Raw genomic sequence first — 68,607 nt, 5'->3', positions numbered from 1 at the left:
GCCCCTGCTTTCTGCATTAGTCACTACCTCTGGACTCCATTGTATTTTGGTAAGAAGTCAGACTTTCTTCAATTGCTGTTTCTCTATAAATAATGGGTAATTTTCTCTTGCTGCTTTCAAGACCTGTTCTTTGTCTCTCAGTAGTTCAATTATAATACACGGAGGTGTGTTTCTCTTTGTGTTTATCATACTTGGAGTTTATTGATAATCTTTAATGTGTAGATCACAGGTTTTGATCAAATTTGGGGAGTTTGGAGCACTTTATCTTCCAATTATTTTCTGTTTCATTCTCTTCTCTCCTTCTATAACTCTCATCTCAGACATGTTGGGACATTTAACATCGTCCTTTGGGTCTCTGAAGCTCTATTCCACAACTCACTTCTCCCTTCTGTTCTTTGAATTAAATAATTTGTATCTTCAGAATCTCAATATGTTCTTGAGACCATCCAGAGAATTTTTCATTCTGATTACTTTTCAATTCTAGCTTGCCTTTGTTTTATATTTTTAGTGTCTATTTACCTCTTGATGCTTCCTGTTTGTTGTCATTGCCAACATTTTTCAATAATAGTACATAACTTTTTTCATTCTTTGAACATATTTACAATAGCTTCTTTTCAGTCATTGGGCCCAAGTAGAGTCAGTTGCTGTTGACTGCAGTTTTCCCAGAATATTAATTAGATTATATATCTCTGTTTCTTTGCATATCTCAAAATTTTCAGTTAAAAACTAGATGTTTTAGGCATTATAAAATTTTTAATTGTTTACTTTTCCTGAGGGTTGCTTTTGTTTTAAATTTTGTTTTTCCTTTTCCTTTGTAACTTTCCTGAACTTAAACTATAAAATATGTCTCCACTGTGATTTTCAGATACTGATGTCTGATATTTTTTTAATTTTAATTTTAAGTTTTTACCCTGGCTTCTTAGTGGTTTCCCCTGGATCAATGATTTTAGTAGAGGTTGAACTCAAGCATCTCAACCATAAAGCTTCCACTCTGTGCTGATCTGTCTGTGGTTTGGGAATGTATTCAAATTTGCAATTAGTTAAATCTCCCTTGGAATCTCTTTTGTTCTCCCAACCCTCTCAGGTCTCCCCATGCATCTGTGTAGTTTTCCATTCAGCAAGGATGTTTGGAGAGTGCATCTTATTTCCTGGATCTCTCCATTAAGTTTCTGATTTATCTAATACCCCAACAAGAACTGCAGCATTAGATAAGCAAACCAAATGGTTTTACCTATTTCCAACCAAATTCATCACATATAGCTGGCAAAACCACAGGTTTTCATCCCTATCTCCCATTCAAGACCAAGTCCTGTGGCATACCATCATCTTGCTGATCCAGCTGTTGGGGGTAGGTGGGGACAGGGGGAAATAGAGGCTGCCTGATTTAGCAAATAATAAAATATAATGTTCAGTTAATTTTTAAATTCAGATGAACAATGAGTAATTTTTTAGCATAAGTATGTCCTGTGTGATACTTTAAACATATTTATGCTTAAAAATAAGTCATTTATCTAAAATTCAAACAACTGAATATCTGGTATTTTTATCTGGTTGTCCTAGGGGCGTGAGAAGTACCTCAGACCACAGAATCCTGTTGTTCTTACCCGAAAGTCTTTCATTTTTCAAAATAAACTCACTTATTGTCTGCTTTTGGTTAATGTCTGTTGTTCTTTTTTTAATAATTAATTTTTTAAAAATTGTTTCCATTGTTCTTAAATGACTGTTTTTGAAAATTTTATTCAGTTTAGTATTGCTTTTCAGAGAGGGATCACCATCATCTTCATTCTGCCACATTGGGAAATTGACCTTTCTTAATTTTTTAATATAAACATTTTTAGAAAAATTGAGTTGATCTCAACTGCACTAAAATAAGTGACCTGTGCAGGTGAGATAAACTGGGTTCAAAAGAACTGGCTGCTACATTAAGCTAAGAAAACTTCAAGAAAGCACAGGACACAGAAGTAATTTTCATATGGAGGGTAGGACGGCTGTGCGACCTTAAGGGTCAGCTGGAAAAGAGAGCGGGCACCAGGAATCTCTTTATTTTTATAGGGGGGCACACAAAGGAGTTTCAATAGAATGTTCTTCACCAAATAAGGCAGGAAATAAGGTTTCAAGAGGGGTTGTCCAATCCCATTGTGTAACGCCCAAGTCCAGAGCTAGAGCAAACTTCTTTGCCAAGGGAAGGTGGAGGCCATTTGCATTGCAGCATAAGACATGCAATACCAGATCAAGACTCCCTAACTCAAGGCTGAGAGAGGACGCTTAGCTTATGGGTGGGCAGCCTCCCACACTTCATGATTCAACCTAGGTTTCAAATCACTGGAAATGGTCCCCCGAGAAAGCTTCAGAGAGCAAATTGAGACTTTCTATCATAAATTATATAGTCAATTCCACTTTCCCAAAGTAAGGTGGTTCCTCTGAACTCTTTGCTAGTGGTAAAAATCACGACTTTGGAGTAGAGAATTTCTCACGATCATAGAGAGTCTTGGGAGTAGTACTACAGTAGTAGGCACTAAAGTCAGAGAAGCCAGCACAAAGATGGTTCAGGGTACAAGATTAGTGAGAACAATGACTTTGGCTTGACCTTTATTATACTCATTTTGTTTTACTACTGAACAAACAAATGATTCAATAATACAAAATCAAGAATTCATGATACTGAATATGGCTGCAGCTCCCTTGCTCCTAAAGAAGGTACATCTGAGTTTTGATGTTCTTATTAGCCTGCATGGAAAAAAAAGATCCTCTTCTGGAATCAAGAGAGGCCAAGAACTAGATGGTCACCATTTTGTCTTATTTTATTTTATATTTTATTGGAGCATTTATTTATACATAATAGTAGGGTTCATATTGACAAAATCATACATGCGGGGACTTTGATTTACTTCATTCCGTCCCCCGTATCCTCACTTTCCCTTCCTTCCTCCTTCCTCCATTTTCCTTTCACTCATTTATTTATTTATTTTTGATTGGTGCTTTATAGATAGACACAAAGGTGGTATTCACTGTGGCATATTTATACATACATATAAGTATATTTTGTTGGATTCATTCTGCATTTCCACCCCTTTGTGGTCCTTCTTCCTTTCCTCTCTATCTCTTGCTCCTACTCCACTGATATTTCTTTTATCTTTATGATATCTGATCCTCCCCTTTTTCCCCACTTATTTTGCTCTAGTTTTCACATATGAGAGAAAAGATTTGACCCTTGATTTTCTGAGTCTAGCTTATTTCTCTTAGCATGATGTTCTCCACTTTTATCCATTTACCTATAAATGCATTATTTCATTCTTTTTTATAGCTGAGTAAAACTCTATTGTGTATGTATCCCACATTTTCTTAATCCATTCATCTATTGACAGGCATCTGGACTGGTTCCATAATTTGGCTATTATGAATTGGGCTACTGTAAACATTGATGTGACTCTGTCACTATAGTGTGCTGATTTTAGTTCTTTTGGATAAATAACAAGAAGAGGTATAACTGGGTCATATGGTGGTTCCATTTCTAGTTTTTGTTTTTGTTTTTTAGGAATCTCCATACTGCTTTCTAGAGTGATTATACTAACTTGCAGTCTCATCAACAATGTATGAGTGTACCTCTTCCCCCACATCCTTACCAGTAGTCTGTCTCATTTTCTCCCTGGAAACTCACACTGGAGGCAGGCAAGACACATCAAGAATCAGTACTCAATGTGTAACTACCACATATCAAGTGAGCTAATATCCAAGTTGTAGGGAAAGAAAGAATCTCTAATACTCTTCAGCTTTTATATGAGTTCTTCAGCTGGGTCTAAAGACTGAAATAAGTTTTATGAAGTTTATATGTACATGTAGATCTCCAGAAGGGAGTGAAGTCCAAAGAAATGGACTTTTGGTCAAAGCAAGATGCTTCATACATTTTGGACAAAGAACAATAAAAATGATAGGACAAATGAATCTCTGGACTACAGTAGTAAACTTAGGATTATGGCTAATAGATATATGAGGGAGGATGGTAAAAGCTAGCAAAATATAAGGGTCACTTGAACAAGTTTATTTTTTCAGGTTCATTACAGCCCCAATTACCTATATCTGTGATTACAACTATTTCCTGCCTTGGTATGGGAGGCCACCCCTCCTAAACTCATCTTTATAGCTAGTTGCATGTAGTAAAAGATAATCAAAAGACTCTTTCTAAAGTTATAATTCCTCAAATGATTTCAACTTGAAATAATAATATCCTAATTCAGCGCATTTTGAGATGGCACATCCTTAACCTCTTCAAAATATATCAATGCAAGACAACAAAATAACACAACTATTAACAAACACTTTATTAGAACCCAGCTATTGCCATTTTGCAATCCTTACTAGGCCACTAGGCTGCTACATATTCCATGGAACAGGTCTTGTGATGGCCTACCACAGAGGGAGACAGATCTGAAGTCAAACTTGGCTTCACTCCACAAGCTGGAGTGGGAGCACTTCTGGATTGCTGAGATTCATCACTTGTGCAGCTTTGATTTTTCTTAGCCATAAAGAAAGACATCAAAAAAAAAAAGCGGGGGGGAGAAAGAAAGAAAGGAAAGGAAAAGCATCATGCAAATCCTGAAGGCTTTGTTGAAGAGATTTTCTTAAAATTAAACAGCAACTTCGTTCCTTAAGTATTTCACCACTGTGATATTGTGAAATATGTCCTCTTCCCCACTCCTAGAAAAAAACTCCTAAACCTCTTGGAGTTTTCAAAGTGATAAGAATATCACTTGGTTTGCTAATGAGATAAGTGGGGGATGGAGGTTTCAGGATGGAGGCTGTTCATCAGAAAGACCAAGGTATTATTAGAAGATTGGGACTTTCAGTCCTGCCCTTCATCCTCCAGGAGGAAAGAGCAGTTGATGGTTGAGTTGATCACCACTGGCCAATGGCATAATCAGTCATGCCTGCATAATGAATCCTCCATTTAAAAAAAATATCCCAAAGGACTGAAAATGGAGTGGGAGGACTTCTGGATTGCTGAGCACATGGAGCTTCCTGGAAAGGATAAGGAAGCTCCACACCCTTCCCACATGTCTTGCCCCGGGCATGTTTTCCATCTGGCTATTCATCTGTACTCTTTGTAATATCTTTTATAATAAATGGGAAAATGTGTCTTCCTGAGTTGTGTGAGCTACCCTAGCAAATTCATCAACTCAAGGAGGAGGTCATAGTCATCCCAATTCATAGCTGGAATTGCGTTCACAGCATTTGAAGCCAGAGGGCAGTCTATGGGACCCAGTCCCAATCTGTACCATCTGACGCTAGCTCCAGGTAGATGGTGTCAGAACTGAATTAGAAAATACCCAGCTGGTGTCTTCTGAAGAATCTGCTACAGAATTGATTGCTTGTTTATTGTGTGGGAGAAAACTCCCACACATTGGGTCACAGAAGTGTAATGTTATACTCTCATCTCATGAGAATATAGGAAGCAGAAGAGAGTTTGCTTTTTCCTGTATCTTCAGACTTATGATGCCTCCAACTCTTTCTCTCCACATCACTGAGTACAATACTTTTTGAAAATGCCAGATCTGCCAATTTTGTTCTCTAGTCCTTAGTGCCATGCTTGGCATAATATTGTCAAGAAATAATAATAGCTCATATTTAGTGAATCCTTGCTGTGCACCAGATACTGCTCTTCATAGGTACCGAATCTTTAATTCTTAATTCTTAAAGCAACTTCAAAAGTATAGATGATTATTAGCCCAGGACTATGAATGGGTAAAATGAGATACAGAGAAGTTAAAAAAACTCATTCAAAGTGGTATAGCTGATACCTGGCAGAGCTGGAATTCAAGCCCAGGTCATCTAAATTCAAGAGACCATACTCTGACCTCAATGTTCTGTTCCCTCCCTTTGAATGAATGAAAGATTATGAATGCTTTACTAAACAAACAGGTGGAATTCACTTCACTATCTCATTCCTCAGCTCTAAAGCTGTGTGATAGAGGTGCATTTTTAAATGAGATACTTCATTTAAATACCCCAATGGAAAGAAAGTTTAATTTATTCTCCTAGATAATTGTAAGAAGATTAAAAGTAGATGTACTAACTTGAAATAAATCCCCTGGGAACAATGAAATTTAAACAGAAATAAATTAACATTTAGTTTCCAACTAAATGTAACACAGGCTTGCTGGTTAACACGTTCAGTGTATACTGTTTCAGTTATATTCCTCCGTTCCCTGCATTTCAAATAGCAAATCTCAGCAATTAGCACTGATTTGTTATTTGCATCAGGGTTTCCATATGCAATCCATATACTAACAACTAATATTTTTATAATGCTTTTCACTATTTATGCCTTTTATACATGATCTCATTTAATCTTCAGAACAACCCTGTGAAATCAACATTACTTTTTCCATTTTAGGATAAATTAAATGACAGAGAGATCTGGGGTTGTAGCTCAGTGGTAGAGCACTTGCTGTCATGTGTGAGGCACTGGGTTTGATTCTTGGCACTGCATATAAATAAGTAAAACAAAGGTCTATTAACAACTAAAATTTTTTTTAAATGAGTTTGAGTAATTTTTTCAAAGTCACACAGTATGTATGTAGCTGAATGCAGACTCAAAACTCAAGCCAAATGGAAAGCTTATTCCCCTTTCTTCTGTTCCAAAGCTAGACCAAGAGAGAAATGGTTTTCACTATGATCAAATTCTTTCCCTTGTGGGCCATATTGACTAAAATTGAGTAATAATATTTGTGCCTGAGCTATAACCATGTCTCTGAAGAGCTCAAATAGGTTATGCTCCATTAATCTTGCCAAATTTCTCTATAACTCACAAAAGGAAAAGCTGAAATTTTCAACAGTCCTCCCCTCATTCCTTAGGCCAACAGTCCAGCCAACCTCCATCAGCTCTGTGATTTCCCAGTAAGCTCCACAGTTAGTGACTTGGCCTGGACTTTATGTGCCTTCACATCACAGAACAAAAAAGAAGAGAAGTTGAAAGTAAGTTCCCTGTTTCCAAGGCCCTGGGAGAACTGAGGTACATTTAGGAATCTCTTTGATGCTGTACAAAGAACAAAGTAGAGGGAAGATCACAAGTGAATAAGCAGATGAGTGCTCTATCTAGTTCTTCCACTCACTGGCTGAGTAGCTTTGGATAGATCTCTCAACCTCCTCTAGGCTCAGATGCTTCATCTGTTGCATAAAGAAAAAGAGGTCTAGGTCAGGTGCCTGCAAAGTAGTCCTGCTGTTCAAATTCTGTTCTGTTTTGTAAATCAGGTTGATTTGGAGCATAGCCAGGTCCATTCATCCCTATTTATTGTCCCTGGGTGCTTTGGCACTACAAAATCAGAGTTGAGGAGGTGTGGCATAATCTCTCTGGCCTGCAAAGCATTTTTTATTGAGCCCTTTAGAAAGAAAATTTGGCAACTCCTGGCCTGGATCATGTTCCATCCTTCTCCCTCTGACTGCAAATGACACAATATAAAATTTGTTTGAATTATGTAAAAGACCTAAAAAACCAGAAGAGATGTTCATAGTCAAAGAAATTTATAAGGAATAGCTAAACACTCAAGGAAAATGGGATTAGCAGGAAATGGGAAAATACTATTCATAATACATCCAGGAAAAGGGCAGTCGTGGAGAAGGAGAATTTCTCCAGTGAACTCTTGGCTTAGAAAAGCAAGTGCAGAGAGAAGAAGGGTCCCTGGACAGCTGGCAGTGTGGTTAGGACCTTCCAACAGGATCAACCAGATAGCTTGCCAGTTATGGTTTGGATCTTTAATATCCCCCAAAAAACTCATGTGTCAGACAATATAAGAATGTCCAGAGGTAAATGATTAGATTATTACAGCTATGATCTCATCAGTGAGTTAATCTACTTGATTGATTAATAACTTGAATGAACTACTGGTGGCAGCTATAGAGATGTGGAGAAAGGAGGTCACTATGGACATGCTCTTGGATGTCATCTGTCCCTGGCCCCTAACACATGTGTTTTCTCTCCCTCTTTCTTATTTCTTCTTTCTCCTCCTCCTCTTTCCCTTCTTCTCCTCCTCCTCCTCATCCTCTTCCTTCTCCTCCTCCTTCTTCTTTCTCCTAGCTGCCATGAAGTGAGCCGCTTTCTTCTACTTCCTGCTGCCATGATGTTCTGCCTCATCTGGGGCTCAGCGTAAATGAGTTGGCCAACCATGGACTGAACCTCTGAAACTGCCAGCCCAAAATAAACTTCTTCTCCTCTAGATTCTTCTTGTCAGGTATTTGATCATGGTGATGAAAAACTGACTAACACACTGCCCCTCAATAATCTTTCCTTGCCTAAGCAAAGGCATCTGCCACCAGACAGAAGCAATGATAGTGGCATATGAACCAGGGTGTCAGAAGAGGAATGAGTTCCTGGTGACTTTCAATACTCAGGAAAAATATAGAGATTACATTCCCAGTCGAACAGTTACTAATGTATTCCACCCACCAACATTGACCCCCTAGTCATTGGAGATAGGATGTCATCAAGAGATGAAGTACTCACAGGGAATGGAGGGGGAATTGTAATTATAACATGAGCTCAACCAAACAGGAAAATCAGCACTGTGCCTGAGAGACTCTGAGAACAACCTAATGCCTGAATAGGCAGTGTTACTAAAGCAAACAGAACAAGACTTAGAATAATGTAAAGCACATAAAAAAAAAAATCTCAGAAATAAATTAAAAAGACAACGAGTTCCCCCCACAAAAAAAAAAAACAATGAAAAGAATATGAACAAAAACACTATTCACAAAAAAATATATAAATGGCCAGGAATACAGTAGAACTTCTAATTCTCACCAGAATAGTCAAATTCAGTTACCTAATATTCCTGTCCTTCTTCCTCCTATCCTCCATCAGATTGTGAAATTTGGGGAGAACGAAGATAACTATTTTTAAGGGGAGAGTATTGTTCTTATACCCTGTTAGTAGAAGTAAAATTAAAGCAGCCTAGTTAGCATAAAATATGCATTGTCTCTTCAATCCAACAATTCTACTTCTTGGTATATACATAAAATAATATTTTTACAGATGCACAAACTATTCGTGCAACTATTTCTTGTTTTTTAATGTTTTTATTAATGCATTATAATTATATATAATAGTGGAGTTCATTTTGACGTAATCATATGCATGAAATATAATTTGCTCCCTGTCAGTCCCCAGTGTTTGTTCTCTCCCCCCCTTCCCCCTCCCCCTGTTCCCTTTCCTCTACTCTCTTGGTCTTCCTTCTATTCTTTTAATTGGTTTATGCAGCACTATTTAAATAAGAAAAAATTTATGTAGGCTAAATTTCCATCAGTAACCAATTAAACTGGTATAGGCAAGCAAGGAAATAGTTGGCATCTATGAGGCACTAACTCCAATAGAATGTGAACTTCTGACAGTAACTTTATTTTATCTCATTCCCCTACCCCTAGAACAATGTCTGTCATAGGGAATCACAGAGAATGTATTGAAAGCATTTAACAAATCCACATGAATATGTGCGTGCTGTACCTTGGGAGGCTGACATATATGATAGCCTCAATATGCTCCCTGGCTCTCCACCTTCTTGTTGGATTCAGCCAATGAGGACCTCTCTTCAAGATCAGAAAGAATGTCCTGGTCTGTTCAACCTGCTATAACAAAATATGATCAACTGAGTGACAAACAACAGAAATGTTATTTTCTCATGATTCTGGAGGATAGAAGTCCAAGATCAAGATGCAACAGGGTGTGGTTTCTGGTGAGGGTTCTCTTCCTGTCTTGCACTGGGCCCCTTCTTGCTGTGTGCTTCCATGGCCTTATTTCAGTGTTCGCACATGGAGACAAAAAGAGCAAGCTCTCTGGTGTCTCTTCCAAGGGCACTGCTCCCATCATGGGGCCACACTCTCAATACTTCATCTCAACCCCCATCTCCAAATAGCACCACTGGGGGTTAGAGCTTTACTATATGAATTTGGAGGGGGACACAAATATTCAGTCCATAATAGAGAAGGAAGCTTTTTATTCCTTGGCTCTAACTCTGTGGGATTGGTTCAGACCAACAGCCTCCTCCTTCCATGGAAGGTCTTGGCCTGCCAAGCAGCCCATTCCATTAGCTGTCTCTGACTCTGACTCAGTCTTTCATTGTCTATGTATCTGTCTGTCTCTCTCCCAAACTCTCCTCCCCAATAACTCCTTCCCACCATTACCTGTAACTGGTATAGAGGTGGTAACAGTACCCTCATTATCACTAATTTGAAGGTACTCCATTGTCTCCTATGGTTTCCCTATGCTCTGGTCATAAAATTGAGTTTATCAAAATCCTTTCAAGGGTTGGGGTTGTGGCACAGTGGTAGAGCACTTGCCTTGCATGTGTGAGGTACTATGTTTGCTTCTCAGTGCCACATATAAATAAATGAATAAAATAAAGGTCCATCAACAACTAAAAATATATTTTAAAATATTCTATTAAAAAAAGAAACCTCTCAAGTTACTTCTTCAAATTGATTCACTTGTTTTCTGTCAGGACCCTAACTGACATAGCAGCTTGATAAAGAAAAATGTCTAAAGCATTAATTAAGTGAAAAATGCAAGTTCCAGATGAACACACATATAATTGCATGATCAACATAATTATATATAAAACAGGACTAAATATTTCTATATGCATTATGTGTATGTAAACATAGAGAAGTCAATATGAAATAAAGCACACAGATTGATCACAGTGATTATGCCCAGGAGAAATTAGACTGAGAAGGTAAGCAAGGAAGAGAGGTTAGGAAGAAATGTCAATGAATCTGTATTGATAGAATTTTAAAAAAATATTTATTCTTTAGTTGTAGTTGGACACAATACCTTTATTTTATTTATTTATTTTTATATGGTGCTGAGGATTGAACCCAGAGCCTTGCACATGCTAGACGAGCACTCTACAGCTGAGCCACAACCCCAGCCCTTGATAGAATTTTTAACAATGAGAATACATTTCTGTATACGATGCTTAGTTAAGATATCTTTTTAAAATATAGAAAACTAAATGTTCATAACATAGTTTTAAGTTGTAGACATATAACAATATTTTTTAAAAAAATATACATCAAAATATTCATAGCAGTTACCCACCAGAAAGTAAGATTAAAAGGGCAAGACATTCAGCATTCCATGAATCCTCTTTTATAAAGACTTTAATCTGATTCCTGGGGGAGGAATGCTCATAGTTTAATCACCCCTTAATACTATATATATTGACCACTAACTCTCAACATCTCAGTTTGGGAAGGGACAATAGAGAATTCCACCCATCTCCCCAAGATCCATGTCATTCCACATGCAAAATGCATTCAAACATGATCTTTGTTTTTGTTTTCTCTATTCTCAAACCTTCCTGAACGGAAAATACATAAAATTTGTAATTATAAAATTATTTACACCATACTGTGGATAAATTAAAGAGATTAGATAATCTTCGCAGCTGCTTCCCATTCTAAGTTTTGAACTCTGAAGCTTCACTTCCATAAACACAAAATTATCAAATAGCAGAAAGCTATAAGGAAACTGCCCAAGAGATCATTTGAGGAGAAAGAATAACCCATATAAATATTCACAAGAAAACATATAGATTAGAGCCATCTACAGAAATTCAGAGACACCCAGCTGAGTGTCTGAGTGGGGCCTAGATAGATGGTCTTCTCTGTCTTGGTAAGGATTCACACACTGTGGCCCGGAGGGGCATCACATGGAAAGGTCTGATTGAGCAACCCATCTTTATCCAGCAATGTCAGAAGGTAAGGAAGAATCAAGAGGGCACCCAAGGCCTAAGTCTGTTTTGTGCATGAATCAAAGGCAATTGGTCTAAACTTCTAAGCCAAAAGCACAGGCTGATGCAAATGATTATAACATCTGGCATAGGTGGACATTCCATCAACTGATGGAGAACTATAAGACAATAAAAAGTCATTGGGAAACCACTGCTCTGTTCTGGTGACACGGACATACCATATCTCTCTAAGGGAATCAGGGGTCACCCTCTTGTGCAAAAGGGAATGAGCAGAGGGATGGCAGCAGTCCACTGAAACCCAACATAGCTATTTGGCTTAGAATGGAGAAAACTAGTCAGGCTGAAGAAATTCTATATGACTACTAAAGAAAACAGGCCAGTAGCAATTAAACCAAGAAGATCAATGTGCTACATGAAGTTACTTACACCAGTATTACCATATCATGTAAGTGCACAGGTTTCCCCTAAACTAAAAATTAGCTTCATTTCACTCTGGTTCTGGCTTAAATTCCTAGCTTACTATTCACTAAGTGTAGGATCTTGGGGCAAGTTCCTCAGCCTTTTCTTCTTCAGATTATATATATATATATAATGTTTAGTGTTGTGAACCGTCCATGGGCTATGTGTGAACTGTGTTGCATAATGCAGCCTAGTGAGGAGATGAGTCTGGCATTGGGAACTTCCCATGGCACCCCCACAAGGATAGACCAGACCACCTGATGCAGGTGAACTTCCCCCTCAAGCTCTCCCAAAAGATCCCACACAGCACCTGAAATGGGTGCGACCTGCCAAGATGCCAATCAACCTGCTGACTACAAGACATCACAAAGCAAGACTCCGCCCTTGAAACCTTAATCCTCCCTTTGATGTACCCCCTTAAATAAACCACCAGAGCCATCATTCTTTTGTCTAGTTCCAGTTCTTGTGTGGACTGGATGTATCAGGGGCTCTGCTTTTGTAAATATATTTCTGGCTCTTTGTATTTTGTTCTTCACTAATTATTTTAGACTTTTTCAGGTCACTTTATCCCCCCCCTTGGCAGGAAGAAGACCCCCTGCCAACAAGACTCTGGCAGTCACTCCATTAGTCTAGTACAGGGTAAATTCTCAATAAATATTAACAGCCTTCCCCAACTCTCATTTCCCCTTTCCTTTTTTTATTTATACATTTATGCAAATGCCAGATATATTTTCAGTGCTGCTTCCAAGCCCACTAAACTAAATTGTGCTATAGGAAGTAATTTGTTTACAAAATACAAAGTAGATTCATGAATCTGAATGCTAAGGGGAAAAAGAATTCCCTTCCCAAGTATAAAAATAACTCAGGTCTTTTATTTACTAGCAAATAACCTACTAATAGATAACATTGGGGTTTTACTTAAACATGCCAAGAATTGTTAAAAATGCGTTCCTACCTTAAAACACTCTAGAAGACCATTCAGCATTTTTTGGTAAGAAAAATAAGCAGAAATGTTGATAAAAGAAAGGTCAGAGAATGGAGATTTAGTTCAGAATTACAACACAATTTCAATTCCATATGGTACACATTTGGGGTTGGGGTTTTCTGGAGGCAGACCATGAGCTGTGGATTCTTGTGAAACTGATGAAGAATTATCCTGAGGAGCAAACTGTAGGGAAGTGGGAAAGGAGATGTGATAGAATCTCCTTGGAGAATGAAGCTTTTGCTCAATCCTGCAGCAGAGTTCTGGAAATAGTGTAGGTCACTGTCCCATAAGGGACAAGAATTTGATATTTATTGCTTTGCACCTTTCAGTAGTTAGCTAAGGACTGGTTGTCAAGGACCAAATGCCCAAGCATTCCCTGCTTCCCTTGCATTGAGGCCAAGCCATTCCCAGCAGCCTGAAGGCCAGCCCTTCCAGGAGAAGCAGTGTGTAGGCAGCATGAGGGAAATGGGATGGGCAAAGCACTCACACTGCATAATGCAAATATCTGTACCTTCATTGATCTCTACCCTTAACACATGTCCAGGGTGGGGGGCTGGGGGCCTGTCTCCAGGACCTTTACAGCTAACTCATTTTAAAAGAAACATAACATATACACTGACATTTCTAAATAGCACAGGTCTTGTTTCCACAGATGAACACAAATTAATCAATATATTCATATGATAAATTCAGTTGTAAAATGGTAACTAGTCTTAACTCTGGGTATTAGAAGAGATTCTACATACTTCTCTGTTACTGTCACATGCACAGATCTTTAAAAGTGATGCCATTCCAGTGTTGTTTTGGAACTTCTCATGCTATATTCAAGAATAGCAATCTCTTGAGAAGATGTGCGAGGCTTTTTTATGATGTCAGCCCTCTCTGATAAATATTTATTGAACATACAATGCAGCATGACACTGAAATAGGAGGATTTCCACAAAACAATGGTCATCAGGGACGTAAAGTTGACCGTAGGCATCCTGCGATACCACCTGACTTTTGTTCTACTAGCCAACTTGAAAATTGATCTGCTGCAGCAAAAAAAAAAAAGATAATCATATTAGGTTTTACTCAAAATCATCTACTGCCAGCTGTAGTGCAGAATCAACAGCTTCTTAGGACAACACAGTCATGGGATGTTTAGGCTTCTTCCTAGTATAATTCATCTTTAATTCTCCAAGGAATTTGTAATTTTGGTACTTTTCAACTGCTATAAAACAGAGAGTGAAGCGAGAATTCCCATGAATGCTTTCCTGTAAGTCAGTATTATCCCCCATTCACTTTCACTATGTCCTCTAGCAATAATGCATAAAGGATCAAGTATTTGAATTGTGCACTCTACCATGTGCACCCTACAATTCAGGGAACTCTCAAAAACAAACTCTGATTGGGTCTGTCATTCCTTGATGGCTAACTTTGACTTCTCTTCAATGAAAGAATTGTTTGGTCTTTTTCATGAGTCTCCCTTTGGGTTTCAGGTATACTTCACCACAAGGGTATTTAGTATTGAAGTTTTATTATCCTGCTCTGTCCTCACTAGGCTGCCCATACCTCACATTGTTTTCCCATCTCAGTGCCCCATCTCAGTACCTCATCTCTGACTCGAGAGCCACCTATCCAGTGTCTTTTGTCCTTTCTCAAAACAATAACATCTTAGAACTCTGTTGACAATTCAATTACAATGTCATTACTCTGGACCTAAATGGGAGTTCTTAGTTCATCAAAGATCTGAATAAAGCAAATCTTTTGGATTATGAGAAAAGAACAAGGTAAAAATAAATGTTCCAATGAGCCAGAAAATAAAGAAAAGTAAAAGGAGGAGGAGGAGGAGAAGGAGGAGGAGGAGGNGGAGGAGAAGGAGGAGGAGGAGGAGGAGGAGGGAAGCCCTGGAAAATGCAGAGAAAACTATTTGAGAGGACACAGAATAAGCGGGAAACTGAAAAGAGAGCAAAATAATACTATGGAAAGTAGTGCAATTGATGATTTACCTAAAAACTGAAAGAAGACATTGTCAGGTAAATCCTGCAGGAGGGAGAGCAAGAACCTGGAGAAGGAAGGCTGCCTTGGCTCTAAACTCCACTACCATTTCATATCACCCTCACTTAGGTGGTGGAATTGCTCTGACTTTCCATTTTTCCCATCTATAAAATATGTTTAACAGTTCCCAGGACTTAGTACCTTTGTCACCCTGTTGTGAGATTTTAAGTGTGTCCAGTGCTTTGAATTTGTTGAAAAACACATAATTTCAATGCAGCAAAATCATAATTACCTGCTAGCAAACAACCCATAGACAGATGCTTTTTAATATAAGTGTTCTTATTGACCTGAGTATCTTCTGTGCTCTTTGTTGAAATGACTTCCTTTCTTTTCCATTAATGTCCTGTAATTGGTTTATATCACAGTAACTAAATATTTTACTTAATTATACTATAGAAACTATTTTTTTAAAAGTCAAAGTAACACTGGAAAGACAAAATGGATGCCCAGGGTAGATTTTATTCCTCAGCCTTTATCAAATAATAACCCTATTTGACAAAAATCTGTTGATGCTTACTGTGTTCCAAAGCCCTGAGGGTTAAAAAAATAGACTACACCAGTGTTGTGGGTGTGCATTCTATGAAAATATGTTGTAGACAGTGCTGTGGATAGGCATTCTATGAAAATATATCAGCACTTGGGGGAAGAAATTGCCAGAAATTCCCTTCATAGTCCTCAGGCAACGGCAATGTTTGCCCTCCACTGACAACTTCCAGAACTGCCACTTCAGCACCTGCTACCTTAGGCACTCAACACCCAGAAAGAAGGTCCCCTCATTCTGCAAAGAAACTAGGGCATAAACCATTCCAAGGACTGGATTCATTAATTCTAGGAGTAAGACTCAGATGATCACAAAAACTACTCCATGCCTTCCTCAAGTCAGTTATTCAGAAGACTGATTGAATGAATTGGTATTTCTATCCAAGTAATACAAACATATAGTTGAAGAATCAGAGATGCTTTATAAAAGGTTCATGATGAAAAACACCACTCACTTCTTTCACGCCTCCCCAATGTCCTTGGGTCTCAATAGCTTCAGGTGTTTCCCTCTGACACTTGCCTCCATGTTTCTGAAAAAGAAGTTCATTCTGCCATTTACTGACTTAAAATTTTTCATATTATCTATTGACTTCTAAATTTTGTAAGTGATGATTTAACTTTCCTAAATTCCTACCACCTTTCCACAAACCTCCACACATAGTAATATAAAAATTTATGTTTAAATCTAAAGTGTATATTTACGTTACTAGAATTATGTAAAATATCTTACTACAGGCTTAAACATTATACTATTGTTTCATTTTCTTGTTACATAATTTTGTATAATTATAATCACAATTGTATTGTCATAATATATATCAACATGTGTAATATATTATTATGTTAATTGTATATCCATAATAAAATCCATGTAATAAATCTAATTAATAATTTATTATATAACTGTAATATACATTTAATTCTATTATTACTTCATTTTACTTTTTATAGTGTTTATATTTTGAGTACTAAGTCATACTATAATATAATTTTATTTCCTTTATTATATAAAATTTCCCAGAATTAAGAACTGCTTCTATTTTTGTTATATTCTTGTTTTATGTTTTTTTGCTTGGTCCTGCCTTGTTGACTATTATTTCTTGAACTCTCCTACATACCAAGCTCTATTCTAAGCACTTGAGATTCAGTTGTGAACAACAAACAAAAAGATATGGCACTGATTGACAGCTCTAATCCCACTAGCTCTGACATTCTAGCAGGAGACAATAAATGTAATAAATAATTAAATTTAGAAGGCAGTAAGTAGTATAAAAATTTATTTTCTCAGTTTTACATGTACTATGCTTAATTTTCCCCACATGCTCCATTATATCTGTCAAATGCCTACTAGTAATATTTGTTAAATGCCAAGCATATCAGATAATTTGGTTTTAGAAGAGATTTGTCCCACCTTCAGAGAGCTATTACTTTGAGATATTCCCAAATGTTGGCATATAAACCTTTTTTCCCAAAAAACTTCCCATCTCTTCCCTAACTATAGATAACATGAGAATCTGGGAGCTCTGTTCTCAGTATGTAGTATATTCTACTGTATTTAATCATGAATTTCATTCCTGTCCTGCCAGTACAAGTCTTCTCAACTACAGTACAAGCCTCAGACTCCATAGGAATGAGAATTTGGGTCACATCCCTAGGTAAGTCATTAAGACCAGCAGAGGTGATATCTGTGAGCACAGGAATTTAGAAATGAATGGCGTAAGAGGAAAACAATGGTGCCAGATGCAGCCCAAAGATCAACTGTAGCAATGAAAGTGATAGTTTGTGGGGAGCCACTCTGAATGACTCCCGCCTTCCATCCTGAAGCGAGGGGCTTTGACCATCACTACATTTCCTAGTGATCTGGGCGTTGTCTCGGTTCAGAAAGTTGAGAGAGTGTCTTCAGAAGTAAGGGACGCCTCTTGGGTTGAATTACACTCATGTGTCCCTTGTAACCCTGCCCCTTCTGGGTTTTTTTGTATGGAACTTTCTAAGAAAAAGGGTCCCCCCCAATAAAAGCCCACTTCTGAATGTGCTCATTCTCTCTCGCCAGCCTCTCATGACTTTCTTTTGCTCTCCCATTTGGGGAGCCTGAGGCCAAGAGCGGAGAAGCTGTCCTGAAGCTTATTTAAAGGTGAAGTGTGTGTCTGTGTTTTATTTGGTGTCCCTGGAAATTCACAGGAGCAACCTTAAGTTCAGTTGCCTGCGGGTCATTGGCAGCAATAGTTCATCTCACTAACTACCCGCTTCTGAGCTTTCCCTGATGAACAGAGGCCACTGGAATGCTAAAGAACTGTTTCTTGAACATGTGGATCCTACAAGGTTCAACGTCCACTGTGGCCATCATGGAAACATGCAGCTCAAATTTCTTGGAGAAATAATTTGTCCAGTTGTAAGGTGGGTTTTATCCTCCCCAGTACTCTTTCTCTCCCTCATTTTTCATAGATATCAGATAGCAATACAGTTTGACAACTTTCCTGCCTATCTACTTCATCCCTCTGATCTTTCAAAGGCATTGTGCTCTTCCAACAGCCCAAAACCCTCTTGTACCCCTGTGCCATCTCAACACATCTCCTGGAGAACTCAGTGGGCACTTTCAGTCCAGCACCTTCTGAATAATGTAGAATGGAGTATGATCAATGGATCCTATAGTCACATGCTACCTGTTACACTTTTTTTTTCTTTTAACATGCGATGTTATATAGGATCCCACACTGGTGAGTCAAACATTTTTAAAGATCTTGGTTCTGACTAAGACCCTGCAGACATAAGGGGAAAACCCATAACAGACTATATCCAGTCAAGATGAATTGTTATCCCTTCCACAGCAGAAGTGTTTCAAACTAGTCCAATTGCCACCAAATGTCTCACTCATCTTGAAGAATATTGTCATCTCAAGAACTCAGCATCAGATTCTGTTGACAGGTTAATCATTCAGCAGCAGCTGGGTCAGCCTTCGTAGGATAGACCTATGCCAATGGGTCCATACATAGCCTTCATTCTCCCACCATACTTACGCTATTCATAAGCCAATTTCACAAGAATTGGAGTAGCCAATGACAGATTTTGTCTGACATCAGGTGTTGGACTAACTCTACTTGCTGCTTAATGTCTCTTCCCTAGTACATGTTTTCTATTGTATACCAGCCTGTGATATAAAAAATATTCACACTTCATATCTATTCCCATATGTCTATCTACCTACCTCTACCTACCTAAGCAGAAACTCCTTATCTGTAACCTTTCCGTACTACTTATTCTGAGTCCCAACCAATCCTCTAAGTCATTTGCCAGCTAAGCCATTTGCTATAAAATTTTACATTCATGGATCACACATGTCCTTACCTTGGGCCAGTTCTCCTTTTACACAGTAGGTGACCACATACACTACTTAAATCTCTGCCCACGAGTAGGATTTCTTTTCACCATTGTCTTTTAAAACCATCTGTGATCGAGAATGAGGTCCAACACCAATTAATTTTAATTGCACCAATAACCAGGCTACCCATCCATATACCAAGCTTAAGTTTTCCCACATTTACTAGCTGATTGTAGGGAACCTCCTGCAAAGTAACAGTGTGAGCCTTGCAACTCCTCCAGAGTAGGCCATAGCAATTCAAGTACCTCTAATGAATTTAATAGGGGCCATCATTTTTTTTCCAAGCTTCCAAGACCCATTCCCAGTAAACTATTAGAATTGTCTTTCCAGGGTCTCTGCCAAGGTGTTAGATCCTGGATCAAAGAAGAATACCTTATTTAAAAAAATAAATAAATAAATATTTTTTCAACTTTAAATTCCATCCTCCTTAACCCAGCATTCTTGGGATTCACTCCCAGGCACACCCACCTAATTTTTGACTAGTCCTACAGCTCCATTTGCAACTAATTCCTCCAGTCTATCAATAAACTCAGTCTTTTTCCAATTGAGTCATGCTGTGAGTTGACCTTAATTATTAGTTTGGTGGCTAGGAAGAGATAGGGGCCCTCAGGTTTGCATATAACATGATTTCGTTAATTTCACTCCATATTTCTTCCCCTTTCCCATTTTCCTTCCCTCTCATTCTCCTTCTTAGTTCATTCTAGTTCTTAGTTCATTCTAGTTCACTAATCTTCCCTTTATCTTTGATATCTGATCCCCTCCCCAATTGCCTTCTTTCCCTTATTTTGCTCTAGCTTCCACAGATGAGAGAAAATATTTGAACCTTGATTTTCTGAGTCTGCCTAATTTCACTTAGCATGATGTTCTTTATTTTCATTCATTTACCAGCAAATACTCCTCATTCTTCTTTCTGGCTGAGTAAAACTCCATTGTGTATATATCCCACATCTTCTTGGTGAATTGTGCTGCTGTAAACATTTAAGTGGTTGTATTGCTATATATAGTATGTTGATTTTAGATCTTTTTTATAAATACCAAGGAGTGAGATAGCTGGCTCATATGTGGTTCCATTTCTAGTCCTTTGAAGAATCTCTAAACTGCTTTCCAGAGTATGCTGTAATATGCAGTTCCATCAACAATGTGTGAGTGTACCTTTTCCCCCACACCCTCTTCAGCATTTATTATATTTATGTTCTTGTTAATTACTGTTCTAACCTGAGAAAAATAGAATCTTAGTGTAGTTTTGATTTGCATATCCCTAATTGCTAGAGGTGTTAAACATTTATTTCATGTATTTATTGATCATTCATATTTTTTCTTTTGAAAAATTTCTGTTTAGTTCTTTTGCCTATTTATTGATTTGGTTCATTTCTTTCTTTGTTTTTTTTTTTTTTGTTTTTTTTTTTTTTGGCATTGAGTTTTTTGAGTTCTTTATATATTCTGGATATTAATCCCTTGTCAGAGGATTCACTAGCCTCCCTCTTTGTTTCCTTTGCTGTGCAGAAGCTTTTTAATTTGATGGCATCACACTTATTCTTGGTTTTATTTCTTGAGCTTTAGGGGTCTTGCAGAGGAAGTCAATGCTTGTATCTATATTATGGGTTCTTCTAGCAGTTGCAGGTATTCAAAGTTCCTAAGTCTTTGATCTATTATGATTTGTTTTGTACAGGGTGAAAGATAGGGATTTAATTTCATTCTTCTGCATATCTATATCTAGTTGTAGAAAGTACCTATCAAAAATAAAGGAGTGAAGGGAAGATAAGTAGAGTATAGGGGAGACAGAAAAGGGAAGGAAAGGGAGCAATGGGGATTAAAATCAAATTTCTTGCATGATTGATTTTGTCAAATTTTACCCAAATACTACGTATAATTATTATGCTCTAATAAAAAAACAAGAGAGAGAGAAGGGGGGGGGGAATATTCTGAAAAGGTTGTTATTTTCCTGAAGGTACTTCTGTAATATGTGAAAGAAGTACCTTCAGGAAAATAACAGTCTAATTCTTTTCCTAGAGCCTCTAATTCTTTTAATGTCTCTCCTGTCTGGATGATGCTGGATGGCTTTTGCCAAAGCATCATATTCTTGGCTTTTTTTTTTTTTTTTGTATGCATTTTGCTTGAAGAATCTGCTTTTTGCACTCAGCAATTTTTTCATGAGCTCCAGCAATGCTACATTCTCGTTTGTAAATTTTTTCTAATTTCCCATTTCTCTGAGATTCATGTCATATACCAGCAAGGTTTTGCCCATTGAAAATTCACACTGAGACAGTGTACTCAGCGTGCGTTGATACGGCTATGTGCTTCTTCTTGGGATCCAGAGTTGCACCACTCAAAGAAACTTTTCACTAGAAAATTAATTTTTCAATCATCTCCAGCATCATCTCCATCGAGGAGGAGACACTTCGGTATTACTTCGTCCTCAGCCAGGGCACAAGCTGAAATGGCTAAGGTTAAACTTCCACAGTGCAACCGGTGAAGAGCCTGGGAGCAGGAGGCGGCAGTGCCCGCGGGGACTTAAGTCGCGCTGCGCGGCTGTAGCATTGGGACCTGCGCGTGCTCCTGCCCCCCAACCCCCGACGACCGCTGCCAGCGCGTGACGGGGCAAGACCAGGCGACCGGCGGTGGCGACTAGGGCTGCAGCCCGTCCCCACTGCCACCCTCCAGCCGCCAGGTGAGCGGCACCGCCAGGGCTGCTGAAGCCCGGGCTTGCTGGAGCTCCGGGTTGGTGGCCCCGCGGCTCCTGCCCTGGACTGGTACGTAGTGGGTTTAAAATATCTTTGACAAATGAAGATATTAAAATGAAGTTTTTCCCACTAGAAACAACAACAAGGTATCATGCCATGGACTTAGAATGAGTACAGATGGTGCTTCAAACTCAAAAAAAGTTTAACTATCACAGGTCAACAAGGAATCAAGTCTAAGAAACCAGAACTGATAATCAAGGAGAAGGTGTGGGAATTCATTCCAGGCATTCTACCAATTGTATAATGCAAATGATTAAAATAAGTATATAAATTTTAAAAATGGGAGTTCAGAATAAAGCATTCCTACTATTAACTTTATGTAAGACTAAGTCTAAAACTAAGCCATAATTAAGTGTATCAGAAAATTAATGTTCTTTATAAATTCTAAAGAGAAGATGTGAAAAGCAGTATTGTAAAGACATTTTTAGCTCAAATTTCTCTGTTTGAATTCATAAAGCTCCCTTCTGGTTTCCAATCTGTCATAAGAAAAAGTACCTAATTGACTGCAATTTCAGAACTGGTAGAAAACAGAAACAGTCCAAAGGCCAATAATAGAGTTGAAATGCCTTTCTTCTTTACCCAAAACTAGGTTTGCATCTAAAGATGCAGGCTTTAAAGAATGCATTATTTATTGAGTACTGAGAATAGGAAAGTTGGGCAATATGTTCAGGAGTTTTCTTGCTTTCTGTTATCAAAATGACATTCTGCTATGTTCCCACTTCCTACATAATAGGCTTGCTATTTCCATTTAAAATGTTTAGACTTTCTTCTTAGAGGGCAAAAGGGGAGTCACATAGGAGAGCATTCTGAGCCTTCGGATATGGAAATTGCCCAAATAAAGTACAAATTCAGCACAGCTATTAGGAAAAAAAAAAAGATGACCTTGAGCAAACATTGATATTTCTGCATTTCAGTTCTGAAGATCAGAAATATCCAGCAATAATAGGGAGAAAAAATAGTAAAGTTTGCAGAACTCCAGCCTACTTTCCGGGTATCTGCCATAATCAACAGTTTATCTGGTCCTATATTTAAGCAGAAATGTAGCAACTGAGATAAAAGGGGAACAAAAATGGATGCAAGGGAGAGTTTAGAACCTCAAAGTGCTAACAACAAACAAGTCCTTGATGTTGACAAATGCTTTTCCAGAAAAGAGAAATACCTAAAAATGGTTCAATTTCTATAATCCCCAACGCAGAATAGTATAGAAACTACAGAACATCTTGTATGTCAATGTTCATGAATAGAATTCATTTTAAAAAGTAAGGGGAAAGCCATTAAAAAGCCTAAGTCTACAATCACAGGATTTAAAGCTAATGAGGCCAGAACTTTACCTTGTAGATGAAAAAGCTCAAAATTAAGGAAAATTGAGTTGAGTAACAACTTCAAACTCAAAGAAACTTAACCTAGACATTTTTCATAAAAATTAACTTTGAAGACAGATGTAGTGGCACACACCTATAATCCCAGCTACTTGGAAGAGTGAAGTAAAAGAAATTTGGGGTCAGCTTGGCCAACTTAGTGAACCTGTCTCAAAATGAAAATCAAAATGTTTAGGGTGTATCTCAAGGATAGAGCACTTGCCTGGCATGTGCAAGTCTGTGGTTCTATCCCTAGCACAGCAAAAACAAGAAACAAAAAAGAAAAAAGAATAATAAAACAGATAACATTCACAAGATAGTCACAGTCATTTGTCAATACATTTTTTTGGATTGCAGATTTCAGTGAAAAATAAAAATCTTTGTAGGCAGAGTAATTTTCAACAAATACAAACCTTGACCCCATCCACAGGAATTGCTGGCTATAATGTTAAATCCAGATCTGGACTATTAAGTGTATTCACCTATTCTTTCACGTACAATGCCAGTAGAAGCAGTCAAGGTGTCCTTTCTTGGCACTTCAAATCAGTGGAGAAAATAGTTGCCTATTGAAAAAATGGTGTTAGAACAAATAGCTAAAATTGGAAATAAAATTAAGTTAGACTTCTTGTAACAGTATAAAAATAAAATATACATCAATAAAAGAGTTAATTTTTAAAAGATTAAGAATTCTAAATAGAGGTAATTCTGTTGATACCTGTTGCTACATTTTGCTTGATACTTGTATGATGAGAAGGAAGCATCCATGTAAAAATCTAAGAGAAAGAACATCTCCAGAAGGAGCTATTTGTGCAAAGGCACTGATACTGGAATGGGTTTGACATATTCAAGATCAAAGAAATCTAATAGGGCTATGTTTGAAGAGAGCAAGAATAAAATCATGTGAAACCTTCTACATTTTGTCAAGGAGTTTTTGTGGTTGTTTTGTTTTGTTTTTAGTTGTAGTTGGACACAATGCCTTTATGTTATTTATTTATTTTTATGTGGTGCTGAGGATCAAACCCAGTGCCTCACACATGAGCACACTACCGTTGAGCCACAACCCCAGCCCTGGGTTGTATTTTACGCATAACAGAAGTTTAGAGTATTTCCAAGTTTAGGGAAAGGGATGACATGATCTGATGTATGTTTTAGAAAGATTGCTCAGGAAGATTTGAAACAGGAGTACCCAAGTAGAGTCAGGGTGTCAGGGACTAGAAGGAAATTCTCCTTCAAAGATTAGCCTGACAGCTCCCTGGGAGACATCCTGCCTGGGAGGCATCCTGCAGCTACCTATCTCCCTGGAACATCCTGCAGTTATCAGGATCATCATGAAAGACCCACGGATTCCCTGTCCAAGAAAGACGCACGAGGCACTGGCTGCAAAAGCAAGAGGCGATTTATTGATACACAGGCGCCTGCGGGTGCTCAGCGAAACCTCAGCCGGAGCTTTGGTGAACTGGCACACCGGGCGTTGGGGTACAGGTTTTTCATAGGGTCAAGGGGGCAGGTTTCGCGCGCGCGGTGAGCAACAGGTTTCTTATTGGTGATTTTGAACCCAACATACAGGTTACCTAAAGGGTAAAGTTATTTTTCATTTTATGTTCCTGGAATTACACCATATGACAGTTACATATGAGCACTCTGATTTTTCTATTCCTGCTTATTAGCCCCTGTTTAGTCAGGCATGCCCTGGAATCTATTCTTCTGCTCTTTCCCAACCATCCTGTTTTTTTCCTTTTAATCGGTTACACTTAACTGATTTCAAAAACACTTCTGGTGCCTGCGCAGGTTTGTGACATGGCCTGGTTATTCTGTAACTAAGCCTCGGGGTTACTGGGCTAGGGTCTTTCAATCAGACATCTTGCACCTGGCAGTTTTACCACCCACATCCAGCAGTTGTTGATTAGAGAGCTTCCCCATCCCCAGCATATAAATACCCCTGTGTGAACAATAAAAGTCTGCAGCTTGATCAGACACCTGTCTTGCTGTCACCTTTCTTGTCTCTTGTCCCTTCATTCCTCCCCATCTAGGTTCGCTGCCCACGTTGATGTGTCCTGCCGGACGGGACATCAGGGACCAAAAGGCAAAGAAGGCTGGTGGAGACACTAACAGAGCGCAAAGTTAAGAGAGGAGACCAGAATGATTCTTAAGTTGAGTCTAATATGAATGATGGTGTTGTTTACTTGGGGAAAGGACAATTGCTAAGAGATGTTAATAGTTCTATTTTGGGCACGTTACCCTCACAATGTGTATTAGAAATCTCTGGACTAATGCCCATAAATCAGTACAATATTAGCACTGAGGAGCCCAGGAAAGAGATTTGGGTAACAAATATAAATTTGAAGATTGAGCAGCCTATCAATATTATCAGAAGCAATAAGAGTAGATCAGCTCTTGTAGAATGAGAATGCAGATTAAAAAAAAAAAAAAGAATAGGACCAAAGACTGATCCCTGGGGGATTCCAGCTTTCAGAGGTCTGGTAGAGGAGAGGACAGAAGCAGCAATAAGTCAGAGAAGCAGAGCCCAAGAGGTGGAGGGAATGTGCTTATGTGTCCTTGATACCTAGAGAGAGTATGTCATCAGTCAAGTCAGCTGCTGTTGAGAGACAAGAGGGACAAGGAAAGAGAATCAACAACTGACTCTGATTTAATATAAATCATTAGTGGCCTTCGTAAATGTGGTAAGAGCTGCTTTCGTAGATGGATTTGGATGAAATCTCCATTCCAGTGAGTTTGTCACAGAAATAAAATGAGAACAAGTATAGGCAACTCTTTCAAGTAATGAAAGCAGAGATGTAAATAGGGTGGCAGTGACAGGGGGACAATAGCCCAAAGGTTACTTGGTAATAAGGCATTGTATTACATGGTAATAAGGCATTGTATATGCTGCTGCAAACGATTTTTAATAATGTGACAATTAACATTAATTCAGGATTTACACTGTGCCAGGCACTGGCCCATATACTTTATCATGTTGCTCATTTAATTACCTAAAGTATCACCATTTCAGAGATGAAGTTACTGAGGCCCAGAGAAGCCCACTAATTTGCCCAAGGTTACACTTAGTAAGTTACAGAGCCAAGATTTGAAAACCAGAAATATGAGTGTTTCTTGCACTAAAAGATGTAAGAAAGAAACAAAAATAATAGAAAAGTAATTCCTGAAAAGGTACCAGAGAACAGGCTTCAGGACATAGACAGAGGAGCTGGTCTGGGAAACAAAAGGAGATGGAAAACAGTGAATGGACATAGACACAGGTAGTTAGGATTTGTTATAAGACTAGGGATTTCTTTTCTGATTCTATCTACTACTTGCATAAATAAAAGAAAATAAATTAAAAATATTAAGATTTTCCCTATCCTTGGAGGGGTTCATAGGGGAGATAGATATGTAACTAAGCAAGTGGTTCATGTAAAGGGCTTAGAATGGAGCCTGGAGCATAGCAGCTGTGTGAGTCACCTTCTTGTGGTGTTACCCAATGCTACTGAGATGATGTACAGAGCATAGTGGGCATGTAGAAAAAGTGGTCAGTTCTACTGTGGGAGACTCCCATGGGACAAAGGACTCTCACCAACACCAGGGACCCCTCTGAAAAATGAGCCAGGGTAGCTAAGTCAATTGGATGAGGTGGGGAATGGCGCAGAGCATTAGAAAGAGGGAAGCAAGAGCAGGGGGGCTCAGAAGGATCAAGCCAGCAATTCAACTTGAAGACCTAGGAAAGATTCTGGAGAGAGAGCTGGAGATAGGCAGAGCCCAGGGCTAAAGGGCCCCTGGTAGTATTTGCATTTCACAAAGATCATGGACTTTAACATGGAGGGTACATCTTTGGAGGCAGGAGAACCAATTATTACCATAATAGAAGATCTAAACCATGAAGCAGCTGTCATAATAAAAATGGAAACAAAGAGAAAAATCAGGAGTGTGATATGTTAAACAGAGGGAAACAAGTGAAAGAATGATGAACAGTGAAATAATATATAAAAGGAGAAAAATGCTTAGAAATAAGTAAATATAAGCTCCTCCCAAAGGGCCTCTGCCAAAAATAAAACTATATGGAGAGTGAAAGGAAGAAAAAAAAAGGAAAAGAAAGCATAATGAAGGAAGAGAGGGAGGGAGAAAGAAGGAAAAGGAAAGGAAAGAGAGAAAGGGAGGGTCAGCAGTCACAGCCGACTTAGATATAAGAAAGGACAATCTACTTCTTACAAAACTTGGTCTTGGAGCTGGGGTTGTGGCTCAGTGGTAGAGCGCTCACCTAGCACGCGTGAGGCACTGGGTTCAATCCTCAGCACACATAAAAATAAAGCCAAAAAGGTCCATCAACAACTAAAAAATATTTTTAAAAACTTGGTCTTTGTAATGAAAAGCTAAGTAGGTACCAAATAAGGTTTCATGGCCCTTTATTCAATATAAAAATATAAGGAATTAGAAATAGAACCTTTAACCAACAATAAAAAATTAAAAAAAAAAAGAAATAGAACCTTTAAATGGGCAGGTAACTCTTTAAGACTGCCCAGATAGAGTCCCACATGGGAAGCGCCAGGAGTGTCTGAGAAGTCCTGAGGCAGGGCAGCTCTGCTGATTCCAATCCAGTCAGTGTAGATAACAAATCACACCTACAATACCAGGCTTGCTTTACCAGTAGGTTCCACTGCATGAAGAAACCAAAGATGAGGAAAACAATGTTCCTGTTCTTAAATACAATGTGATTTTTTTAATATTTATTTTTTAGTTGTAGGTGGACACAATACCTTTATTTTATTTTTGTATGTGGTGCAGAGGATCGAACCCAGTGTCTCATGCACGCTAGGTAAGTGCTCTAACCTCTGAGCCTCAACATTAGCCCCTACCATGTGATTTTTATTAAAAATGGATACCTTCCTTCTCTAAGCATAAGGAAATAATAGTTATTTTCAGAGTACTTAGAGAAACATACTCCTTCCCATCACCTCATTTAATTTCTCTTATGGAAAGAGGAAGGAAAAAAAAATATTAAGGATCCATGAAAAAAAGCTGATTAATAAGTTTTCCATTGACTGGCATAGGCTGGGGAAGGAGTAAAGTCATTTAAACAGCCTGAGTCAGAAGGAGAACAAGGCGTCAACAGCAGCCTTGACAGAGCTGAAAAGAGAGATTGAAGAGTTGTGGAGACAGAGTCTATAGGGATCTGAAGACAGAATAGATTTGCAGTAAAAGGAACAAGGAAGCGTTAAAGTTGGTGCCACTATTTCTAACTTAGAGTATTTTCTAGCTTGGCAGCTTTCTGGTGAAATCAGAAACAGTACTTCTTTGCACGATTTATACTGGACTTTCTCGGGTGTACTGCAATGAATACCAAAGTGATCCCTGGTGTTACAGATCAGACAGAAATCATCTCTAATCTTGTCACTGCTGAAGATGTCATAAAATCATCAGGGTAAGTCACATCATTTCAGACACTGTCATCAGTCTTAATGAGCTGTAATGCAGACCTTTCTTGCTTCATCTCATTTCAGGGCATATTTAAGTCTGTTCCATAGAAAATGTGAAGTCTACTTCTGTAGGAAGTAGATTGTCCTTTCTTATATCTAAGTTGGCTGTGACTGCTGACCCTCCCTTTCTTTCTCTCCTTTCCTTTTCCCTTCTTTCTCCCTCCCTCTATTTCTTCATTATGCTTTCTTTTCCTTTTTTTCTTCCTTTCTCTTTCCATATATTTTAACTTTTGGTAGCGGCCCTTTGGAAGGCACTTATATTTACTTATTTCTAAATAAGTAAAATCTGGTGGAGACAGGTATCAATTCAATTTGGATATATTGAGGCTGAGGATGACAAAGTATCAGGAGTTCCTAGAATAGTTTAGACTGAGAAACTAAATGGCTGCTAGTCATTAGGACATAGGTGGGGTTAAGCTCCAAGAGAGTACCCACAACTTGCAACAGCAGGCAGGAGAAGAGGGTCCAGCAAAGCTGACCAGAAGACGTCAGTCCAAAAGGCTAAAAGAGTATAAAATCCAGGAGGCCCAGATTTCAAGGAGACTAATAGTGTCAGGGTCAACACTGGTTTAGTATTTTAGTTTTAGTCAATGAGCAGAAATCATTTTGATAAATACATTAATGTTCAATTAATACAGCTGATACAAAGAAAGCCTAATGAACAGTTCTAATAAAAACACAGGTGTATGTTGCTCTAACAGTAACATGACCTTCACAGGAGAGCAGCATTTGGAAATGAGTTCTCTCCCTGAACTCTCTCTTCTCTTGCAATTTTCTCCCCTGAACAATTTTAAATCATTAAGAGGCACAGCTTCTAATTAACCTAGTAATACCTCCTAATTGCTATGTGTGCTCAAGTCAAGACGTTAAAAATCTCTCTAGATAGCAGTCATGAGACTGCAAGAGAATTTTTGGTTAAAGACACCGTGATTTTTATTTAAAAGCAATGGCTTCCTTCTCTAAGCATAAAAAATAATAATAATGAAGACCCTTCTCAGACACCTTCCTTCCTACCCCCTAATTTCGTTTCTTTTGAAAAAAGCCAAGGAAGAAATATTAAGGATCCATGGGGAAAGCTAATTAATGAGCTTAACACTGACCAATTGCTCTTGAAAAAAAAATATTATATATGTAACAACAAATGCTATCAATATGTACAACTATAATGCACCAAAAAAAGAGGAAATAAATTTTAAAAACTTTTTGTGCATTGAGTCTTAAGAAAAAGATGTACCTGTTTTGTTTTTGTTTTTTTCTACTTTCAATAACCTGAGAAGCCACCTAAAATATGTGCTCTTCTTTCTTGTAAATAACCACTTTTAAAAGATCTGGGAAAATTCTCTACATTAATTGGCATGAGACTTCTGTCTCCTCAACTGTAGACTGGAAGAGCCACGTTAAATAATTCTAAAGGTACCTTCCACTTCCCAAGTTTTATGATTTCATAACTAAGGCACATGGCCCTTGGCAACAGCTAATTTCTTTGATGTTCAGAAGCCATCTATGTATATTCATTTCCACAGTTTGGGGGTTGGTTTTTTTTTTTGCCTCTAAACAGGGAAACTCAAAATATTATTCTCCCCTACCTTACATAGGGTTTTCAGGTAGTAAATTCTGAGGCAAAATTTTTTTAATTTTTGAAAAGTGTTAGGTTCCCTAGGATATAGGTTCTCAAACCCCTTCCTCAACCTACTCCTAAACATTTCGAGAGAAAGGACTTCATCACATCTGTGGAAGAGCACAAGTAGAACCTAATGGATTTTTAAATTAATTAATTAATTGTATTTATTTAGTTTTTGCAGCACTAGGATTGAACAAGCAAATACTATAACCCTGACCTCTATTTCCTTCCACCCCAAAACTACACATTATATACATACGTGAATAGAGGAGATGCATTTAATTTGCCCCAGTTTCTTCCCCATTTCTAGGCAGCTGTGGGTCATAACATCTCAGGATGAAAATCCTCCTAAATGCTGTATGCTTTGGGTCAGCCACCTTTTTTTCCATGAGGAGAGAGCTCCTTGACATCCATCCCAGTCTTTGGGGAACAAGGATAAATTGCATCCCATTGTCATTTTTCTTCAGCTTCTGTCCTCCACCTCATGCATACTTTGATCAAGAGCCTGCTGAGGAAACCCAGTATAAAAGCAAACCAAATATAAATAGTAATGGTGACACAATTACTTTCTGGTGACACAATTTTAATCCTAAACAAAAGTCTCACGTTAGACAAAACCAGATTGTTTTAAAAGGGGGAAAGTTCCCACAAATCACTGCAATACCATTTTTGCAACTTAACAGCATAAACAATATAATGCACATAAATAAGACAAAAACATTCTGCAATTTAAATCCAATTACTGGCAAAACAGACACGAGCTGGAAATCATCCATGGGAGCCACAGCATAACTGGACCAGACAGCCTGCACTCAACATGTCCAGCCTTTCACTCAACATTAAAAGATACGTTCAGCTTTCTGAGGAATTGTGAATAAACTCTAAAGCCATTTGCCTGTAATTTGAGTATAAAAAGGAGGAGAGGGGTTTTGCATTGTACAGACAATCCACTCACATTGGGATGAAAATAACTCCTCCTTTCTTTTTCTTTCTCTCTCTCTCTCTCTTTTTTTTTTTCCTCTTAGAGAGGAAAAAGAGTGGCAGGCAGAAGAGAAAAGTGGGGTGTGGCTTTGAATGATGACCTTGGGATGCTAGGGCAATGTGCGTGAGCAGAACAGTGTCTCTTCATCAGTCTAAAAATTCTTTCCCGGGGAGTCCTCACCATCAGAGGGCAGGTGCAGTTCCTCTGTTGGGAAGCCACTTCTTAGTCTCTGAATCTGCATATCCTGGTTCTGGCATTTTAACTCCATGTGGGCATATCCCCCCGTAGCTCATCCTTCAGCTCTCCTGATGCTCTCACCTGAGTCTGCCTTCCCTTTGCAATTCAATAAATCATACCTTTATTTGAGGACAGACTGTATGCTGAAAAATATTTATCCTAGCCATCCTGACTACTGCACACACCAACTGTCCTACAGTTGGACCAACGGGGGTGACTTCATTTCCCCAGATTTGAAAGAATCTAACCTCTAAAAGAGAATTAGGAGAATGTAGTAGTATTCATTTATGCTTAAAATGAGGTTTGAGGCTGGGCAGTGTAAGTCTGAGTAGAGTACTGTGTATTGAACATGTACTAGGCTGTGGGTTCAATCCCGAAAGAGAGAGAGAGAGAGAGAGAGAGAGAGAAATAGATTTGTACATTTTGTACAGATGCTTTACTTAATCATATATGTTCTTTATAAACAAATATATATGTGCACGAATACACACAAACATATAGAAATAACCAGTTATTTATTGCTTACCATCTTCTTTGCCTAGAATACTATGGAATGAAATCAAACCTGCCCAAGTACCATTTACAAACTTTTTTTTTTTTTTGCTTTTTATAAAATCCTTTCCCTTCTATATCTTCTACATTACCCTTGATGTTCATCTTACTCAGATTCCATTTGTATAGAAATGCTGAGAAAGAAATAACACTTTGTAATGTTCTTTAATTTGTCCCACTTTGGGACTGTGAATATGCATTATTAATTTATAACTAACCCAAGAATTGTCTCTAACATCAGAGGACAAAGGGTTAAGGGCATCTACAAACATCTGGCCATTGATGTTGCTTTTTGTCTGCTTGTGGGCTCTGAGAATTCAACCAAGAATACTTTTACTGCAAGTTATTAGTGACTTTAAGAATTCCACTAAATCCTAGAGTTTTACTCTGCTCATTTCAATGAAATTCTTTAAATGTCCTAATTTTTCTGACAGAAAATCATCTCATTGATTCATCAAGTGTTACCTATCCAAAGTGTTAACAGTTGTCAACCAGACTAAGCCCCACTTTGCTTTGGCCTTCATTCTGTCCATAGCTTTGAAAAATGACAAAAATATTAAAGACACAAATTTCCTAGGTAGGCAGTGTGATGAGATAGAGGCTCTGACTTCTCAGCTCCACTAATATTCAAAAATCAGAACTGTAGAAACTTCCCTGTGAGGTTTCCTGGAGCATCGCCTTGCTGAGAGGAAGAACATTGGAGTGTGGTTGATAAGCCTTAAACAGCTCAGCCTCATGCTGTCTGCCACACCATGGGCACATCATCATGGCAAGCTTCTTGTGAGGTATCCTGAGAGATGACTAATTATATGCACACCTAGCAAAATCTTGGCTGTCCACACAAGCACACTTACAAGCCCAGCTGGGTACCTTCTAAAGGCATAAATCCCACAAGAGATTTGGTCTGCAGACTTAATTTAACTGTTGCTTCATAGGACTACAAAACTGTTGGTCTGCAGACTTAATTTAACTGTAGCTTCATAGGACTACAAAAGCCATCCAGTTTGTTGGCTTTTATGTCAGTTGGGAAAAAACTGTTTAACCTTAAACTTGAAGCTTTAAATATCCACCTTCCTTCCTTAAGAGAGAAGGGAGGGCTATCCTGCTTGGTTAATTATTGTATTGACAATTTCTGTTTTTAGAAAAGTATGAGTTACCTTTAAATGTTTAAAAACTTAAAATCAAGCCAAGGGGAGCAGACACCTCACTATTAATTCCTGGGTGTTTCCTAGGGGTGGGAAATTGATAGCAGGGGGCTGAAGAGCCAGAATTTTTGCAGCCAAAAGATCAATTGGCTCAGACAAAGGAGAGTCCCCCCAGGGGAGGAACAGGGCTTTCCTGCTGGCTGCCTGAATATGAAGCAGGGACATTGCTTGCCCTTCAGTTATCACACTCTGATTCCATCCTAACGTCCCCTGTGAATTTTCTAACAGTTTAAATCTTTAAAAACAATTGTGTCCTTTAAAACATTTTGTCCACCAACAGGTGACTGTGATTTGTTAAACCTAAAGGAGAAGGAATGAGGGGGAGTGTTCTTTTATATCTCTATAAAAAAAAACAACAACGGGCTTTCCTGAATCAAAAATAAAGTAAAAATGGAAATCTGCGGGTACCCTGGTTACCTGGCAACCCAAGCCCAAGGGCTGCCTCGGTTCAGATGCTAATTTCCCCCAGCATGAAAGATGTACTCAGAAAGGTTTTCATTATGTGGAGCTTCTTCACTCTTCTGCACTTCATTCATCCCCAGTTGTTTGTTTTCCAAGTCAGGAACCCAGATTTCTGCCTGCTCTAAGGCTTGTCTCTGCAGGGAAGGAAGCCTGCACTGGGGAATTTACTATCACACCTTTTAAAATGCATCAGTGTTTTTGCAAAACCCCTGGGAAATTCTGTGTTAAAAGGAGACAACAGAAGGGTGATGGGGGAGTATTGCTCATGGCTGCCCTGCTGTCCCTTCCCTGTGGCTGGAGGAAATCTGCACTGTCACGCCAATTTCATAGGCACCTTGCTGTCTGAGGCTTCACTCAGGGAATTGCCTGTCACGCAGCAGATTGGTCTATAAATAATCCACCCAAATTGGCTACTGTCTGGAATAACAGTTACAGAGAAATAATGCACTCTACACCTTTGCTACAGCTTCTTGAGATTCCAACCACACCCAGCCCCAGACTAAGCACTTATTTTTAGTTCTTTCTATTACAGGACTATAAATAATATTTTAGGGTTGTTTTTGTTATTGCTGTGTTAAATTTGTCACTTAAAGAAATAAATTGGAAAGGATACAAGAGCCATGTGCTGAACAGCAAACTAGAAAGCTTTTAAAAATTAACATTTTTCTCCTTTTGGAAGAAAAATACTGCTATATCTTCCCAAATTTTTAGACTAAATATCCATGGTCCTTACAGTGATTCTGTTGGTCCCCATTTAAGGGAAACAGATTTGTCTGCTCTGTGTCTTAAAAAATTTAGTTCTCCCAAGGTCTTGTCCCATTACTATCTATTGATATTTCCATCAGGGATTTTAAAATTTCAGTGAAAGCCAAACCTTAAAGTTTTCCCTATTTGTCAGCATCTTTATTGAAAACTTTTTATGAAGGATGAGAATTTTAACTCTAGGTATCACAATATAGAAAGATGAGTTAATTCCCTATAAGCTTAAAATCCTTTCAACAAAAAAGATTGAGAAACTAATATATGTAATACTCTGCTTTTAAAAAATGAGTGTGAGATACAGAGATGAACAACACAGTCCATGTTCTTAGAAAACTTAAATTCTGAAGAGAAAGATATCTAGGAATTGGTTTGTGGACAGTTTGGTTAATGTACAGGATACATGGTTTTCAATTTCAAATGTGGCCTATTAATCAATCTGTAACTATAAGGGGATAAATAGATGAGGATGGTGGGAACACAAGGTTAAGAGAATAATTCTATAAAAGGAGCCCACTGTACAAACTCCCCACAGGTATTCTTTGCCCAAAAAAACATTCTGCCTGCAGCCCTGCCTAGCCCAAGGGGACAGGAAATGTCACATTGCTCAACAAACTGAGGCAGGGGGTTTGAAGGTCTGGCAGTCAGCGAAGTTAACAAATGAATGAGGAATGAGGATGGTTGTTTATCACCGGGTTACTAACAGCTAACCTCGGAGATCACATTTCCCAGCTCAACAGGTTGCTAAGACCTCCTTTCGTAACACAACTGATTATCCACCTCCCCTCCTAACTGCCCTCAGGCACATATTGGAGAAGAAAGGGAAGGTGGGAGGTTCTGAGGTCTATAAAAGAGCAAGACACACCCACTCCTGTGGGCATCTAGCTCTGGGCCCCACTTCTCCATCTCTGTTCCTTTCTTAAATAAAACTTGCTTTCTATGCTTATCTAGGTGTTTCTCAGGTGTTTAATCTTCAACACCCAAGACAAGGACTCTTTCCGGATCTCCAAGACCATCACAATGATACCTTCCGCAATTCACTCACATATTCATTCAACAAATATTCACAAAGTGCCTACTCTTTGGGGTAGAAGCTTAAGAGGATATAAAAAAATAATAATAATAAACAAGTGATTCTGCAACAATTTTTTTCAAGACCCTTTGCCAGAGCAAGGTGATCAGAAATCACCTTGCTTGCTTCAAGATTATAATAAGATCACTGTTAATGTTGATTTTTTAAAAAAAAAAATGCTGTGCACATTTAATATGGTTTACTCATGAAGCAGTTTCTTTATTCCAAGGGGCAACATAAAAGCTTATTGTAAGAAACTGATTCAAAACACAAAGGATTCAAGCCAAATACATGCAATTTGAATGCAATTGGGGTAAAGAATACCCCAAATACGTGCAATGTACCTTCCAAAGTATCCCCTGAGGAACTGGGTGTTTAAGAGGTGAAGCTTTGCCATTTTGTTTGGAACTAGTTACCAAACTATTTCATTTAAAAACTGGACATATAAAGCCAGGCAGGTAGTGCACTCTGTAATCCCAGCAGCTCAGGAGGCTGAGGAGGAGCCTGATCATGAGTTCAAAGCCAGCCTCCACAAAAAGTAAGGTGCTAAGCAACTCAGTGAGACCCTGTCTCTAAATAAACTACAAAATAGGGCTGGGGATGTGGCTCAGTGGTCGAGTGCCCCTGGGTTCAATCCCTGATACCTGCACACACCAAAAACAAACAAACAAACAAACAAAACACTGGACATATACATTTCATAAGAAGGAAAATATGAAAGAGTGTAAGAACATTCTCCAACAGTATTCTTAAACTTTGGATAAAGAGGAATAAAAATACTTGCTGGATATATTTCATAGCATTAATATACAGATGAAATTTTCAAGACAATAGATGAGAAGCAATCTGTAACTGCTAAGGACTAAGCAATATTGGCTCATTTCACCATGAAAGTCAGTCTTTGCTGAGTAGTGCCTCCCTTATTCCTCTCTGACAATGGTCCCATCATGCACAATAGGATACCTATGGTGGTTAAGCCAAGTCAGAAGGCTAGGTGAATTATTTCTTAGGATTCAGGAGAGGGCTGGGGACTGTGTTGGGCACCAGTCAGTTCCAGTAAGCAAGTGGCAATCACAAGAGCAGCAAAATACAAAGTACATGTATGAAGACTTGAATTGGGTGTCAACATGCCTTATACATAAACAGAGATATGAAAAATTGTGGTATATATGTGTATTAAGAATTGTAATGCAAAAAAGTACACATATAATGGCATAAATTGACGTAAACATACTTTATATACAGAGATACAAAAAATTGTGCTCTATAGGTGTAATAAGGATTGTAATGCATTCCACTATTGTTGTGCATTTAAAAAAATAATAAAATCAATTAAAAAAAAAAACAAGAGCAGCAAAACAGTTGATGGCTCTGAGAAGCTGAACACACTTACTAGTTCCTGGAGAGTTTCATCCAGATATATCCTAGCCACTAAAATTGGGATCATGTGGTCTATACTGTGAAAAATTAATACAAGTCGAGGCACAGCTGCAAAGGGTCCTTTGCAGGACAGTGTGAGTCATGTGAGATATCATCTTTGAGTTGCAGCCATCTCATACTCATATTTTGGCCATGCTGAGTCATCATATGAAGCAAGAACATCAGACATTGAAACTCATTAGATGGTGATAATTGCTGAAAACGGATTACCTAATTTACTAAACTATCTTTGATGGTCAAAAGCTTACTAAAGAAAGACAAACCAATAGTTATTAACTGTTCACTTTGTGCCAAGCACTCTAATTGTCATTTACGTGTTAATTATATCATGTCACATCCAAAACACATGTATCTGAAAGGGTATAAGATAAATCCAATGTTTTTGTTTCTGGCTAGAACTGTAGTGTCACCTTCTCCTGCACAGAAAATCTTAATTAAGCTTCTCCAGAAATCTTCACCATAATTGATCTTAGGACTATCAGCAAAAGAATCTGTACAAAAGAGTTCAGTGTAGTCAGGTGTGGTGGCTCACACCTATAATCCCAGCAGCTCCGGAAGGAGAGGCAGGTGGATCACAAGTTCAAAGCCAATCTCAGCAATTTAGTGAGGCTCTAAGGAAGTCAGTGAGACCCTATCTCTAATAAAATACAAAATAGAGCTAGGGATGTGGCTCAATGGTTGTGCCCCTGAGTTCAATCCCCAGTACCTCCCCCAAAAAACAACAACAACAACAAAAGAGTTCAATGTAATAAGCCCCCTATTTCCTGTTACTCTATCTTACAATATTTAAATTTGGCCACAGGCCTGAAAGAGATCAGCACTCCAGGTGCTAAACACCTCTTTACTAGTTTTTCACAAACATTTATGAACTATCTAGTGTGTGTGTGTGTGTGTGTGTGTGTGTGTGAATTTGTAAAGGTTTTCAAGGGAAGTGTGTCTGCAAATGCAGAGTGTGATAAGAAAAACAGATTAACAGATTATTTTAAGTGGGCCTCTGGCCTTTGGCCCAAGCTTCACAGAGATGTTTACATTTCAAAGATAAGAGAAGATGTTACTTGGGCTCCAGGGTAGCAGCTGGCAGGGGAAAGGAAGAAAGGGGAAAAGATGCTCTCCCCTTCTCAGGCACCATCCTTGAAGGTTAACTTGCCCAGAACAGTGAAAGGAAAAGCTGTTTTTGTGAACTTCTGAGCCCCTCCCCTTACACACTGGAGATAAATTTCTGAAACTGCCTGAACTCTTAGGGGGATTAATTGATTACATCGAAAGCTTTACCCTCTGAGCCTGGTTGCAGCCAAATAAAACTACTTCCTGCTGTCTTAGTTGTCCTGCCTTGTCTGTCCCCTACAACAGAACTAGCCTAAAATTCCTTGACCTCTTGACCCCCACCCCCTGCATTTTCTAGGACTTTTAGGAGTCAGAATTAAGGATAAGAAAGAGTTGCAGAGATTTGAGGCTGCTCCTCTACAAGAATCAATAAGGAGGGTCAGCAAAATTCATTTCTGATTTTTTCAGGTCAGATAGAAGAGATTTGTAAAAAATCAATCAACATGACATCATGGCTTCATTTAAGATGAGGAGAAAAAATTACTCAGCATCATGTTTCTCACCCTTTCTTCTCTGGGAGAAGATACCTGACCTTTCATCGTACCTTTTAGAGGTAGCTAAAACAATTGCAATGAACACATTAAATAACATGCAAATCAAAAGGCCTACTACTCAATAAAGTATATTTTACAAATTCATATGGATGAACACAAAATTCAAATTTACTTTGGTGAATCCACATCTGTGGAATTCCACAGGCATGTGCTAGAGTATGGAGGTAGATCTCCTTGTCATAGATTCTAAAAAATTGAAGGTCTAAAGATTTTTTTCAATTGTTTTTTCTTTTAGCCATTGTATTAGCTTTTCATTATTATAGTAAATATATGAGACAATCAACTCATGAATGGATAAGGTTTATTTTGCTCCCAGTTTCAGAGGTTTTAGTCCATGATCAGTTGGCACTGTGGCTTTTGGAACCATGTCTAGGCAGTACATCATGGAAGGAGTATGTGGCAGAGGAAATTGGTTTACTTCATGACCAGGTACAAGAGAAAAAGGAAAAAGAGTGAACTATGGTCCCACAATCCCCTTCAAGAGCATGTCCTCAACACCTAAAAACTTATCACTAGGCTTCATCTCCTGAGGTTTCCAGCACTATCCCACAGGCTGCAAACCAAGCTTTAATACACAAACCTTTGTGGGACACTTAGCATCCAAAATTATAGCACTATTATGGTTTAGATATGAGGTGACCCAAAAGCTCAAATGCATGACAATGCAAGTAAGTTTAGAGTTGAAATGATTGGGTTATGAGAGTCTTAACCTAATCAGTGCATTAATCTTCTGATAGGGATTAATTGGATGGTAACTGTGGGGCAGGTATGGTGTGGCTGAAAGAGGTGGGTCATTGCCTTTGGGTTTATAATTTGTGACCTGAGTTTATGTCTCCCTTTGCTTCCTGAGCTGTATCCCTCCACCATATCCTTTCTCCATGATGTCCTGCTTCACCTTGGGCCCTGAGCAATGGAGTCGGCCTCTGACTGAGACCTCCAAAACCATTAGTGACAAATAAACTTTTCCTCCTCCGATATTATTCTTGTCAGATCATTTGGTCACAGCAGTGAAAAACCGACTGAAACAAGTACCCACAAAAGACTTTCTTCAAGCCAATGTTAAAATCTCAACTCCACCATAACTTCTCACAAAAGTCACAAAGTCCAAGAAATAAAGAATAATATCAGTGAACTACACTCTTCCAAAAATCAAAATCCTTTTCGGCCCTCACAATTTCAGGCAAGCTTTCATAGGAAAGCTGACATTAAATTTTTACTTGTCTTTGAGTTAGAAAAGCCATTCCATTAAAAGCGTGGATTCAAGGAGCAGTAGAAATCCTTAATCAAACCTGAAATATGATTACTGAACTCTGTTAGGTCGGTCTGAGGTGGCTAAGGGAACAAAGCACTAGGCATGAAAGAGCAACCAATCAGGCGCCCCATAACCACCTGTCAATCAGCAGGGTCTCCTGACCAATTCTGGAAGGATACGGATCTCAGAAAGATTCCCCTGACCAACCCCAGGAGGATAAGGGACTCTAAAAACCTCCCTTTCCTGTCCCAAGCCCTTCCTTCCTGCCCTCAGCCCAATAAAATTCCAATTCGGCTGAGGCTGGGCACGATTTCCCCAGATCTGTTCTGTTGGACTGGAGGGTCTTGCCCGGGAGTGAATCTCAATAAAGCCTTGTTCAGCTGCTTTTAATCTGCTTCCTTTTGGTCACCAGTGCCTGACCTTACAAGCTCATTTAATGCAGCTGTAATAGCAAGAAGTAGTCTAATAATGGTAACATAGCAATGCTACTATTTCATTATTTGAACATTTTTTAAAATATTTTTTTTTAATTGTAGTGGACACAATGCCTTTATTTTTATTTATTTATTTTTATGTGGTGCTAAGGATTGAACTCAGTGCCTCACCCATGCTAGGCCAACCATCTACCACTGAGCCACAACCCCATTCCCTATTTGAACATTTTTTAAGCCTAGAGAATAAATTTGAAGAACTATCATATTAGCAAAATGGCTTTTCTTAAAACTGAAGATCCCATTAACAGCTTAGATGTTTATATGTTTGAAAACCTTGTCCATTTATCATTGTGGCCCCACCAAGAAACAAATACATATCTATGAAATGGGTTTTAAGGTAGCCGGAAGAGCAAATAGGATCATGTCTGCGAACTGTTCTGTAAAGGACAGAACACAATGCAAACCCAACTCCCTTCCCACGCCCCATGTTATTTAGATTAGACTGACTCACAGTGAACAGAGATAAAATTTGAGTCTATTTATCATAAATAATATAATGTTTCAAGTACTGTCATATTCACTAATATTGCTTTATGCTAAAGATTTATGCCTGCATTTGAAAAGCCAGCCTCTATCTCAGAGCAAAGCCTGTCCAAGGAAGGGGGTGCGACCTTTGTCCTTGGAAAGACCCACAGAGCACTCCTAGGCCCAAACCCACCCTGCTGAGTTGTTTATCTACAAATAACAGGACAGATCTGCTTCGCCAAGTGTTTCTGACTCAGTCAGGCTAGGTGGGGACCCATAGCAATCCCCTAGAAGCCACCAATCAGCATGAGACGGAGAAAATACCTGGGATGCCAAATGACCCTCCCAGTAGTTTATGGTGGTTGATAACATGTTGGGAAACCATGTAGTTCAGCATGTACTCCACTCATGGCCTAAACCAATCAGTTCAAACGAATCCCCCTCTTGTACTAACCAATCACCCCTACCCAACTCATTCCCACCAGTGAATGTGCTAATCATGTTTTAGAGTTGTTTTATGATTTCCCCGCGGTGTGTGATAATTTGCTAAGAGATGCTATGATGTATGTGAAGTCTCTGCCTTCCCCAAAGGGTGTATAAAACTACTGCAAACCCTGGGCTCGGGCCTCTCAGCATCACCAGTTCCTGTGTGCGTGTGGAGGACCAAGCTAGCTCGCAATAAACACTTCTTTGCTGCTTACATTGATCTTGGTCTCTGGTGGTCTTTTGGGAGTCCCGAATTCGAGCATAACACATTTAAGTTAGGCATGAAGTCCACTGACATAGATTGGATTATACAAAGTTGCCAAGGTTTAACTATTTTTTTTTTCTTAGAGATTTCTTTTTTAGTTGTAGATGAACACAATACCTTTATTTTATTTATTTATTTTTTTATGTGGTGCTGAGGATTGAACCCAGCGCTTGCTAGGTAAGTGCTCTACCATTGAGCCACAACCCCAGCCCTATGAGATTCAACTATTTTAACTTGTAGAGATATTTAGTTGATGGTTCAACCAAAAATAAAGCATTATATTTGCTTTTATGATTCTGTAAATTTATGAATATAAAAATTAGCTGTTATGATTCTGATAATATTTGCACTAAATAAGTAAGAGTTATGCTGCCCACAGAATGGGGGCCCTCCATAAGAACATGGAAGGAGGTAGGAAAAGGGTAGGTTTTCTGACTGAGGCTGACAGAACCTACTCACTCCAAGGGGACTAGCTGAGTAAAAGAATCCATAGCGAGCTGGGTGGTGGTGCACTCTTGTAATCCCAGTGGCTCAGGAGGCTGAGACAGAAGAATTGTGATTTCAAAGCCAGCCTCAGCACCAGCAAGGTGCTAATCAACTCAGTGAGACCCAATCTCTAAATAAAATACAAAATAGGGTTGGGGATGTGGCTCAGTGGTCCAGTAGCCCCTGAATTCAATCCCTGATACTAATAAAAAAATAAAAAAAGAATCTTACGCTGTGATTTGGAGACATGTTGCTTCCAGCCCATAATAGGATATTGAAAGATTATTTTTCTCCTATCTCAGAATTTCAACTACAGCCCAAAGCTGAGGATAATAGGTGCTAAGAACCCCCACATTCTGAAGAGAACTGCCAGACATATCTCTGCAGAACTTATCAGTTATGCAGCTATCACCCACTACTCCCACCAGCCTGTATAAGTAACAGATTAGAAGTTCTAGAATTCCTATGTGTTACCAAGTTGTTGGTTCAAAAACTGAGTGAAGGTTGGAAATGTGAGGAGGTGTTTTCTGGGGGTGCTATTGGCATTTAATGGGCAGGATCAGGGATGCTAAATATACTGCAATGTAAGGAAGAGCCCTGTGCAGGAAAGCCTTGTCTGATCCAAGTTGTCAGTAGCCCTCCCACTGGGAAACAATGGCATACAGTGAAAGTCCTATGGTTTTTCTTCTCCCCTCCAGGTATAACCGAAAGTTCGGTCCCTGTCCCCAATGTCAATCAATGTCAATTTGATAATGAGGACACAGTTGTGAGAAACAGGAAAAAGGAGGTTTATTGCTTTGCTAGAAAAGGAGAATGCCTATCCCAAAGGCTGTGACTCTCTCCATCAGGAGGGACAGGGGGTTTTAAAGGAACTTCAAAGGTTACATTCCAAGTGTGCTCTTGTAGGGGGTCCCAGGGGGCCCCCCGGGGTGTGTTAGGATTCACTTGTTAATTTGGGAGTTATTCACTTCCCAGATCCTCAGCAGGCATCTCTTTCCTGTAGTGGGTGTGTTTAAGGACAATTAACTGGGGGAAGAAAATATAGCACTGTCTCCCTAATCTTGTTAGGAAGGGGGAAAGGGGAGAAGAGAGAAATAAACATTTAAAGAAATAATAAATCTTACAGCAATGAAGGCTATATTCAGAAGTTTAAGGGACCACTGTTACACAGGGATAAGGTTATTCCTAAGCCAAAGCCAAGTCATATATGCTGGAAGAAATTGGTAGTGGTTGCAAGAAGACTGGCACCAGTTTTCTAATTGGGCTTTCCATGAATCTGCCTCTCTGTCCCTTTGGGCAGAGAATAAAAGAGAATTCATTGAGGGGAGGAGGCTGGCTGAAAAATGGGGCAGCAATGCAGCCATCTACCTCCCACCTTGCAATGAATTCCTCCAGATCAAGTGGACTGCCTGGAAATTACCCTGGCTGAAGCTGTGTGGCCAGAGGATTGCCCACCAGGTGGTGAGAGAATTGCTGTTACCTGCCTGCCACACAGAGGGTGTGGCCAGCCAAGGAAGAAAACACACTCTTCTTCCATAGGAGACATGTCCCCCAGTGCAGGTCCTGTGGGTCTCAGGCCAAGCCTGGTGAGAAGATCTCTTTCTTATTGGATATGAGACTGATATCTTAAACTATTAAATTAAGCTAGACTGGAATTTTATGTCCAGAAGTGTCCACAAAACAGGGATCTGTCCAAGATATTACTAAAATACAAAATATTTGACAGCACATGATTGATGGCCAAAAAAAGGGAGAAAAGACATAGAGCTGTTTTATATTTGCATGTCTACCCAATCTTGACTAACAAATATCCTCAGATGATAATTTTTCAACATCAAATTACAAAAATAATTCTACTGTGTGGATGGAAACACTTCAAAAGTAACTAAAACTGCTCAAAGAGATCCATGGCTCTCTCCAGGGTCAATAACTGTAAGCGCAAATAGATTTTAGCTCTTGTAGGCAAATAGTGAATTTACTGGAGACTATAACAGGCTCACAATGCTTGTTCATTCAATAAACACTTGTCAAGTGCTATTATGTGTCAGGTATTGTTCTGGGCACTGGAATACAACAATGAACAACAGCCAAACTCTTTTCCTTCATGAATCTCAGCATCAAATGAAAGAGTAGGCCAAAATCAAATAATCATATCTACTGTAGTAGTAAATATGCTTAAAGAGAACCTAAAGTACGGATGGGGAGAGGGAATTCTATATAGATAAGAACTTACTCTGTGGCATTCAGCCAAATAACTGTTACTTTTAAGAGGCTAAATGGCTTAATAGGGCAATACAAAGTGAAACAGGAACAAACTTGGATATGAGCCTCAGCTGACTCCAAAGTCACAAGAAAACTGCTTCCCCTAATGAACAATTACTTATTTTCTTGCTGGCCTGTATGGGGTGGGTGGTTATGATTGTCCCCAAGGTCAGTGTCAACCATAGGCTCCCTTAAAAGCATTTCACAAGTCTCATGATATTCACTCCCATTTTAGGTGTTCCTTCCAGCTTCCCCCATTTCAGGTTCTTACTGGCAAGCAGCCAATTCCTAATCAAGTCAGGTAGGTGGTTTTGCCCTATAGGTAAATGTTTCTCAAAATGTGGTCTATGAATAGTTGTCAGCATCACTCAGTAGCGCATTAGAAATGCAAAACCTCAAAGAGAGAGAGAGAGAGAGAGAGAGAGAGAGAGAGAAAAGAAAAGAAATGCAAAACCTCAAACCCCACATCATGATCCACCAAATCAAAAATTGGGGGTTGGGCAGTGATGTTTGTCTTAAGAACCCTTCAGGTGGTTTGGATGGAGGCTTAAGTTTGAGAAACACTGCCATGGCCATGCAGCTGTTCTGGATGCTGTGTCTTCTCCATGTATTTCCAGACACCTGGAATAGCCATGCTCTTGCCTCTCCACAAACCCCACTCAACTCCCACGAACAGCCTGTTGACCTCCTTCATGAAGCTTTTCCAGGCTGGGCACAGGAAATCTCTGCCTCAAAAGTTTTTTAAGAATCTGTCCTTACCTATGATACAAAACCTTAAGAAATTAAAACAAGCATTCTTATAAGAGCAGTGTACATATGTACAGGGCTGTATTTTGACAACTGAAGGAAGGATAGACACCTCTGGTTGGCATTTATCCCTTGAATTACAAGGCCACAGGAAAAGGGGAAAAATGTATTTTCCATATGATACACACAACATGGGCCATGCTTAACAAATGTTTTTTTTTTTTTTTTTTAATTCTTACCCACTTATTAGAAGTCAAATTCTGAGTTCCATGTGTGACTGGGTGGCTACTTATCACAGGTTCTCCATGGGTACAGAATTGACCCACAATACAATTAAAGCCATGGAATGGTAAGATAACTAAAACCAAAGCTTCACTGAAATCTTTATAGCTTTTTATAAATGCAAATTCATACCCCTGGGTAAAGCTTCACACAGTTCTTTTATACCAAAGCAAAATGAGACTCCTCAGTTTCCATGGATTTATGATTCTCTAGGGTCTTGAGAAAAACAGTCTAGTGTTCTTCAGCAATGAAATTTTACTTCATGATACTTGATAATCTCACTCCCCCTCCCCATTTCTTCACTCTAAATAGCTCCCACATGTTTTTGTGAGGTTAATTTCTTTTTATTAATAACATTCCATTTTTATTCTTATAGAAACTATATATTTGTTGCAAAATGATAAATTCATCTCCTTAAATTAGTATGTGGCATTTTTCTTCAATGTTTGCAATTCAACTTTATAATTAGTAGTATTTGTCAAGAGAATGAAACTGTTTTGTAGAAATAGATGCAGGAATGCAATTTCAGAATACTTCTCTAATGCCAAATTGCTGGTATTTATTCTTGATTTTAAAAGATATTGGTCACCAATATTTAATACCATGCTTTGTGGTACTGAGGCTTTATGGTGCCAGGAAGTCTCAGCAAGCTGCAGAGATAGGCTCATATGATTTTGTCACTCTGAAGTTTTCCCAGGAGCAAGTGATTGGCCTTTCAGTAAATATGTACCTATTCACTGAAACAGAATACAGTGAAAGTTTATGATCAAATTAAATAAAATATAGTTATTTAATATGTGTTTGATTTCTCCCTCCATAATAAATAGAGTCACATTTTGCCCAGATTTTTAAATCAGTGAGTACAAAACTTCCTCCCACTTTTCCAGGGACTCAATATAACTAACCATGTGTTTCACAGTTGTTACCCATGAGAAAAATCTAAAGAGTGAGAAGAGAGGGTGGAACATTTAGTGTTTATTTATTAGTGATCCTAGGTCACTACATGACAGCCCACCTTGCTCTTCACCAAGGTTCTCTACTGCTGTAGTTTGTTTTTCAGACTAAGATAGCATCAGCCCACTCCTTAGGAGAACAATAAGTAGACTAGCAATTCTAATCAAATATGAACAGAGTAAGGTATAGAGTTTCTGAGAGGTATTTTTATATATTTGTGATAAGAAGATGTATGCAATTGTATCAAGTCCCATAATCTAGATATATCTAAACATGCTTTGCTAGACATAGTATGCTATTATTGATTCAAAGATAATAATTCATTATATCACAAACATAACAGCTAAACTTCCAAAAAAAAAAAAAGAAAGAATTTAGACTTATTCTCATGAGAAGAACCAACAGATAATGTACTCTCAAACTTATATTTAACAAACATAGTTTCAACAGCAAAGAACCAAAGCAGAGCAACCTCTGTCATACTAGGAGGCCGGTGGCTGAAGCAGAGTGCCCCGTGGTACTGAGGTTTCATGGTGTCAGGAAGCCTCAACAAGCTGCAGAGATCAGCTCTGCAGGACTTTGTCACTTTGAAGTTGTCCCGGGAGCATGCGATTGGTTTTCAGTAAACAGTATAGTTCTTGGTAGAGAAGAAAGTCTGGAAAAGAGATACAGGCTCTCTAAAATAGAGCACGGATGCAGGGTTCTAGGATTCTGATAGAAAATAAAGGTATCTGGGTATAGCAGACGGGCTATAGGGTGATCCCAGTAACTCCAGCTGGTTTTGTGAAATCTCTTCCTTTTACAATGGAACATGACTCCCATGATTATGCTACACAAGACTCTGTTCCAGCATATGGAGGAGGGGTTCTCAAGAAGCAGTCATGCTGGGAACTGGTTATGGCAGGGGCAACATGGCAGTAACATGCAGGTGGTCTCCAGTAGGGCAGGGGTCATCAGTCATTCAGCCACAAGGAAATGAATTCTGCCAACAACTTGAAAGAGCTTGGGCATAGATTCTCCAGTTGAGATGCAACCTGCCTGGCACTTCAATGGCAGCCTTGTGAGGGCCTAATCAGCTAACTTGTGCCCACTCTTCTCACACACCATAATATGAGGTAATTAGTGAGTGTTGTTTTAAACCACTAAATTGTGGTTATTTCTTGCAGCATAGAAAACCAATACACTGAGTTGACATGGGATCCTTTTTACTTTGAATCAATCATGTTTTAGTAACCTCCTTCCCTCATTTATTCGTAATGGTTGCAATTCTATCAGATGCATGTATCTTACTTGTGTGGGATTTTCATCACCTCAGAGAAAGCTAGTTAAAAGTTAATGCCTACTGCTGTCTTTTAATTCTTTCTCAGAACTAAAGCTGGCCTCTGATGGAAAATAATTTTTAATACTTAGTAAGTTCAGCTCTAGGTACATGTGAGGCTTCCCTTACAGAATGGGGAACTAGAAAAGGCAAGAATACAATCTTTAATGCATTTACTTAAGCAAAAACATAAGAACTTATTTAAGTAACAATAACAACCACAAAAAGGCTCAGTTAACTATTTTTAGAATAGATGATATATTTCTTGCACTTCAAAACAAGAAAGAATTCATGAGGTGTTTCTATATAATTTTTCTATTATTTTTTGTAACAAAACATAGATTTACCAGGCTTGAGATGCCATGGCAACTTTTCACTCATTTAATATATATTTACTAAGAAATGGATATGTCAGGCACTGTTCTAAGCTTATTTATATTAACTAGTTAAAGAAAAAAACTAAAACAACCTTGCCTATGTGACACTTAATAGTTTAACAAGAGGAACAAAAAAATAAATAACCAAAATTAAAAACAACGAAATTATATGGCACATTAAGAGTTGATATACATGATAGGCAAGAGGAAAAATGGAGTAAGGGGTTGCCAAGTGGTGGGGAGGGTGGTCAGGGTGCAGGATGAAAGAGGTCGAGGAGGCAGGATTGGAGCAAAGACTCACTGTAAGTGATAAAGTCAGCCACACACTTCTATGAGACATGTGCCATCCACACGGAGGAACACTGAGGTCAGAACATTTCTGCCACTTCCCAGGAACATCAAGGAACCATTTAGAGTATCAGCTCAGAAGTCCCCAAACCTTATAAGATCATGGCACCCTTACTGTCTCTGTGATTTTTTTCTTGGCACTCGTAGGCCAAATAAATACCTAACCATTCATTTTATTTAGTAATTAGGTCTAAAAAAAAATCTAAGAAGTATTTATGTCAAGCCATCTAGTAACCATTTGAAACTGAAACAAGTCTATGGGAGGATGAAAATTTTAATTTAGTTCTTAAATAACCACAATTACTTACAAATGGGGAGAAATGGCTCTTGGGCATTGCACAACTCCTCAGACACTGGAATCAGATGGGACACGGCCATTCTTACTATTCCAAATTGATTTTTACACAAAACTTGCCTCTTATCCCAGCAACCTCCAAAAAACACCCCCTTTGCAAATATGTAATGTTATCCAAAAGAAGGTAGTGCAATGTAACATTGAAACTCAAGTAATTTGCTTGGTCTCTGACAGATGTTGCCTTGTTTTCCACAGGAAACAAAAAATCCCAGGACATTCCTTTGAGTTTCCTGCAGCACCCTTGGCTGTCCCAGCACAAAGTTTAAAAACTGCAGAGTTGACATCTACTAGAGACTTGGTCCTTCTCCCAGATCAAGTTTCTTCTACTCTCTTGAGCAGCTTCTCTGGCATCCTTTCTGAAATTTCTTCTCCCCAAATTTGTCTTGAGTAGTCACAGAGTGTCTTAATAAAGCACAAGTATATAGAGATAAAGACAGAGAAATATATAACCATGCATCTCATTATAGTAATGCAATCATTCTGAAATATCTATCTTGGTGAAGGACTCATTTCCTTCCCTCTGGGTTCTTGTTAACCCATTCTGAATGTTTTAAACACCAAATGGATTGAAACATAGATTAACAAAATAGGACACCATATTACCTCACACCATTAACTATGGGAGGCTTGCAGGGAATATTCCCTGTCCCCACAAGTATAATTTGATTTATAGTGAAAGCCAGGGCTATCTTCTGCCACAATTTGCTCTTACACATTATTATCAGCCTTCAGTATTCAATTATTTTCAAAATTATTAACAGTTTGAATCATTACAAATTGTTTTTTTAAAGGGCAAAGGAACATTTTAGCCCATTATGGGAATTTCAAAGGACTATGAGTAAAGCAATACTTGTATTCTAATGAAAGCTAAATAGGCATTAGCTTTCAGAGAAGGAAAGACTAGAAAGCATGTTCTCATTGTGACAATCAATCATGCTCCTCCATTTCTCCAAATCTCAAGTCACCTTCCAACTGCTCATGTGACACTGAGTTAGCGGTGGGAGAAAGATATCAGAGCCCATTACTAACCCACACACTGTGAAACAGAGATGGCAGCAGCCTGGTACTCTGTCCCTCCAGGTGAGAATTAAATCAAATTGAACTTGCTTTATGCAAGGATAAAATAATACAGTAGGTCCCTGATCCTCCTCCATTATTTTAAAAGGTCATGATTTCTTGTAGAGTATAATGAGAAGGAAATTACTTGAATTAAACTTCTGCTTATCTACATTGTCGGCTAATTACAAAAATTAGAGATTCTCACTCTGGCCTCCAACATCCTGCTGTCGTCACGGTGACAGAGCACCATCTAGTGCTGACATCGTCTGAGAAGAATTCGAAAGCTATTGAGTAAAGGGTGTCCCCAAAAAGGAATGCAAAAATAAAGTCAACAAATATTTATTGAGTACCTACTGTCTGAATACCATTTGTCTAGCTTTTCTCTTCACAGTCCTAAGAATTTCAAAAAGCTTTTGCAAGCACGAATTGCTCTGACTTTTGTGGAAATTATCTTCATTGTCGTAGGAGGGAAGAAAGAGGAGCTCAGTTGGAAGTTTTGCCAGTGATTCCATCAACATTAAATATGAGTGTGGAGGTAGCCATCAGGCCGCTCAGCTTGAACAGAGCCCTGATTACATTTACTGCACCTCTTCCCAGAAAAATATGGAGCTACTTAGCATTTATATTGCACTTTTCGTCTCCAAACCACTTTACAGAACCTCCCAGACTAATTCCCCCACGCCCTCGCAGAGTAGTTATTACTCTATACGACGCGCTTCCTTACGAAAGCTTTTGATGGCTGTTTGCACTGTGTGTGTGAGTGGATTGCATTTACCAAAGAGAATGTCTCCAAAGACTCGTGTCCAAAGTCAAAGAATAATTACCATTAAAACCTTACTATTTCTCCTTTCTAAAGAGAAAAAATACGTTTATCATTAATTTAAATGGTGAGCATATTACCTTTTCCAATTCAAAGATAAAGAGTGTCAGAACAGAAGAAAGCATTGTGTCATTGGTATAGACCTTCCCCTGTTCTTTGGCCAGTGCTGCCACACAAAAGGACTCTCTCCTTGAGGTCAAGTACTGTGTATCCCGGAAGTAAAGGTGGCCCAAGAGAAGAGGAACATGGGAAAAATGCTGGAAGAGGGGATTTTGTAAGTCAGGACTCTGCAATATGTTAAGGAACTGATGTTCTTGATTTTTAAAAGCTAAGCACCCATCACTCTTAATTGAATCACTTTCCACAGACCAGCTATTTATTACATTATTTGATGATTTAGGAGAAAAATAGTAGAGAAGTTGTCATTTTAATGAGCAATATTTTGCTACATATCTACATATTTCCATATATAATTCAAGTTTGATGATTGTAATCATGGTTCTCTGTTTTTTAAAGAAAACTTTTTTCAAAGGCATTTGTTATAAAGCATATTTACTATGTGACTCCCATATACCATGAGATAAAATATGAGGATTTCAAGAGAAAGGACCCACATTAAGATGCATCCCAGGGAGATGCATCCCACAGAGCAAGGCAGAGAAGTTCAGAAGCAGGATCCTAAGCACAGTGTAATGTCCTTGGTGAGCGTTGGAGGCCAAGATGTGCCAACACAGTCAGCGAGGGACCTGGCTTCTTCACCATCACTCCTTTTTCTGCTTTATATTTATTTATCTTCATTCCAAGGATTACCAAGAGACCCATATGACAGACATTTCACAATGCACATTTTGTGACTGAAAAATATTTCACATTAGAAACAATCATCCAATATTTTCAATTTTAAATTAGATTATTCCATGGCATGTGGGAAGCAGAGTTAGAATTAATGTATCACACACCATTTCCAAAATCTTTTCTGCAGACCTACGAGGATTTTTTAGTGATGTTTCAATGCCAGCTTTTTAAAAACAATCTCTAGTTATAGCCACTTTATGTAAGGGAATTCATCACCATTCTGTTACCTAAAGTATTTTCATATATTTTAGGATCTAGGAAAAGAAGCTAGTGTGAACTGAAATAAAAATTCTAATGAGCATATTCATTAGGCCAGATCATTTTAGAGCTTAAGAATAATCTCCTGATGATTCCTTAACAGGAAACTTTATAATTTCCATTAAAAAGAGATTTTTATTTGAGGTTGTTGGGAGAGTGGAGGTGGGATTCTTTTCCAAGAGCAGTGTATGTCCATCTGGGAAAAGTTGGGAATTTCAGGTGAGCAAGGAAATCTGTGATTCAGAGAGAGCCACTGATATCAATGAACATTGAAAGTTATCCCCCTGCATACACAATGAAGTTAAAACCCCTTGGCTGCTATGGGGAGATATTTACTTCCTCCCAATATATTCAGATGTGGCCAGAAACCTTAGTTTCCTTTGATCATTTTCATCAAACTCCCACCTAGCTAAGTAGCATGGATAATTTAGGTTTGTAATTAGCAATATTTTAATCTCTTCTATTTTAGACAGCTTCAAATAATGCAGTTTAAACAGGTGGTCCATTCAAAGTTAGCCTTATATTATGTCTAGTTTCTGTGATCTCTTTGGGATGACTCAGACCTTTTTTGCCAAGGGTTCATTTTTTCAGATTTTGCTCTCTCACTTCCTGCCTTCACCTAGACAGCCACAGTGTATTATATGTAAAAGGGATTTCTTCTGTCCTCCTTGTAGCAGCAGGAAGACACAAATTATTAAGAGGTTCTCAAATTATCACACCATTGTCAGGTCACCAATCCTTGCTACAGATTGGCTGGGTTGATTGACCCCTGAAGTGCAACTGGCCATGTCCAGGTGTTCGGGGATGGTGTGAGAATACTCACCCCTGAGCCAGTGTTCCCACTCATTTGTCCCCAGCCTAAAGAGTCCCACCCGTGGTAATCTCTAAATTCTCACTCCAGGCTCCCATCAAGCCCCATCCCAGTCAGCAACTCCAAGTCTCCTCCCCGGGGCAAATGAAACTTCCTACATCTCTTGTAAACCACTCCAAATCCACGGGGAATCAGAGGGACTGCTGCAGGCTTGTCTGTGAAGCTCTTCCCCCATTGTTTCTGGGCCACAGCCTGTAGTTTCCCTGTTATTTGTGGTCACTTGAAAGGCAAGATCTTGCAGTGTCCTGTGGCATAACTGAGAAAGTTAAGTGCCAGTCCTAGTCATCTCAGGCTCCCACAGGTGTATCTGGATATTCTGTAGTCCTTGATTCCTGACTGACTTGTTCTATCTTCTTCCCTAATCCCGGTAAAGGGATGGACTTTCCCTCCTTTGTCAGTGCTTCCCATCCTTTTTCACGATAAACATAAAATTTGATAATATTCATAATGCACATTGGAGTAAACTGGAAGGGATTTGAGGATATCTATACACAACTTGCTGAAAAAATTCATTATATTGTTTTTGTAGCACACAATTATAGTAAATTAAAAAACAAGTATCGGGAAAGTATATTTTGAATTTGTTTAAAATACATAAGTATTTTTCAATCTTTTAAAAGAAACTAGAGCTTGATTCTATGTGCATAAATTATGTCAGTTTTTATTCCTAAAACAGGTCCAAGTAATTCCTAATCAAGTTGTTAATGATAAGCTCTTCAAAGTCTAGGTAGTCCCCATTAATGAGAAACTTTATTGTCACAAGTGGGTAATCAATGTAAAATATTTTACACCAAATATTTTACAACCACTTAAAATGTTTGTAAAATTCCAAAATTTATAATAATTAAAATTACATTTAAAGAATCTATCAGCTCTTTTTCTTCCTTCCCTGACTAATGGGATGTTGAAATTTTGGGTGTTAATGCAAAGGCTTTTCTCATCCAATTAAACCTTTCCCATGTCAAGTATTCAAACAAATGGTGAAGTTAATTTGCAGAACCATGTGCATTGTGAGAGCAGTCACTCTGCCACTAGCTTCAGTACCAGAAAAGGCCCATGTTCTGCATGGACAAAAGTATCTGATGCATGGGAAAACCACTTCAACTGGGTTCATTAGGGATTCCCACCAGGCCTCCCAGCTCTGAACCCTGACCACAGGTTCAGGCTGCACCTCTGTTTCTGAGCACCAGGAAGATGAACCCCCGTGAGGCCCACTACACCACACCTATCAGCTGACATCTGAGGTTGGTGCCAAGTGCAGAACATCACCTAAGCTAGGCACAAGAAGAGAGCCTGATTCCATTCTGTTCAAATTCTAGGCAAAAGTATTTATTTCCAGAGGCTCCTAGCCAGGGGCCACAGCTACCAGCTCAGGCATCTCAGGTACTTCTGGGCTTTTCTGAAGAAAGAGGATCCCAAGATGCCTCTAACCAACTAGTGCACACAGCTTGATAATTTTGTACTACTTATTCTTTTTTTTAATTTATTATTATTTTTAGTTTTTGATAGACCTTTATTTTATTTATTTATATGGGGTACTGAGAATCGAACCCAGTGCCTCACACATGCCAGGCAAGTGCGCTACCACCGAGCCACTGCCCCAGTCCTGTACTACTTATTCTTGATTCCTATTTGGGCTTCAAGTCTTCACACCTAGACCACAAAAGTGAATGGAAAATCTGTTACATAGTGTAGTAGAATTCTATGACCTGAGGCCTCTTTGTTCTGTTCTCAGCCTTTTAAAGGAATTCAGAAAGTTTTCCTCCTTTTGAGAAAAGATGGCTTATAAGCCTACTGTCTTACTGCTTGATACTATTTTGAATTTTTACCAGTGAAATACTGTTGCTTGCTTTTCATTTGCATTCTAACTTTAAGAATTCTAGGGATAGAGTGTAGCTCAGTAGCACTTGCCTACTACTGGGCGTGCATGAAGTCCAAGGTTGGATCCCCGACACCTAAAAAAAAAAATGATAATGTCTGTGCTGCAAAGGAAGTTGTACATCTTGACCATGGAGATTAACTACATAGAAGATGAAAAGAGAAAAGCTCATTACTATTTTTTATACATCGAATATAATCCTGGAACATTGAGCATCCTCTAAGAAGTAGCCTCAACCTATCTCTCAACCTCATCTCGCCCTACTGGGCCCTACACAAGAATGTAGCCAATCTAGACAAGTCAGCATTCTTTGAGCAGATGCCATACAGCTCATGCTATACTTGATAGTTTTGTACTACTTATTCTTTTTTTAAATTTTTAAAAATTCTTCTTAGAGAGCCTTTCCTGCCTCCATCCATTTTTAAAAAACACAACTATCCATTTCCTTTCCTCAAAAATCTATCTTCTGCTGACTCACTCATCATATTTACTCTGCACTAAACTTGATGTAGCTCTTTCTTCCCGAATTCCTACAGCATTTGCACATCTCTTGTCTTGCTGCTCGATATTATTTTGAATTTTACCAATGAAATACTGATGCTTGCTTCAACTGGGTCCATTAGGGGCTCCCACCAGGCCTCCCAGCTCTGAACCTTGGCCAGAGTGAGTTATGTAGATTTTTACTCCTCCTACTGGCTCATGAGCTCTTTGAGAATAGGGGTGATATCCTATTTACCTTTGTGTCTACTAGGCAGTCAGAGACTCAAGTATTAAATGATTAGAGTAGAAGTGTCAATTAGAAGTGGGTTTAGGGGCTGGGGATATGGCTCAAGCGGTAGCGCGCTCGCCTGGCATGTGCAGGGCACTGGTTCTATCCTCAGCACCACATAAAAATAAAATAAAGATGTTGTGTCCACCGAAAACTAAAAAATAAATATTAAAAAATTCTCTCTCTCTCTCTCTCTCTCTTTCTCTTTAAAAAAAAAGAAGTGGGTTTTGCTATATAAAAAGAAAAAGTAATAGTAGCTTAAACACACAAGGGCACACTCTCTAATAAAAGAAAAGTCCTGGTGTAGGGTTTGTTTATTCGGAGCTAGGCAAACTAGGGCAGGGATTTCTGCACCATGAAGTTGTCAGGCTCCCCATATTTTCCTGCCCTGCCATCCAAATTAGAATCTAATTTACATCCTCATTTCAGACTTCCTCAGAAATGGGCAGGAATGAGCCAATATGAGAGAAGTAAATAACACTGGGGACCAATAACAATCAAGGTAATATGTCATTGGTACTGATAAATTTCCCAGAATTTATACACAACTTCCCTGTAAAAAGAAGTGAGACAACTTAGATACAACTAGGTAAATGCAGCCTAACTTAAGTATTAAATTCGTTTTTAAAAAATTAAGTTAAAATTTTGCATATCATGCCAATATCATTAGTAATTAACCAACTTTTTCAAGAAAGGGATAATAATATGATGATGTGGCTGCACTGATTTCACAAGGTAGTGTTCAATCTGAGTTATGAGAATTAAGAATTTACTCTTCTGACAAGTGAGAGGTCGCAGAAAGACACTCTTGGAAGATGGTCCCCGTAGAAGTGGTAGCACTTGAAGGTGAAAAAGAAGCCCTTGAGAGAGAAAAAAAAAAAAAAAAAACTCTGGTGTGCTTAGAAAATTGCCACTCTTCTCTTTCCATGGGTTTTCTCTATTCACACTTTGGATGAGTTTGTGTTGTTACTATTTTAACATAGAAGTGCTAGTTCCTTAGTAGTATACTCAGTGTTCTAGAGAAAAGCAAAATCTTGGGGGAATAAAAAATTAAAGTGTCTTTGATACTGGCTAAAACAAGTGAAATACTTCTCTTAATTAGAAGCCTTTTGGGTTACTGCTACCTCTTCTGAAGCTTGGAAAAAGAAACGTAATCAAATGGAATACATTAGCCACATCAGCTCCATTTTATCTGGATGGGCAGCAGGCAGTTCCAAACTAATTTCATTTGGTCACTATTTTAGAGATATTCTGTATATTACCCTTCCTAAGAGCTCTACAAATCCTATTGGATTAGACTGGATCTGATTTGATCCTTTGTTTTCTGACTGTTGTGGGGACTTGCGGAAAAAGCAGAAATACTTACCATTACTGAGCATCACTTTCTTCTGTCGACATTGAACACTTCTGAACTTCACAAAATAACTCAAGAACATACCATTTTCAAATTCCAAGGATGTGGGAAAACATGTGGTTTTATCTAAAGCATCTCAACTTTGGAGGAAACCATTGGCATAGTTAAAAATGAGAACACTCTTTTCATGGAATAATCATTCTTCCAACTTTTCCTCGAAAAGTTCAAATAAACATGTTTCATGTATGCGCAGGCATACGCACCCACAGAGATGGCATTTTTTAGTCAAACCACATTGAAAATGAAGACAATCTTGGAATGGACTTCAATGGGATAAAAGACATTAAAAAGCCATTTTTTTAAACACTGTAGAATATAGATATGTATCTATTACTTACCAAAATCACCAAAACAATGCTAAAGGTATAAGAAAAGCTAAATATTTTTTTTAAAAAATGACCAACCAGAATAAAGCAATAGATGAAGAAGGAACATTCTAGAAGATGGGGAACAGAAGAATGAGTGGTCACTGACTTGCTCTGGTAATCACTGGCTGTATAACAAACTACTCCAAAACAACTGAAAACAATTATTGTCTTTTTCCTCATAAATTTCAAACTCCAGGAATTTGGAAAGGACATGGCAGGGTCAGCTTGTTGCTTCACAATGTTAGGGGCCTCAGCTGGGAAGACTCAAAAACTGAGGTGATTCCACAACTGAGGACTAAAACAATGTGTAGGCCTTTTCACTCTCGGGTCTGGAGGTTGATTCTGCCTCTTGGCTGGAATCTCAGCTTGGGCTGTTGGCTGGAGAGCCTCCTCTGACCCTATATGGTCCAGACTTCCTCAGAACCTGGCAGCCTAGGACTTCTCACACAGCAACTTGAAGAGCCAAAGTCCAAACAAGAGTGCCCCAAGAGAACAAAACAGAAAATGTACCATCTTTTCTGATCTAGTCTTAGGACACTTTATTAGTCAATCTGTCACAGGGTTTAGTCTGTATTTAACAGAAGAGAACACAGACTCCCACCTTTCTTGGGGAGGGGTGTCAAAGTCTTTGCAGACATGTTCTAAAACCACTCTATTGACTTAGCAGAGCAGAAAGACCTGGAATTTTGGAGTTCATAAAGGAGGATGCAGATGAAGATGAGGCAGTCCCTTTTGCAAAATTCCAGTACACCTCAGGAACTAAGTACATCTCAATCCATGGGTGAGAGGTAAGGTGGGGACAGGAGAACTGGGTGAATCTCTGTATCAGCAGCATGTTGACTTCAGATCCTTTCTCCAATTAACAGAGACAACCCTCCCATTCTCACCCCTAGAAAAGGAAGGAAGTTTGCTCTTTGGAGCAGCAGTTCTAAAGTACAGAGTCCCCAAGACACTTTTAGGTGGTCTACAAAGTCAAAGCTGTCTTAATAATAATGACAGAATATTATTTGCTTTGTGTAGTCTCATTGGTGTATAGGTGAACTTTCCAGAGGACATATGCAACAAAAGATATGAAAATCCAGCTGTCTTCTATTAAGCTGGACATTAAAAATATTTGCAAAAATGTAAAACAAGACTACTCTTTTCATGAAATTGTTTATTTTTGTTTATTTTGGAAAACATTTGGATTGGGTCAAAAGAGAGCTGCTTTTTGTTTTATATTATTGTATTATTTAGCCTTTTAGACTATATGCATCGATTAATAAATTAAAAATCTGAGGTTATGATAAAATTGAAATATTTTCATTTTGCAACCTCTAATGAATGTAGACATTAATTATTAAAGTCTGCTAATGTTCTAAAAAGAGACAAACAGGCCATGGATGTTTCCTGGTGAAGAGCACAGTGTCACCTTGGGAGATAGTCCTGTCCCAAATCCAATCTGCATTTGATCCCAGCCATTACCAATTTACAGAAAATACAGAGGATTTTAAATGACATCATAGGAATTATAATCAGCAAAATCCAGAGTGTGGAAAACTACAGAGCAAAGCAATCCAGATTCTTTAACTGAAAAGAATAGATGGGAGAACTAGAGGAAGAAAAAAGCAACTTAAAAAATGTTTATATGTCCCTAAATCTGTAGCAATGAGCTATTTAACTGGGCTCCCAGTTAAAATAAAATAACCAAAAAAGGAGGATTTATTTTAGTGTATAACTTCCCAGAAACAAGATGCCCTTATGTTAATAGCTCTGTGATGACAAGAAGTTAGCATAGTTTAGTTTCAAATAGTTCATTATTCAGGAAGAGTAACTTCTATAGGAAATGCCCATATATATGTACCTAAAAGTCAAACCATGAGGTCCCCAGTATGGTTGTTGGGATGTGCCCATTCTGCCTTGTGCGGGCACTGGTGGTGCCTGTCATTACCACACAGGGACAGGTTTCATTCTATGCAGGGTTGGCAACCAAGGGAAATTCCACAACAAAAAGGAAAAATGCCCCAAAGACAAGTTTTAAATACCAATTGATTAAGATTAGCAAAATTAAATAAAATTATTCTACCAGTAAGAATAAATTATAATGGATCAGAATCCCTAATCATTAAAATTTGACTTTTAGACAGAATCAAACATTCAGGGGCATCTGCAAATATCCAGATACATACTCCCTTTCCACCAACCTATGCCAATCAATATGTGAAATTCCCCTGACATGGCCATCAGCTCAGGAATTAGAATCTGACTCTGTTACTGCCAGTGGAAAGAGATTGGATGATACTTCTGAGACAGAAGCAATTGGAGTTGTAAGGACCTAAGATCAGGAAATATTGCTAACTTATCCCCAAAGACCAGACAGAGCTTGCCTCAGAATGGAGCCCAAGTGAAGAGGAGCAGATCTCACAACTGCAAAGAAATTCTATCCCATTTACATTTTTTGTTGCTCTAATTAAGATAATGAGCATTCCATTATGACCTCCCTGACAACTGTTTGTTTACCAGTTTGAGGAAAGCCAGTCCCACTTCAAGGGGCACAACTGGAAAAATCCCCCTAAATAGTATAAAGGTAAAGGGTATATGACTGAAGAGGTTTTGCTTTAACAGACAATGTTGCCCCAGCCCAGCTGCCCACAGTGGGGATGTGTGCACCTGTCTTGTGGCCATGATGCATTTCTGGCAAGAGACTAGCATTTATCAATTTTATCCTTCATGGTAGCATCTACTATTACAGCAGCATTTGGTCACATATTAATTTTCTAGGGTTGCCATAACAGATCACCACAAACTAGATGGCTTAAAACAATATAAATTCATTCTCGTATAGTTGTGGAGGCCACAAGTGCAAAATCAGTGTCAGAAGGCTCCCTCCTTACCTCTTCCATTTTCTTGTGGCTGCTGGCATTTCTGGGCATTATTCCAGTCTCTGCCTCCAAAGTCTTATGGCCCTTGTTATGGTTTTGATAGGTGGTGTCCCCAAAAAACTCATCTGAGAGAGAATGCAGGAAGGTTTAGAGGTGAAATGATTAGGTTATAAGAGCATTAACCCAATTAGTGAATTAATTTACTGATAGGGATTAACTGGGTAGTTAGTGTGGGTAGGTAAGATATGGCTGGAGTAGATGGTCCATGGGGGCATGCCTTTGGGGTATATATTTTGTCCTTGTTGAGCACAGCGCTCACTCTCTCTCTCTCTAGCTCTCTCTCTCTCTCTCTCTCTCTCTCTCTCTCTCTCTCTCTCTCATTCTTCTCAGGTCTTCTGGTCACAGCAGCAAAAAAAAAAAGCTAATTAAAACATCCCTCTCCCCTCTTCTCTGTCTCTCCGCTATAAAGACACTTGCATTGTATTTAAGACCCACGGGTAATCCAGGATGATCTCATCTCAAGATCCTTAACTTAATTTCATCTGCAAAGGCTTTTTGCAAAAAGGTACATAGATTATGAATATATCTTTTGTGGGTGGGGTACCTATTCAATCCACAACAGATAATTCATGTCCTTAAAAACCCATCAGAGAGTGAAGCATCTTCTTGAGGAAATTCTGTTTGACATGGTGATGTTCAAACTCTCTCTTTTTTTTTCCAACATGCTAGAATTAATTGGAAAACTCCTAATACCCAGCTAGCACCCCATGCCAACTAAATTACAATGTTTGGGCATGAGAATCAGCCACCAGTATTTTCCCAGGTAATTCCAACAAAGCTTGGGATCACCGTTTTCAATCCATTTATTTCTGTACCTTTTCACTTACCTTTGAGTTCAAAACTCTTTGGTTTACTTTTTCTGTTTATTAAAACTCTTAAACCTTTCCCATATGGCTTCTTTATTAAAATGAAATCCCTTTATAAAAAAATAATATCTTCCTGAATGTTTGCTGATGTTTTCCTTTTGATCCTGCTTACGAGCATTCGGAAACTATTCTCACCCCAGAGACACACAAATTTGCCATTCCTTCCCAGTATATGCATCTTGGTCAAATGCAAAGGCCAGATGCCCTAGATTTAATTCCTTTGAGTAAACCTTTGGGTATATTGGATTTCATGTCACTTTCAAAGAACTACTCTAAAAGAAATGATTAAACATTTAAAGATTTAAGGTCTATAAAAATTAACCCCAGGGAAAAAGGGAAGAGATGGAGTTTTGAAAAATGTCAATAAAGACAGGAAAAGGAGATGCTTATATTTCCTGTATTTCAATAGAGATGGTTCAAGATGTTTTCCCATGAGGTGCATGACCTTAGGAGAATCTTAGGCTTTGGTCCTGTGACATGTACATTCAGAAAGATGCTAGTTTCCCTTCATGCAAATAGAAGTTCAGATTACACCGTACTACAGGTAAACTAGTTCTGCATACTGAAACATGACTGACTTACCATTCTCTGTATTAATTTTTTTATCAAAATCTCCATTATTCCAGTCAAATATTTTAGTTAAAAAGATTTTCCAATGTGCATCTCTCATCACACTGACATTTTTTTCTTTTTTGTTTTTATTTGTTCTTTTTAGTTACACATGAAAGTGGAGTCTATTTTGGCATATTTATACAAACCTGGGGTATATCTTATTCTAATTAGGATCCCTGTGTTGTGGAGGTACACGATGTTGAGATTCACTCTTGTGTATTCGTATATGAACATGGGAAAGCTAAGTCAGATTTATTGCATTGTCTTTCCTGTTGCCATTCCCTTCCCTTCCCTTTATTCCCTGTTGTCTAATCCACTGAACTTCTATTCTCTGCATCCCTCTTGTTGATCACACTGACTCTCTAAGTTCTCAGCCACAGCCAAAAATTATTACATCATCCAAAAGCTCAGATATAATAGGACATAGCACATATTTGCCTAAAGAAGAATTTCATACCTATTTTATATTACTGATTTTTCCACAAGTAATGAGCTATTTATAAACATAGTTCACATTAATATATTTTACTTGGGCTGGAGTTGTGGCTCAGTGGTAGAATGCTTGCCTGGCATGTGTGAGGCCTGGGTTTGATTCTCAACACCACATAAAAGTAAATTAATTAAATAAAGGTCCATTGACAACTAAAAAGAAATTTTTAAATCTATTATACTAAGCTAACATGATTTTTTACATCATACTTTAATATTTGCTAACACTTGATGAACTCCATGTATTGTACTTTGTCGTGAGTCAGCCATGGGCTGTGTGTGTGAGCTGTGTACATTTGAGTGTATGAGGGGACTGGCCTGACATTATTGCCTGATTGGGCTGTGTGACATATGTGTGCCTTTCCTCTCACTCTGCCTGTGATCCCACACAGCACCTGAGATGGGTGAGGCTTTCCAAGATGTCAGTCAAGCTCCTGACAACAACACATCACCAAGCAAGACTCCACCCTTTGAAACTCAATCCCTTGCCTTAGTTGGATGGAACTTTCTCTAATGTCTTTTCCCCAATAAATAGAAGGTTTCGGGTGTACTGGCTCTCTTGTACCTTCCAGAACCGGAGCTAACCCTTGGGGTCAACAAGCCGTACTGACTTAAAAACTTATGTTTGTGTGCTGCATGGTTTCTTTACCATTTTCTTAGTTATTGATATAGCCAGCTCCTTTGAACCCAGTTCATATTGTCACTCCGGCCAGCTGATGATAGTACTTACTATCTCCCTAACAGCTTACAGACACAGGACACAGGAGCCCTCATTCAGAGCAAATCATCAAAAACAAATATTTCTTGAGTGCCTCTTTTATGCAATGTATTTTTCTAGCAAGAGGTTCATTGCCATTCATGGACTGGATAGAGTACTGGAAGAATAGGACTTGGATAAGGAGGGCCTCTAACCAAGAAAGTCAATAGCAGGAAAGGAGCACAGATATGAAAGTATGTCATGGTAGCAGATTCTGGCAGTGCTTAGCTGAGCAGCCATTCCTTCCTTTTTCTTATTACTGTTTTACTCTCAGCTTACCACATCTTACAGATCCTAAAAAAAAGAAAAAGACATTCAACTCCCAGGTCAGATTCAAAGCACCTGGTTACTCACAGCAATAGCAGATGCCAGAGGATTCATATTTTCTTGTGCCAGTTCTGAGTCCCAGTTCACAAAGAGCAGTGCAAAGATAGCCAAGTGATACTCTCACGGACAGTGCGTCGTGTTATAGGAACCCAAGATTTTACAACCAACAGGAAGTACGGCTGCCCTGGAAGTACAACACACTGAACATGTAACCACTATTACTAATAATTAAAGCTATTAATAATCTGGCATAACTGAAGACATAGATCTTATAGAGTAAAGACCAGAATATCTTCATTAGGTGCTGCACTTAAGCAGGCCTCAGGAAAGCATGGAAATTTTTTGCTGAGAAAATTCTGTCCTAGATAATAGTCCCAAACTTCAACTCTTGAGAAAGAACTTTGGATTTCACAGTCAGAGAGAACTTATAGCCATTTTCAGAAATAATCTGTCCTTTACTAGGACAGAAAAACAGCTCCTTTTACCTTCTTGTAAATCATTTATTTCATTTGCCAGATCACTTCAAATCATCTCATTTGAAAGATGAGTGTGCATCATGAAAATAAAAACATATTTTTCCTCATTTCTTTTCTCTGATAAAATAGCAGAGAAACACTTCTATTTGACAGAGGTAAATTTATTACAAATGAAAGAAATTTCTACTTAACAATGTGGGCAACAAACTGAGAGAACCCATTACCTTTAGGAGATAAATTATTCCAGTGAATTTTTTTTTCAAAGATTTGGACAAATTTATGAATGGCAAATGTGTGTGAATCAGCGTGGGCTGCCATAACACTATAGCATAGGCTGGAAGGCTTCACCATCGGAAATTTATCTGTCCCAGTTCTGGGGACTGGAAGTCAGATCAGGATGACCCATGGTCAGGTTCCAGTGAGCGCTCTCTTTCTGGCTTGTAACTGGCTGCCTTTTTGTTGTGTCCTCACATCGCTGTAAATTTTTCTTCATTCAGACAGCCAGAAAATATGTACTTTTCTTAAATCTTACCAACAACTCTTCTGATTATGTGAGCAAGTACCTAGCAGCTAGCTAGTTACAAGAGAAAACATGGACATTTTAATTCCGTCAAGTAAACTGAGATCATATTGTCTCTTAAGAAGACATGTCTCTTTTGGAGACTGAGAAGGCAGAGTCCCTGGCAAGGATCATGTAGGAGAGAGGTGTAGCCATATTTCTACCAGGACTTCCAGGTTGGGACCACTGCCCAGGGTTTCTGAGCTCTGTCCACCCACCACCCCTACCCTCAGATGGCATGTCGGTGTGGGAGGGGAGCGTGCAGTGGAGAAAGGGGTCTGAAATCTGGGACCTGGCTAGTGTCCTGCTGCTTCTCTGACCTCTAATCATCCTCCCTAGTCAGACTGGCCCCTTCTCCCTCTCCTGGCATTTACATTTTCATTTACGTATAATTTGTAGATTGATCCCTGGCTTGTCTGAGACCTGCCCCACTTACCTACAGTTACCACCCAGTGATCGATTCAAATTATTTTTTTTTTATTAGAGCTTTAGGATTATACATAGCAGTTGAGTTCCTCCCAACAAACTTTTACAGGGATGGAAATCGATTTCAGTTCATGAGTCTCCCCTTGGCCCTCCTCATTTTCCCTCCCATCCTCTCTCTCTTCTCCCATTCCCTTTCCTCTACTAGACTTTCTTTCACTCATCTATTAATTTGTATTTGATTAGTTCTCTGTGTAATCTTATCCTTTCTCCCCCCTTTCCTTTATTTTACTCTAGCTTCTGCATATGAAAGAAAACATTCAACCTTTGAGTTTCTGAACAGCTAATTTCACTTATTCTCCATTTCTATCCATTTACTGGCAAATGCCATAATTTCATTCTTTTTAATGGCTGAGTAGAACATAATTGTATGTGTGTGTGTAATCTCCATATTCCTTTCCAGCGTGATTGTACTAATCTGCAGTCTCACCAACAATGTAAAAGTGTGCCTTTCTCCCCAAAACCTTGCCAGCATTTATTGTTGTTTATATTCTTGATCATTGCCATTCTGACTGAAGTGAGATAAAATCTTAGTGTAGTTTTGATTTGCATTTCCTTGAAGTCTAGAGATGTTGAAGTTTTTTAAAATAAATTTTTTGGCCATTTGTATTTCTTCTTTTGAAGTTTCTGTTTAGTTCTTTTGCCTATTTAATGATTGGGTTATTTGTGGGGTTTTTTTGTTTGTTTTTTAGTTCTTTGTATATTCTGGATATTAATCCCTTATTGGAGGAGCAGCTAGCCAAGATTTTCCTCCGTTCTGTAGGCTCTCTCTCCTAGCTCTTAATTGTTTCCTTTGCCCTGATAAAGACTTTTAGTTTGATGGCATCCCACTTATTGATTCTTGGTTCCATTTCTTGCCCTTTGAAGATCTTGTTAAGGAAGTTGGTGCCAGGACCTATATGATGGGGTGTTGACCCAGTTTTCTTCTATCAGTTGTAAAATTTCTGGTCTAATTCCTAAGTCTTTAATCCATTTTGACTTGAGTTTTGTGCATGGTGAGAGAGAGGAGTCTAATTTCATTTTTCTATTACAACTATCCAGTTTTCTCAGCACCATTTGTTAAAAGGCTGTCTTTTCTCTAAGATCTATTTTTGACACCTTTGTCAAATATCAGATGGCTATAGATATGCAAATTTGTCTCTGTGTCTTCTATTCTTTTCCATTGGTCTTCATGTCTATCTTAGTGTCAATACCATGCTGTTTTGTTACTACAGCTCAGCAGTGTAATTTCAGGTCAGGTATTGTGATGCCTCCTGCTTCACTTTTCTTGCTTAGTATTACTTTGGTTATTCTGGGTCTCTTATTCTTCCAAATGAATGTAAGGATAGTTTTTTTCTACTTCTGTGAAGAGTGTATGGTATTTTGATAGGGATACATTGAATCTGTATATTGCTTTTGGTAGTATGGCCATTTTGAAAATATTGATTCTGCCTGTCCAAGAACATGGGCTGTCTTCCTATCTTCTAATGTCTTCTTCAATTTATTTCTTCAGTGTTCTATAATTTCTGTTGTAGAGCTCTTTTGCCTCCTTGGTTGGATTAATTCCCAACTATTTTTTCTTTTGAAGTTTTTGTTCATGGGATGGTTGTCATGATTTCTTCCTTGGCTGAATCACTGTTGGAATAATGATTAATGAGTATTGATCTTGTAACCTACTACTTCGATAAACTCATTTATAAGCTCCAGAAGTTTTCTGGTAGATTTTGGGGTGGGGAGTGGGGTCTTATAGATATAGGATCATATCATCAGCAAACAGAGATAGTTTGACTTCTTCTTTTCCTATTTGAAAACTTTTTACTTTCATTTTTTGCCTGACCACTCTGGCCAATGTTTTGAGGACTATATTGAATAAGAGTGGTGAGAGTCAACAGCCTTGTCTTATTCCTAGAGAAAATGCTTTTAGGTTTTCCTCCATTTAGTATGATGGCTTTGGGTTTGTCATAAACAGCCTTTATCATGTTAAGGTAAGTTGATTCTATCCCTAGCTTCTCCAGCATTTCTTTTTAAAAATTTTTTAAGTTGTTGGTAGACCTTTATTTTATTTATTTATATATGGTGCTGAGAATCAAACCCAGTGCCTCATACATGCCAGGCAAGTGCGCTACTGCTGAGCCATAACTCCAGTTTCTTCTCCAGCATTTTAAAGACGAATGGGTTTTATCAAAGGCCTTTTTGCATCTATCAAGATGATCATGTGATTTTTGTCCTTAATTCTGTTTAAGTGGTGAATTACATTTATTGATTTGCATGTGTTGAACCAAACTTGCATCCCTGGAATGAAACCCTCTTGACTGTGGTGTATTACCCACATTATCTTGATGTGTTTGGAATGTGGTTTATTAATATTTTATTAAAGATTTTCACATCTATGTGGAATATTGGTCTGTAGTTTTCTCTTTTTTCTGTGTTTGTCTGGTTTTAGCATCAGAGTTACACTGGCTTTACAAAATGTATTTGGAAGTGTTCCCTCCCTTTCAATGTCATGGAATAGTTAGAGAAAGACTGGTGTTAGTTTTTCTTTAAAATTCTGGTAGAACTCAGCTGAGAATCCATCAGACCCTTGGCATTTTTGTTTTTGTTTTTGTTTTTTGTTTGTTTGTTGCAAGGCTTTTAATTGTTGTTTCAATTTCATTCCTTAATATTGGTCTGTTTATATTTACTCTAGCTTCCTGATTCAATTTGGGCAGGTCATATGTGTCTAGAAATTTTTAGGTGTCTTCCAGATTTTCCAGTTTATTGGAGTATAAATTTTCAAAATAGGCTCTGATAAACCTCTGTATATCAGAAGGTCTGTGGTGATACCTCCTTTTTCATCTCTGATCTTGTTGATTTGGGTCTTCTCACTCTTTTGGTTAGTTTGCTAAGGGTTTGTCAATTTTATTTATCTTTTCAAAGAACCAACTCTCTTGCATTGATCCTATATATTGTTTTCTTATTCTCAATTTCATCCATGATCTCTATTATTTCCTCTTTTTCTGGTTTGGGGATTCGTTTGTTCTTCTTTTTCTGAGGCCTTGAGTTGGAGCATAAGCTTATTTATTTGGGATTGCTCTAATTTTTTAATGTAGGCTCTCAGTGCTATAAATTTGCCTCTTAGAACTGCTTTCATACTGTCCCAGAGATTTTGATAAGTGGTAACTGTGTTCTCATTCGTTTCTAAGAATTTCTTGATTTCTATTCTCATTTCTTCTTTGATCCATTCTTCATTTAGGAGAGAAATGTTCAATCTCCATATGTTAATGTGGTTTCCATTATTTTTCTTGTTGTTAATTTCTAGTTTTATTCCATTGTGATCTAATAGAATACCTGGTATTATGTCAAATTTTTTTGTATTTGCTAAGATTTGCTTTGTGGCCTAGACCATTATCTATTTTGTCAAATGTTCTATGTGCAGCTGAGAGGAAGATAAATTCAGCTGTTGAGGGTAGATATTCTGTAGATATCTGTTAGGTCCATTAGATTTATATTGTTGTTTAGGTTAGAGATATCTTTATTGATTTTATGTTTTGATGACCTGTCTATTGGTGATAAGGGTGTATTGCAATCACCCAATATTATTGTGTTGGGGGTCTACAATTTAATGTTGTGGAGTACTTTTTTCCATATAATTGGGTATGTATTCGTTTGGGGCATAAATGTACTATTGTTATATCTTTTTGTTGGAATTTTCCTTTTACTAGGATGTAAAAGCCTTCTTTGTCTCTTCCAATTAATTTTTGTTTGAAATCTGCTTTGCAAGATATGAGAATAGCTATTCCTAATTTTTTTTTTGTAGTTTATATACACGGAATTTTTTTGTCATGCTTTACCTGCATGTCTTCGTCTATAAGATGCATCTCTTGTAACAGCATATTTTTTGATCCATTCTGCTCATCTGTATCTTGTAATTGGGGAGTTGAAATCATTAATATTCAGCATTAATATGGATATGTTTGTGGTTTCCTGCCATTTGGGGTTTTTTAAAATATATTTATTTGTTTGTTTGTTTGTTTTTATGTGGTGCTGAGGATTGAACCCAGTGCCTCACTTGTGCTAGG

General features: G+C 38.4%; 1 long non-coding RNA gene across 2 annotated transcripts; it reads left to right on the top strand.

Moving 5' to 3' along the window:
• The first annotated feature begins 24,568 nt into the window (after nt 1-24,568).
• On the top strand, nt 24,569-40,794 carry LOC125612953. Of its 2 annotated transcripts, none has more exons than XR_007343438.1 (3): nt 24,569-24,691; nt 33,407-33,410; nt 40,784-40,794. It is a non-coding gene; the product is annotated as an uncharacterized LOC125612953 (long non-coding RNA). The 2 variants fall into 2 exon arrangements; XR_007343437.1 differs by lacking the exon at nt 33,407-33,410 and adding an exon at nt 25,810-25,812 and having other exon boundaries at nt 24,575-24,691.
• The last annotated feature ends 27,813 nt before the right edge of the window (nt 40,795-68,607 follow it).

Source organism: Marmota marmota, unplaced genomic scaffold (genome assembly GCF_001458135.2).
Source record: "Marmota marmota marmota unplaced genomic scaffold, marMar, whole genome shotgun sequence".
Taxonomy (NCBI): Eukaryota; Metazoa; Chordata; class Mammalia; order Rodentia; family Sciuridae; genus Marmota; species Marmota marmota.
This window is presented reverse-complemented; position numbering and strand designations above follow the sequence as displayed.